This window comes from Amblyraja radiata, chromosome 19 (genome assembly GCF_010909765.2).
Source record: "Amblyraja radiata isolate CabotCenter1 chromosome 19, sAmbRad1.1.pri, whole genome shotgun sequence".
NCBI lineage: Eukaryota > Metazoa > Chordata > Chondrichthyes > Rajiformes > Rajidae > Amblyraja > Amblyraja radiata.
The window spans coordinates 16,938,171-17,010,259 of record NC_045974.1 but is presented as its reverse complement, the minus strand read 5'-3'; the positions used below and the strand labels follow the sequence as shown (position 1 = coordinate 17,010,259).

General features: G+C 44.5%; 1 protein-coding gene across 2 annotated transcripts; it reads left to right on the top strand.

The window, feature by feature from the left end:
• The first annotated feature begins 11,879 nt into the window (after positions 1-11,879).
• On the top strand, positions 11,880-59,155 carry LOC116983882 (aldo-keto reductase family 1 member B1-like). Of its 2 annotated transcripts, XM_033037771.1 has the most exons (11): positions 11,942-12,023; positions 36,979-37,197; positions 47,962-48,129; positions 48,437-48,553; positions 52,014-52,091; positions 52,322-52,444; positions 52,574-52,680; positions 54,534-54,615; positions 55,242-55,325; positions 55,850-55,932; positions 58,835-59,155. In XM_033037771.1, the coding sequence occupies exons 4-11, from the start codon at positions 48,542-48,544 to the stop codon at positions 58,875-58,877; spliced, it is 612 nt and encodes a 203-aa protein (XP_032893662.1). In that variant the 5' UTR covers positions 11,942-12,023; positions 36,979-37,197; positions 47,962-48,129; positions 48,437-48,541; the 3' UTR covers positions 58,878-59,155. The 2 variants fall into 2 exon arrangements, with proteins under 2 accessions (XP_032893661.1, XP_032893662.1); XM_033037770.1 differs by lacking the exon at positions 36,979-37,197 and having other exon boundaries at positions 11,880-12,023.
• Positions 59,156-72,089: the final 12,934 nt, after the last annotated feature.

The following is a 72,089-nucleotide window of genomic DNA, read 5'->3' as shown; positions in this document are numbered from 1 at the left end:
TTGATAGTCACAGAGGAACTACAGCTTTAAGGCCATTACCTTATTATGTAATCATCATAACCATGTAATCACATCCTTCTGATGCAGCAATCATCTGTTACATAGAAACATAGAAAATAGGCAATAGGTGCAGCAGTAAGCCATTCGGCCCTTCGAGCCAGCACTGCCATTCAATATGATCATGGCTGATCATGCAGAATCAGTGCCCTGTTCCTGCCTCCTCCCCATATTCCTTGATTCCGTTAGCCCTAAGAGCTATATCTAACTCTCTCTTGAATACTGTTGGAACATGCCAAATCTGTTTGCAGAGCCTGTTGGTCTAAACAGTTTTGATATGCTGAGCTATTGATTGCATGTCTGTTCAGACCCATCCCAAGGTAGCACAAAGAACCCACGCATTACACTAGTGATATGGGTGAGATTGACCGCTGAAAGATAAGGATGGGAGCAGCAGAGCTGGATGCACATCTTGGCTCCATGCCTGAGTAGAGGCCCAGCAGGCTTATTTTTCACTATCCAATGCAGCAGCCACAGACTATGGCAGTGTTAAAGTGGAAGTACAGCACTGCCTTGGCCTCTCCTCTGTGGTTGCAGCACAGTAATTCCATGACTGGGCAAACCTCCCCGAGCTGAGCTGGCTCAACCAAGGAAGTTTGCCACACGCTGGCTTCAGCCCCACCGGCATACCTCGGAAGAAGTTATGGATCATGTGGTAACGGAACATTATGTAAGGTGCCTGCTGGCTAAGGACCAGCACTCAGTTGCACTACAAGCCCCTTGGACATACAAGGAAATAATTGACTGTGCCGAATGAACCCAAGCCATACAAGCCATGGCTCGGGACCCCCACATGGGCAGGCTCCCCACTCAACCCTGAAGGGAGACGGCACCCCAACCCACTCGGCCAGCAGACAGTAAGGAAAGGCATGAGCACACCTCATAGCCAGAGCTTTGGGACTATGCCAGGAACAACCCCATGCTCTACAGAGCCAGGATTCCCCTTGACCCAATCCAAACCATGGCTGACAGGTTGCACCATTCATGGGGCCCAGAAGACAGGCAATCTTCCTGAACATGTCAACATATATCAGCATTATTAGACTCGGGCAGCCACATTACTCTGCTCCAGCCAGAACTGTTACACATAGGCCAGCAGTTATCTGAGACGCTACCTGATATGTGTGCAAGGTAATGAACGCCAAGTTGCAGCTGCCCGTATATCTATTGCCATCAAGCAGCTCAGCTGGCCGCTCACAGTAGGGGTGGTTAAAGAATCCCCAGTCCCACTCATCATTGGATGTGACTGCCCAGGGTTTGAGGACCTTGAGGACCTGAGGACACAGCCATGTACGTCGGACACCAGGAGACCCACACCCCTCGTTCTTGGAGAAAATGCAGTCGATGATGAGCAAGAGGCCGACACCGAAGGTGGGTTATCCGACACAAATTAACCCTCTGTTCGATTATTTTGAACAAGCAGGGAAGGAAGGGTAATTTGCAGCAGGTATTGTAATGGAACTGGCTCACACTCATCCACTTGGATGGCACCTGGGAGCCCAGAGGACTATAGAACATAGTACGGGACCAATTCCACTGGCCTTCCCTTAACGCCAAGGCCTGGAACTTTTGCCTCCAATTGCCCAGACTGCCAGAAGATAGCACCCAACCACCCAGCCCCTGCCACCCCCCAGTACCGCTGCCCATCATCGAAATACCCTTTGAAATAATTGGTCTGGACTTGATGGGCTGCTCCCTGACTGCCCAGGGTCATCAATATATACTCGTCATCCTTGACAATGCGACCATAGGCTGTCACCCTTCGGAAGGCCACAAGTAAAGACATCGCTCGAGAGTTGTTTCTCCTATTTTCCAGAGTGAGCCTCCCAAAAGACCTGCTCACTGACCACGGCACCCCCTTTGTCTCCCGGGTGATGGCTGACATGTGTAAGCTCCTCTGCGTTCCCCACCTATGCACATTAGTTTACCTTCCACAGACAGATGGCCTAATGGATCGATTCAACCAAACATTGAAGCACACACGCCATAAGGTGGTGACTGAGAATGGGCGAAACTAGTATCTTATGATCCCATACATTCTCTTTGCTGTTGGAAAGGTTCTCCAATCCTCCACCAAAATTTCCCCTCTTGATCTTCTAGAGGAGGTCCAGCAAGCCCAACCTCTGTTACATCTGGATAGCCCAGCCACAAGAGTTCAGGCCCAGAGACCTGATGCTGATAACGAATGCTGAGTGTACGTTTCTGGCCACCTGCCAGGCCCCCTACACCATCATGGAGCAAGTTGGGCCAGTGGATCACTAGGTACAGCAACCCGGAGGGAGAAAAAGAGAACAGGTTTTTCATTTAAATCTCATTTAAGACTTTTGCCTTCCATTACAGTGAGGAGGTGCCTGGTGAACTCACAGTGGTAGATGTTAAATTTGTGTTTATTATGTATTTTTGTTATTTTTATTATATGTATGACTGCAAGGCACGAAATTCCGTTCAGACCGAAAGATCTGATTGGCAATAGAGGATACTTTGACTTGACTTTGACTTTTGATTAAGAAATGGATTGAACCCTCTCCTCACGGGATGGGCTGAGACATCTGAAGATGTACAGGCCTGAGAGTTCATCACCATTGGGGACCAGTTCTCGCCCCACCAGCGGCAACAGGCAGTTGAAACAGTGGACCAGTTTAAGGACATCTTCTCGGTGACCCCCAGCTGTTATATCCGATTAGATCCACATCAACCTGGAAGTGGTTGTACATCAGTGGTCCAAAGGCGTAAGGTTGCATCATTGAGGAGGAGGCTGAATAGATGAGGGATCGCGCAGCCCCTAGTCCAGTCGAGTCGTAAAAGCCCCCAAGCCTGATGGCACATTCAAGTTCTAGAATTATTATCGACACCTCAACAATGTCTGCTAGTTTGACAGCTATCTCATGCCTTGAGTGGATGAGCTCTTAGAGGGGTTAGATAGGTCACTGTATAATTCCACATTACACTTGATAAAAAGTTACTGGCAACTCCCACTGTCCTCCTGTACTGAACGGAAAACAGCCTTCTCAGCTCTCTCCGGCTTTTGTCAGTACATGGTTCTTCCGTTTGTTCTCCTTGGTGCCCCTGCCGCCATCAGCGTATGATGGACATTATCCTCTGGCCCCAAAGCCTTTATGCTGCGGCCTACCTGGATGATTTAGTCATATACTCAGAGGACTAGGAGGAACACCTGCTGTACATCGGGGGCATGCGGCAGGCTTCACAGTCAACCCCAAAAAGTGCAGCATTGGACAGTCAGAGGCACAGTACCTGTGATATCATATTGACCGTGGCCTACTTAAACCACAAGAAAATAAAATCACTGCCGTGAGGGATTTTCCTTGGCCCACCAACAAGACTCAGATACGTGCCTTCTTTGGGTTAGTTGGCTGTTACACCTCTTTACACCTCGGCTCCCCTCTCAGACCTGACCAAGAAGGGCCAACCGGAGAAAATGCAGTGGACAACAGCAGCAGTAGAAGTATTTCTGAATATAAAAACAGCCCTCACCACTGAGCCCATGCAGTGCAACCCTGCCTTCAACTGGCCTTTCATTGTGCAAATGGATGCCTCCGAGACAGGATTGGGAGTCGTCCACTCTCAGAACTTTGATGGAGAGGAGCACTCAATGGTTTTCATCATTCTGAAAATTAATGTGGCACATTGCTGTAGGGAGGTCTTTGCCATCAAGTGGGTCCTGCAGGTGTTACAGTACTATCTGGCGGGGCAAGAGTTCACACTCATCATCCTGCAATATATGGGAAAATCCAAGGACACACTAACACCAGCATAACACGCTGGTTCCTCTCTCTACAAGGGAGTGCAGCATGGGAATGCAGATGACCTCTCCCATTTTCACACCCTCTGGTCAGGTCTGTAACAAATCCCAGGTTCATCATTAAGGGGAGGGGAAGTGTGACGACCCATCCTCCTTAATGTCAGCTCCGATACCAGTCACTGGCAGACAGGCCAGAAAGGCCCAGTACCAGGGTCTGGCTGCCGAAAGATACGGTCACTCTGGACTGAGCTGAGGCCACAGTAAAATGAGTCACAGCTAGATCAAATTAGTGATTATTGGATCAACTCACCTGCACCGTGTCAGCACTGCTCCTTATTAACCCAGGAGAACCCAGGTAGTCCAGCCAAAGGAGAGAAGGGAAAGAGTAAGGGCAAGGAGGACAGGAAGCAAGGGAAAGAAAGATACAGTCCCTTATTAATTGTGCCTCCTCAGTGATGATGAAGGACTATGCCTGTGTGTGGACCTGGACCTTCCTGTCACTATTGTTTGATGTTAGATCTAAAGCCTATTGTGTGTTCACCTTATGATGAATGCCAGTGTAGTAATTGCTGATCCTATGTCATGACTGATGCCACACATGGCACTCCAATTTTAGAATACTGTCAGGTGCATTCAAAAAAACTTTATCCATGGGTTTACAGATTAATGCATTCAGCCTATGTTTGTAAATATATTGCAGCTCACATTTGAAATTATATTGGGAACAGCATTGGTAAACATGATGAAATACTATTCGGTGCAGGAGGTATATATGCATGTGCACATTGTAAGTCAAACAATGAGTGCAGTTAAAATCGAGGACAACAAACAAAACTGCATTTTGCTGGAATCTGAACATAAACAGATGTGTTGGAAGAACTCAATCAATCAAACCGCACCTGTGAAACAAGAAGCCAGTCGATGTTCCCAGTCAATCATCCTTCCTCGGCATGACATCTTTGCTGAAGGGTGATCTTGGCAAAAAAAAAAACAGTTAAGGACAACCATTCTATTTATGTTTGACCAATCTGAATAGTTCAATGGTTCCATTGCAACAAAGTAGAATGCATTGCACTGGTCTGCAAGTACAGGTAAACCACAAAATTCAGACAGCAAGGAATAGTCTGCGAAGCAAGCACTGCGAGTTGTTTAAACACCATCATGAGGACAATAAGGAGGCATTTTAAATTGTATTTATTACCATGGACAAAGCCCCAAAGGCAATTGACAGTGATTTTTAAGACCCGAATTAGGGTGAATAAACTAAATTTAGACGTGAGGATAGATTCTGCTGAAATGTGTTAATTCTGTATATGTTCTTTCCATGTTCAACAGGTGGTTCATACACACTCAAATGAGACATGTAAAACCCTGGACTCAATGATGTGTCTAATTTTCTTATTTCAAGAAGTTGAATTCCCAGGCAGTGTTACACTGTATGTGTGGACCAACGTTTCCGGCAGAAATTGGAAGAGATATGGCTGGTCAAATATCCTTTTTCTGTATCCAAATTGGAAAATGGTTTGAACCCTCGAACTGTGGCATTCAGGGGTTTGAATCCAGCTTACATCCGGTGGAATGCTAACCTGATTCCTTACATGGTGACATGAGGAAGAGACAGCTGATATTGTACCAACACCCAAGAAAAAAGGTAACCGTTGATATAAAGTTTGGGCTAGAAAAATCGGAACAGATACAAAAGAGAAGCAGTCAAATTTAAATTTGGACAAGAGGCAGACGCAGAGGAACCTTGCATTTTTTTGTTGGAAACTTGAAACAAATATATTTTGTAAATGATTGATGACTCTTTCACTGAAAAGCATTTACTAAAATCCAAAATTGGGCCTGGCATAATTGTAGCTTTCAGCAGAGGGCCACTCACTAAAATAACTTAGCATGTCTAACGTATCTATTGTTGTGAAGAATGGCCCCTAACTGAAACATCATCTGTCAATTTCTTTCCACAGATGGTGCCTGATGCACTGACTTCATCCAGCAGTTTGTTTTTAATGTCTGTTTGAGTGTTATAGATATTATTGGTCCAGCAAAATGTTGATAATCCACTGTTTGTTCAGAAATCCTAATGGTATCTGGCTCAGGGAGCACTGTTTCCATACTCCATTTAAACTCACAAGGGCCCTGTTTTCCACACACTTTTCAAATTCACCATGGCCCTGTATCCTACACTCCTTTTAAACTCACTGCACTACCTTAAAATCGTCAGTGTGTTACTTTCCACACTCCCTTGAAATCACAAGTGCCTCTTTTACAACACTCCCGCTAAGCATACCTGCCCCCTATTTTTCAAGATCCCTTTAAAATCCCGTGGCCCTGTTTCCCGCGAATCCTTTTTAACTTACTGGGATTATTGGAAATTTTATTTAAATATCTAAATAAGTGAAGTAAAAATGCATTGGTGTATTATTTGGAGTAACATCCAAAACTGTCAATGTGGCACCATCTAAATCCTGTGGAGCAATCCGAGTTTTATTTTATGTTTTAATTGTGAATGTTGATGTGTGTATGTTCCTTTTGAAACACAAGGGTCTACAATTTACTCTTATTCTAATTTATTATTGCCTTTCATAAATACTGCCATGAAATTCCAGCAGAAGCAAAGATGTATTTATGGTTCATTTGTACAAAACTACGCTGATTTTGTTGGTTTTATTGCTTTATGCTTCGGTTAGTGAGCAAGTTCGTGACAATGAATAACACGCATTGTTTATTGTTTTTGTTTTGATGGGGGGGGGGGGGGGGGGGAGAATTAAAAGAAATGTATGATTTCTATAATTATTAATAGACTTCTGAATGAGTTCTGCATGTATATGTGTAAGTAAAGTTGTGTAGTACAAAACTTAGTCACGAGTCTCCTGACTAATCATGTCTCCTGACTAATCATGTCTCTTCTGATTCCCATAACATTAGATCACTTTAATCAGTAATTGACATTCAATTTTTTTGTTATAATCTTGTGATTGTATAAATGAGTTCAATATACTTTTCTTTTGCATTGTAACTTGTGCCGGTCGGTAATGGACATGCTTACAGGACCCTATTTGAATGAACATATGATTAACTTTGTTATTTATTTTGTTTTATATGTTACTGGGCAAAGCCATGCGCATTTGTGCAATTTTGGGCTGTGGGAACAGCAGGTATCGCCAGAATAGGTGGATGCAGAATGTGTGTGACAGCCATAACTATAAATTTGCAACGGGAAACTGTTTCTGCCCACCTCCCTTCAAACTCTACCCATTTCCGACAGAGAAGAGGGATGGAGCAGCCCGGTTGCGTTGGTCCAAACTGGTCAACCGAAAGGACGAGAAAGGCAAGAATTGGCAGCCTGACGCCATAGGCAACAGCCATGTGTGCTCTAAGCACTTTGTGGAAGGCGAGCCAACAACGCTCAATCCAGACTCTTGGTTATTTGTTATCGAACTCCCCAATGTCCCCACGTGCGCTCCCTCGCAGAGATGGAAAACCTTCAAATAAAAGGCGAACGTTGCTAAACAGGCAAGACTTCAGTGAAGTAGCTGGCTGGTTAGCCTCATCATAACTGGCAAGATGATTTGACAGCTCAACAATGGATGTGGGAAGCCAGCAGTTTAGTCCTTTCGATTCTCCAAGCCATCTTTCGTTTCCCTCATTGGATCGGGAAGAATTCTTTCTCCACATTTCAAGAGTTCATTGTACTGATCAGCATGGCAACGTTTTTCTTCACATGCAGTCGGTAGCATGGGCTTCCTGTACGCTGCAGCATGAGCAAGAGTAGCGAGTTCGGCTTTTCGTCCCGTCTTTTTCAACCCCCTGTCCGCTAAAAAATGCTTCAAAGCTTCGACTTTCCATCGCAGAAAATCATCCAGTGCCATATCGTCGTAATTTGGGTCAGCCATAACCAATACAAGATTCAAAGAAGATGAAAACTCGGACCGAAAATGTACTCAGTTTATACAGCGCTTAGTTCGCTTTTTCTTTATTCCGAATGACCTTTGACAAATCTCATTATTCCTTGCATTTATTGAAATACTGAACTAGCTCATTACAGCACACTTTTTAAAAACTTTTCTAGCAGGACTTCTTCCCAACGTATAACTTCACTAATCCCATGATGTTCTGCATGTAAGGTGTGTTCAAATTCTAAAATCAGCAATGTCTTTGCAATAATCTTTCAACCATGAAGGAGGTTATTCAAAACATTCATGTGATGCAGGGCTGGACAGAAAACCTGGAATGAAATAAAATTGAAGCACAAACCATTGGAGAAATTGTAAAGAAATCCTGGAAACATTTTCAATAAAAAGAATGAACCTATTTATATACTGTAATACTTCACCTGGTCATATCAAAGTCATCCCAATTAATTATACATTCGAGTCGTACAGTAGTTGTTATCTTGGCAAACACAGCCGCTAATTTGTGAAGAGCTTCCCACAATGGTAAATGAGATGAGTGTCCAGTTAATTTGTTGTGACAATCTTGGTTGAGGGAGGAATGCCGACCAGAACACCGAGCACGCTCTTCTAGCAGTGAAAAGGGGTCCATACACCACCCACCTTGTATAGGATACGGGGTGGTATTTTTAATTAAAGGTGATAAATGCAAGATTGTAAATTCAAAAGAGATTATACGCAGCACTTTGCTGCCATAAGAGGAAATATGAAAATTATTTTGTTATGTTGTGATAGATCTAGTAATTTGTAGAGTTTTGACAGGGAACTTGCACATCCTTTCACATGTCATTTTCCTGATGTACAATTTTATGGCAGTCATCTCACCTGAGAGCCCAGTGGTCTTACTTAACCGCCAAGGTTACAACCTTGCCAGGAATCACTAAAGAAAAAAGCAATGTTTGCCCATTTACATTATTTCAATAGTGTTTCTTTAACATCTAAACTACAGATAGCTGGAAAAATACTAGCCTTTGGAGTGGCTCATTGCCAAACCTCTCCCAAAATGGATTTTTAAAATATTTCAATACGTTCAGAATTTTTTCTCTCAGAGATTAGTTAATCTCTGGAATTCATAGGGGTGGTGGAGACCAGTGCATTCAGTACATTTAACTTGGAGTTCTTAAATCTTATATTTAAGATTGATATTTGACAGAACAAAGAATTTTGTTTTTTGGGAAACTGGCATTGATGAAGAGTTAACGCCAGAATGAATCAGTCATGATCATATTGAATTGCAGGGCAGGCTTGAGAGGCCAAGTGGCCTACTCCTGCTCCTGTTTTCTTGTGATCTTGTGTTCCCCTTTTTCGCCCAGTGGTATTGAGCAGATCAGTTTATAATTATTTGCAGTTGCACAAATCGGAAATTGGGCTGGGTAGCCACAAATAATCTGCTGGAGCAACTCAAGTATGAATCATTCCATTCCACCTGAAGATGTTGCTTGACCCATTGAGTTTCTCCGCAGATATTTGTTGCTCCAGATTATGAATGGGTTTTGTTTTTTAACTTACATCAACACTACTATCAATAATATCTTGTTTTTGTCTTTTTTCGGCATTTCAATTTTTCATTCTGCAATCATCTAACACCTACTTCTCATCTGTCAGCATTTTTCCATTCAACTAAAGGAAATGAAAAACTTGCTCTTTAACCTCATTTCCCATGATCCAAGCTCCAAACACTCATGGTTATCAGAGATTCACATTTAATCTAGTGTATTTGCCTTTAATTTATGTTTTATTAAAACATAACAGAGCAATGTAGACAAAATCTATTATTTTGCCCATGTATCAACAATATACTCAGCTATAAAAATGTTGGGAACATACACAGTTACTTGACCAGTCACATTTGTTTATGAATACGCATTAGAAAATGCATATCAATTATGACACTGGGGGGCTATTGGGGCAAAAGAAACCTTGAATAATAAAAAAAAATGTGCAGGTATCATTATCGTCACTACCAATTTTGTTTCATTTTTATACAAATCCAGAGCCTAATGGTTAAAGACCGCTCATCAGAAATGAACTAGTGAATCATAGAATCATAGAAAGTAGGTGCGAGAGTAGACCACCAGGTCCGTCGAGCCCGCACCGCCATTCACTCATGGCTGAACTTTCCTTTCACAGGTGGTTGTCTTTCCACAAGTGCAGCTTGACTGGCTCAGTGTTCCAGCATTTTTGTGCTTTTGTTTCAATTTGACATCTGCGATTGTATTTGTATTCCAAGAGTGATAATGAACTTCCATTTACAATCATTGTTATTCTCAGTTCCATTCCTCTCCTGACATTTGTTACCATTCCTCTCTATCACTTTGTGAATTTTTCCCATTATTGGTTCTCTTTTCCTGATGCCTCGTTAATCATCACTTCTCTCCTTTCGTGTCTCTCCATCCTCCTTTCCCCAATCCCTTCCTCCTTTTCTATCTTATTCCTCTCGCCCTTTGAAAGTCAGTGGGTCAGGCAGCATCTGTGGAGGGAATTTGATGTCCCCAGGGCAGTGATGCTCTCAGATGGCTGTCATAGACTAACAGTGAACTACTCATTGCCTTTGGAAAGTTGTAATGTGATTCAGTGATTGGATTATGTCTTGCAGCTCAGGAATGCCCCTGCCGTCGCATACAGCATACAGCATACAGCTCCAACATTTTCGCCACCTCCAACGGGATCCCACTACTGGACACATCTTCCCATCCCCACCCCTTTCAACTTTCCGCAGAGAACGTTCCCTCAACAACTCTCTGGTCAACTCGTCCCTTCCCACCCAAACTACCCCCTCCCCAGGTCGTTTCCCCTGCAACCGCAGGAGATGCAATACCTGTCCCTTTACCTCCCACCTCGACTCCATCCAAGGACCCCGACAGTCTTTCCAGGTGAGGCAGAGGTTCACTTGCACCTCCTCCACCTCATCTATTGAATCCGATGTTCCAGGTGTCAACTTCTGTACATCATTTTGTGTTCATCTTCCCTACCCTCCCCGATTTACTGATCTGTTGCGGCCACTCCTTTGCTTCGTGCGCCTTGCGCCAAAGATCTTATAGCGGAGTAGGATCTTTGCCTTGCGCTGTGGGCGAGGGGCGAGGGGAGGGACAGACAACAGTGGGCGGGCAACTAATGGGAGAAGGAGCTGGCACCAGTGGGCTGAGTTGTGGGATTCCATTTAAACCCGGGCAGCGCTGTTTACCAGAACCAAAGATCATATAGCGTCCTGGGGCAGCGGGAGTGCGGGGCCCGGGGCAGCGGGGAGAATGAGTGCGCGGCCTGGGGCAGCGGGGAGAGGGAGTGCGGGGCCCGGGGCAGCGGGGAGAAGGAGCGCGGGGCAGCGGGGACAAGGAGTGCGGGGCCCGGGGCAGCGGGGAGAAGGAGTGCGGGGCCCGGGGCAGCGAGGAGAGAGAGTGTGGGGCAGCGGGGAGAAGGAATGCGGGGCAGCGGGGAGAAGGAGTACGGGGCCGGGGCAGCGGGGAGAGGGAGTGCGGGGCAGCGAGGAGAGGGGCATAGGAGGGGAGGGGGGGGGAGACATTGTAGTGAGGGGGCAGCGAGGGAGTGCCGGGGGGGATAAGGCCTAGTGTGTGTGAAGTTGCGGAACGTTTACAATGTTTCTTATTTACAATGTTTCTTATTTAATGTCCCTTGTCTAGTCTGAAATAAAGTTCATTATTGGATCAGAAGAAATATAATTGTGTGTGTTATATGATTATATACATTTATATAATTTTCATGTATGTGTGTTTATAAACATTTTATTCTTTAACAAGAATTAACAGAATTATGAACTAACAGAATTATGAATCTAACCCTATATCACGCACAAAAACTCCCCCCGCAATGTCAATCGCCCTGCGAGTCGGGTCGGTTCCGGTTACTACAAAATCTACTCAAACACTGCTTGTGAACCATTTAAAAAGAAATGATTTAAAAAACATTAAAAAAGACAATTACCAGAATCAAATTTTATTGTTGACAAGAAGTATGAACTGACAGATTTATGAATCTAACTCACACAAACTGTTGCCCCACAACATTGATTCCACTGCGAGTCGGGTCGGCTCAGGTTACTAAAATGGGCGTGGAAAAATGCCCATGATTCCCTCCATAGCGTACTACACGTCAGGCCATTGCATTTCGCAGGATTAGCCCATCTTGCTCCGCTATAGGATCTTTGACCAGAACCTTTCACCGGCTTCGCAAATACCATGGCTATCACCCTCAACAACGGATGTCGCATGCCCAACTTCGGGCTGGGCACCTGGAAAGTGAGTAACCCTGCCGCCGTCCGACGATCAAGGCAGATATTAACCCTCCGTGTGGCTTCTGTGTTGATAATCTCCAGATGCTGGTTTACTAGATGGACACAAAATGATGGAGTAGCTCAAGAGTCTGAAGAAAGGTCTCGACCCGAACCGTCACCCCATTCATTCCATCTCTCCACAGATGCCGCCTGTCCCGCCGTATTACTCCAGCAGTTTGTGTCGACCTTCTGGGTTGATGATGAATGGCCTGAGGAGGGAGGGGGTGCGCCTCTCTCTCTCCTTCCTCCTTCCCTCCCTGCTCGCATTGAACGGACGAACCGACCCAAGGCATTCGCCGGCCCGACGGATCACTTGGTGTGCGCGGCCAACGGCCGGCGGGTTGGGTCTGTGACTGTTATAGATGGTGACCGATCGAGAAGTTAAGGTGGAGGCAGGGCCGCCTTTAAGCCGATTTGACCGATTGCCCCCAATTTGGCCCCGCGCCTAATCTGCATCCATCCATCCACATTCCTCAGTAAATGTTATTGTGTTTTGAATGAGTATTAAATTGAATAAAATTCACGCGGCGTCAATAATACTTGTTTAAAACACAACTACATTTACTGAGGAATGTAGATCGATGACACATTGAGAATTTCTTTAAACTCACCATCATGAGTGAGGGCCCCGGACCGCGAGAAGGGGCTTCTTCCTGGTGTGCAGGTTAGTCATTCACCTACCGACCCACGTTGTGTCTCCCTGTGTTTTGCTCTCCCCCTCCCTCCCTCTGTCTCGCTCTCTCTCCCGCTCCCCGTCTCGTCTCTCCTCTCTCTCTAGCTCTCCCACTCCCTCTCTATCACCCTGTCTCAGCATGCCCGGAATCATTGACGTTTAGCGGTAGACAAAAATGCTGGAGAAACCCCAGCGGGTGAGGCAGCCGCCTTGACCGCTGAGTTCCTCCAGCACTCTGTTGAAGGTGGCTCAGCGGGACGGGCAGCGGCTCTGGGGAGGGGGTTGCCTTTCTGGTCGAGACCCTTCTTCAGCCAATCACAAGTACTCACGGCGCGACTCACCCGTTGCAGCGGCCCCTGTAAATCTGTCTTTTTTTTATTTTTTGTCTAGTTAAATGTAGTGTTTGGTGTTTTTTAATACTAGTTTTAAATGTGTATATGTGGGGGACGGGGTAGGGGGAAACTAATTAAAATCTCTTCCCTGTCTGGGAGATCCGACCTTTTCCCTGTCTGGTCTCCGTTGTCGTTGGGGCCTAGCACCGTGGAGCGGCCTCCAACCTGAATGAATGAATGAATGAAAACTTTATTGTCATTCAGATATACACCTAGACACAGTGCACCTTGAACGAAATTTCGTTGCATTTGACTCTCCAATCAGGTAAATAGTAAAAGTAAAAGTGCTAGGTGCGTCCATAAAAATGCCTCATGTGCATGGTTCTGTAAAATAAATATATATAAAAAGTTTTTAAAAAGTGTCGATATTTAAAAAGTTCTAGCCTCGGTTTTGTTGATTGTTCAGTAATCTTATGGCCTGGGGGATGAAGCTGTTGCAGAACCTGGTTGTCCCGCTCTTCATGCTGCGGTACCTCCTCCCAGAGTTAAGCAGTATAAACAGCCCAAATTGTGGGTGTGTGGGGGCTCTGGTAATGCCCTTAGCTCTAATCAGACAGCGCTTGTACCCCATGTCCATGATGGAAGGAAGAGAAGTCCCAATGATTTTTTCCGCTGTCCTCACCACTCTCTGAAGGCACTTCCAGTCCGCAGCTGTACAGCTGCCGCACCACGTAGAGATGCAGCTGGTCATGACCGACTCAATTGTGCTTGGGACGACAGATGGCACAATGGGCTAAGTGTTCGGCTGTCAACCGGAAGGTAGCCGGTTCGAATCCTGCTTGGAGTGCATACTGTCGTTGTGTCCTTGGGCAAGACACTTCACCCACCTTTGCCTGTGTGTGAATGTGTGTGAGTGATTGGTGGTGGTCAGAGGGGCCGTAGGCGCAGATTGGCAGCCACGCTTCCGTCAGTCTGCCCCAGGGCAGCTGTGGCTACAGAAGTAGCTTACCACCATCGAGTGTGACTGAGGAGTGTAACTGAGTGTGACTGAGGATGTAAAGCGCCTTGAGTATTAGAAAGGCGCTATATAAATCCCATCCATTATTATTATTATTCTGTAGAAAGCAAAGATCCTATAGCGGAGCAAGATAGGCTACTCCTGCGAAATGCAATGGACTGACGTGTAGTACGCTATGGAGGGGATCATGGGCATTTTTCGACGCCCATTTTAGTAACCTGAGCCTACCTGACCCGACTCGCAGTGTAATCAATGTTGTGGGGCAACAGTTTGTGTGGGTTAGATTCATAAATCTGTCAGTTCATACTTCTTGTCAAGAATAACATTTGATTCTGGTAATTGTCTTTTTTTATGTTTTTTAAATCATTTCTTTTTAAATGGTTCACAAGCAGTGTTTGAGTTAATGTTGTAGTAACCGGAACCGACCCGACTCGCAGGGTGATTGACATTGCGGGGGAACTTACACACATACATGAAAATTATATAAATGTATATAATCATATAACACACATAATTATATTTCTTCTGATCCAATAATGAACTTTATTTCAGACTAGACAAGGGACATTAAATAAGAAACATTGTAAATAAGAAACATTATAAACCTCCCCGCAACTTCACACTCTCTCTCCCCGCTGCCCCGCACTCTCTCTCCCCGCTGCCCCGCACTCTCTCTCCCCGCTGCCCCGGGCCGCGTACTCCTTCTCCCCGCTGCGGATCCAATCTTTGGCCGGAAGCAAGAGGGCGGAACAAGATGGCGGGGGCAGGTTGCTAATGTGAGATATATTGAAAAATTTCTCTTATTTCTCCCTACATTTCTCTTCTAGTTATAATAACCCTGTGACATGGTATACAACGGGTGATAATGATCAATACAGCTAATGCCCATAAAATCACCAGTCCCACCACTTTCCACCAGGCTCCTCCTAAGATGTAATCCCACCATCCTGCTCCCATGATTGTGTTCCATCTCTGTACCGGGACATGTGCTATTTTTCTGATTCCTTCTGATCTGATATATCCATTACTGCTTGCCCGTTGTCATCTATGTTTAGGCAGCAATTAGAGAGGTTGAATTTTCCGCATACTCCTCCCTCTTCGGCTAGTAAGTAGTCTAAGGCCAAACGGTTTTGGTATATCGCTGTTCTCATCTGTGTCTGCTGCTTCGCCAGTGCAGATGCAGTCTGGTTAGTAATTACTTCCAGCACTGCCTGTAGTCTTATGATCCGATTTAACATATACACTGGGGTCCGGTAGCCCCAGGATCCGTCCTGTGCCCAAGTGGCTGGTCCATAATATGAGATGATTCTTGCAGGTGGCCACTCATCATTTTCCCATTTTCCGATGTCCATTCCTCTCTTCGTTCGGTGTAGATCGTCAAAGATGGGTGTTCCTAGTAACCGCCCCTCCTCAGTGGTCAACAGAAAAAACCCTGGTTGTACCAGTCCAATTAAACAAGTCCCACTCCATTTTTCTGGCAATACCGAGTATGCCTTGTGTCCGCATATCCATACCAGTCCTTCAGGAGCCGGTCCACTAGAGGTAACATTGTCCCATATGCAACACTGGGATTCCCTGGTAAGGGTTGTTCCCGGTGCAATTCCATAATCCAGTCAATTCGCTTCCATCAGTCTTCATCCAGATAGTACAGTTTCCTTCATCCTTTACAATGGGATACCATTGAGGTTCCTCTGGCCACCACACTCGGGATTGATTTGGCCACTGGGTGATGATGCGCTGGCAGGGGCTGCTGCCTACTAGGATGGCATCCTTTGCCCAGGGCCTGGCGATACACTCAGTTCCAACCGGGGGGTGTGTCAGGACCCATTCCTGGGGACTTCGATCTCTTCCCACCGTCAAATTCCACTTTATCAGGTCCCATACCTCAATGATAGATCCTCTCCATGGCCAGCGTTAGCTCATCAGCGGTCCCCCACAAACCCAACAGTTAGTCACATTCAGGGTTCTGGCTATCCGGAGGGCCAAGTCCACAAACAGGTTTCTCCCCACTTCGGGGATCTCAATCTGCTGCTTTATTTCATCATACATAGTCTGGTGCAGTTGAGGCTGGGAAGGTGGGGGAGGTTTGTTGACTACTGCTTCTGCTAACTTCCCTATCACTACCTCCTTAATTCTGTCTAATGTTTCCTCCCTGGCTCGGGAAGGGATGCCTAACTGTCCTCTCTTGGTCATGCAGACTCATTTCTCCCCTTTTGGGCAGGTAATGTGCCCAAAACTTCCTACATGTCCCTTATTTTCTACTACATAATATCCCCTCCCCCCGTCCTGACAAACAGCTCTAGTCCTTAGGTCGTAGCAAACATCACTTACATGGGAATGATAGGTAAATGATCTGGTTGTTCGCCCTCCATATCTGATAGGATGGTAGCACTTATCACAGTTATTAACACTTCTTATAATGGTTACATACATAGTTAGTAATACTACAACTGCTCCTTTCATGCTGTTAGTTTCATACACTTATTTCTTACTGAAAGTTAATGCCAGTGGCTTATTCCCTGATTTTACCGTCCACTGATCGTCTTTCTCAGGAACTGACGTCTGGTCAACGGGTCCTTTAACCCGGGTCGCATATGTCCACCCTTTTTCTTTTGTTCGTACTGCTGTCTCCGTTGTCAGCAATGCCAGGTATGGGCCAGTCCACCGGGGCTGCAGTTTCTCCTCTTTCCAACTTTTAATCAGTACCCAGTCATCGGCCTTTATAGCGTGTATTGGAAACTCGAGTGGTGGACTTTGTGCCAACAGTCCTTATATTTTTAATTCTGCAAGGGAACGAGACACTGCCAGTAAATAGGAACACATCGCTGCCTTTGAAGGTCGGCGTGCCCTCTACCTTTCCAAGATAGGGCAGCCCAAACAACATTTCGTAGGGAGACACCGCAATATCTTTACGGGGTGCCGTTCGTATTCTTAATAATGCAATTGGTAAACACTTAGTCCAGGGTAGTCTGGTTTCCTCCATTAACTTAGTTATCTGTGTTTTAAGGGTTATATTCATCCTTTCCACTCGCCCAGAACTCTGGGGGTGCCAGGGTGTATGCAATTTCCAATTTATTCCCAAGGTACTGCAAACCAACAGGTGAACCTTAGAGGCAAAATGTGTTCCTCGGTCGGAATCTATGGATTCGATGACCCCGTATCGGGGAATGATTTGTTCTAATAATATCCGGGTTACTGCCTGAGCGGTGGCATTTATCGTGGGAAATGCTTCCACCCACCTGGTGAAATGGTCTACTACTACTAGGAGGTACTTCCACCTTTGTATTCTTGGAAGTTCTGTAAAATCTACCTGTATTCTCTGGAAGGGTCTTATAGCCAATTGTTGTCCTCCACCAGGGATAGCTCTCATTACCTTCTTGTTAACCCTCTGACATAACACACAACCGGAGACTGTCTGCTTAGCCAAAGTATAGATACCTCGGCAAGCGTAGGTCCGTAGTAGTGTGTCACACAGGGCCTGCGCTCCCCAATGTGACTGGGAGTGCAGTTGTGTCATCAAATCCCGAGTTAATCCTTTGGTTAACATTTGTTTCCCATCCGGCGTCCACCACCTCCCGTCAGTGGAACGCCGAGCCCCTAACTCATTCATTTTATTCTCCTCCTCCTGTGAGAATACAGGTATCTTTCCTACTCCTTCCCTTAATGGTATTAAAGACAACATCCTCACTGTTCCTTCTGTCGCTGCCTTTTTGGCGGCTCCGTCTGCCGCTTCATTTCCCTTTGCTTCTAATGAGTTCCCCTTTTGGTGTCCCGCCACATGGACCACCGCTATCCTTTCTGGCAAATGTAATGCTTCCAGCGCCTTCTCAATTAATTGCTCATGTGCCAACTCCTTTCCTCTTGCTGTAATCATCCCCCTTTCTTTCCATATTCTCCCAAACGTGTGCACTACTCCAAATGCATATTTGGAGTCGGTGTACACCGTTCCTTCCTTCCCCTCCAACAATTCTAACGCCCGTATTAAGGCATACAATTCACATGACTGAGCCAACCAACTACCTGGCAACCTGCCCGCCTCCACTCCTTCAAATCCTTCTCCTCCTATTATGGCATACCCACTATATCTTTTTCCATTTATACAGCGGGAAGAACCGTCTATAAACCACCTTTCTCCCTCTACCAGAGGCTGCTCCTCCAAATCCTCCCTGCTCTTGGTCTGTAGTTCTATAACTTCGCTACAGTAGTGTTCTGGTCTCTGCCCTTCCTGCTCGTCGTCCGCCGAGTATAAAAACTGGGAAGGGTTTAAATTCTTATCGGTCAGAATGGTCAAATCGTCTTTTTCCATAAGTATCACTTCGTACTTTAGGATCCTGGAGTCAGTCAACCACCGGTTGGACTTCTGAGTTAGTATTGTCCGGACCGTGTGGGGAGTGGATACTACCAGGTCACCTCCAAATGTCAATTTTCTACTTTCTTCCACTAATATTGCTGTTGCTGCGACCGCTTGAATACATACAGGCCACCCTCGTGATACCGGATCCAAGAGTTTAGAAAGGAATGCGACTGGCTGTCACTTCCCTCCTCTCTTTTGTGTCAGTACCCCCAACGCAATTCCATTCTCCGCATTAACAAAGAGATGGAATGGTTGATCAATGGACGGGAGGGTCAGTACCGGTGCGGTGATCAGGCTATTCTTTATTTCTCCAAATCTCTGTTCGTCCTCAGAATCCCATTGTACTTTATCAGTCTCCTCACACAATTTATCATACAAGAACTTGACTTGTCGGGTGTAATTGTCTATCCATAATCTACAGTATCCAATTAACCCGAGAAACTTCCTGATTTCTTTTTTGTTCCTTGGCATCGGCAGCCCGGTGATCCCAGCTATTCTTTCGGGGTTTATTCTCCTTTTCCCGTCACTAATCAGGTGTCCTATTCTACACATGTACGTCCTACACACCCCAAGGAGGGGAACCCCTGACCCCCCTATTCTTCCATCAGTGTGTACGATTGTACTTCATGCCTTATCTTTGGACATTCTCTTTTAAAGTGTCCTTCTTTGTGACAATGATAACACCGGGATGGCCTGGTGCGCCATCCCCCTGATCCTTGTTCTTTATTTCCCGGGGGACCCCAACCTTGGTCCATTCACCCCTTCCTCTTTCTCTTCTTTGAAAGTTTGGGGTCCCTGGTTCTCGCCCCCCCTCAAGGGAGGAGCAGATGCCCTGACCACGGGGGTTCTTTGGGTTGGGTTCCAACGCCACTTATTTCTCAATCCGACAACTCTTCGGATGTCTCAATAAGCCAGACGCACACCTCACCCCCCCCTCACCCCATCCGTGCAACATCCGCCCCAATGGACTATCAGGCGGAATGTGCGGCTCTTCACCAGTTTGAGCCTTTTTCCACCGGGCCCTTACTTTGCCCGTTCCGGTTACCCATCCCTGTCAGACCTTTTCCCGTCCAACAGAACCCAATCGCCCGAGTAATACTTAATAGTCAATATTCTTACCCGAGTCCTGTGCACAGAAATTGCTCGATTGATTGATCCCTTTCACCGGATTCCCTCTTGTTTCCAGAGTCTCTTGTCCGAATATCACTCGCTCAAACCGCTGACGGCAAGCAAGGAGATCAGAGACTGCTGAAATCAGCAGGGTGCACCTTCCCTTCCTTTCGTGCTTCCGTCAAGCGGCCGGAGTGGCGATCGCGGACGAGCCCCCAACTTGTGAGATATATTGTTTGTGCTCACAATCACTACTCAGAGACTAAATCGTGGAAACAAGAAATGCTTTATTTGCGAGTCTGCAGAATCGGGTGCCTCTCCAAGTTGAGACACACCGAGCTAAGGAAAAACGTCTATTTTTATACAATTCAGTATACAGTCTTTATTGATTGGACTACTCCCCTTCTGACCCCTTCCAATCAGGGTACCGAGGTTCACAATCTTCCAACCCTCCCCTCCGTGCGTCATCAATCATTCCCTCTCCTCCCACATCATACATCGCATGTACATTTAAATTAGGTTCTTTGTCATGAGGGGCGTAAAGTTAATATTCATTTAACTTATTAAGCATGCGCAGTATCTGTTGGCCTAACCTATTTAATTGCCTTTGACCTAAAGAATAGCTTCTGTGTTGTCGGCTACATTCCTTACCTCATCTTGTTATTCTACAATGTTATCAACAGCTCTGAAGGTCTGACTGTTTGTTCGAATCACAAGGTTGGTGTTTCCAGTTACTCGGCCCATCACAAGGTCGGTGACTACAACCATTCGGCCCCTCACAATGGTGGTGGTTTAATCATCTTATCCCTCACACTAAAATGAGTCATAAAATCGCCCATGAATCCGCCCATGACCGTACTACACGTTTGCGTGAGAGTAACCCATCTTGCTCCGCTATAAGATCTTTGGTAGAAAGTGGCGAGGATGGGAGGGTGGAGGTGTAAACTTCTCAACCTGCGGAGGAAGTACAACCACTGCTGTGCCCGTTTTGCCAGAGATGTAATGTTTGTGGACCAGTTTAAGGTGTCCGTTATATGCACCCCCAGGAACTTGATCCTTTTCACCTGCTCCACTGCTGAGTTGTTGATGCAAAGTGGAGTGTGACTGGGCTGAATTTTCCTTCTGAAATCGACGACAATCTCCTTGGTTTTGTTCACATTTAGGAGAAGGTTGTTCCTGCTGCACCAGCTCACCAGCTGTTCCACCTCCTCTCTATATGCCTGGTCGTCGTTATTGCGGATGAGGCCCACTACTGTTGTGTCATCCGCGTATTTGATGATATGGTTAGTAGTGGACCTGGCGACACAGTCATGTGTCATCAATGTAAAGAGCAGCGGACTCAGGACACAGCCCTGAGGGGAGCCGGTGCTCAGTGTGATGACCGAGGAGGTGTTCTTCCCCACCCGCACAGACTGGGGTCTTTCAGAAAGGAAATCCAGGATCCAGTTGCATAGTATGGTATTGAAACCTAGGGGTGCCAGTTTGCTCACCAGATGCTGGGGGATTATCGTGTTAAATGCTGAGCTGAAATCAGCAAACAGCATCCGCACGTGGGTGTTCCTCTCCTCCAGGTGTTGTAGGCTCAGGTGGACTGCAGAGGAAATAGCATCCTCTGTGGAGCGGTTCGGGCGATAAGCAAATTGGAACGGGTCAAAACTGGAGGGGAGTTTAGAGACCATGTGCTGCTTAATAAGCCTCTCAAAGCACTTCATTATTATTGGTGTGAGTGCTACGGGGCGGTAATCATTCAGGCAGGTTATTGTAGACTTTTTGGGAACTGGTATGATGGTGGCTGTCTTGAAACATGATGGAACAATGGCCTGGTTCAGGGAGATGTTAAAAATGTCTGTCAGAACCAGAGCCAGCTGGTCGGCACATCCCCTAAGCAGACGCCCCGGTATGTTATCCGGTCTGGCTGCCTTTCGCTGGTCAATACCCTCCAGGATTTTGCGGACTTCAGCAGTTTCAAAAGACAGTGTCTGTTCTCCTGGTTGTGGCTCTAATTTCATCACTGTAGTGGTGTTCAGTGCCTCAAACCTGCCGAAATGATTATTTAGTTCATTTAAAAAGTCTGTGTCATCCTTACAAGTCATCTGAGGGGCCTTGTAGTTTGTTATGGCCCGGATGCCTTCCCACATGTTCCTGGTGTTGGTATCATCCTGGAAGAAACCCTGGATTTTCTGTCCGTGGGCGCGCTTTGCTTTCCTATTTTCGCGGTTGAGGTTGGCTCTCGCTGTTCTCAGAGCCCCCAAATCACCAGATTTAAAAGCCGCATTTCGTGCTTTCAGCATGGCACGCACCTCTGCAGTAATCCAAGGTTTGTGGTTGGCCCGGGTTGTGATGTTCCTGATGACAGTGACGTCCTCCATGCACTTCTGTATGTATCCCAACACTGACATGGCATACTCATCCACATTGATGTTTTGGCTATGAGTGGCTGCTGTCCTGAACATGTCCCAGTCCGTGCACTCAAAGCAGTCCTGGAGTGCTTCTGTAGCTCCCTCAGACCAGACTCTAACCTGCTTCACAGTGGGTTTCTCTCTGATCAGCAGGGGCTTATAGGCTGGGATGAGCATTACAGAGAGGTGGACAGAGGAGCCGAGGTGAGGCCGGGGACTCGGGAGACTGCGGGAGCTGCGGACTACTCGCCATCGTGGGGCTGGCCGGCCTCGGAGCGTGGGGAGCGGTGGTGACTCGCTGCTGCTGCGACTCGACTCCTGGGGCTCGGAGGCTCCAGCAACGCAGCCGCAGGTCCGGTGGACTGGGACATCGGGAGCTCGCGGGTCCGGGGGGAGAGACTACTTCCCCCACAGTTGGGGGGTGGGGGGGGGGGAGGAGTGAGTTGGGTCGCGCGCGCCACAGTTGCGGGCAAAGATCATAGAGGAGCGCTCTGCTATAAGATCTTTGGTTGCGGGGGCGGGGGGCGCGCGCTCCGGGCATAGTGAAGTGCACGCGTTCGGTCAGCGGCGCGCGTGAACTCTGATGAGTGTGTGGGGTGAGTAGATTTAATAAACTTGTGTTGTATCTTGACGTGTGTTCGAGTCAGCTCATTACAGCGGGGTGTGCCGGTGAATCCTGGGGAAAATGCGGGGTTGGGGGCGAGTGGGACAATTTCCCACCTGCTCGTTAAAACGAGTTGTGGAGAAAACGTTTCTCCAGCTTTTTTGTGTACCCTCGTTAAAACGAGAGCGTGCAACCAATTCCTCAAATAAAGAACTTGTGTATGCGATATCTTTGTTCAAAGCTTCAAATCGTCAAGATTTTCCTCTGTTGAAGGAACACTCAGCATCGTTTATTTCCATGGCAATTGCCCCACGAGCTTCGCCCGGCAGAAAGTAACGGGGTGGGGGGGATAGGAGAGAACTTGAGATGGGAGGTGGAAGGGTTGCGGCGATTGAGTCACATAGTTGGCGTCGAGTTGTGGAGGTATGGACGATTTGTTTTAAGCTTCGATGAAAGTTGCAGAAGTGGTAAAGTGGTGTCGCACTTTACCAAAGAAAGAGCATGGCACGAGACAGCAATTTTTAAAATATCGAGACACTATTAGTCAAACGTGCCCGAAATATATCGTGAGTTTTTGTTGTATTTCGCCCCTGAATGTATCTGTGGGAGGAGAGGAAATAAACCTGGGTATGGAAAAGCATTTAATTTTTAAACAGTGCAACCCATGTTTGTGTTGTGAATTGAGCTTTTTTTGTTATTTTCCTTTCCACTTCTTGCAGTAGCAACCTTAAGCGGCTTTTTCACGGGGCGACTTGACGCAAGAGTTAACCAGAGTTTAACATCGTGGGAACCTCGTGCGATAACAGTACGGCATTCGTGGACCACCGTGGACCACCGTGGCGCTAACGGCAGGTAATCGTGTAACTTGGTGACTCGGGAGAAAATTCAAGCAAGTTTGAATTTCTCCAAGAGTGACTTGTACATTTGTGGTTGAGCATTGCAACATTATATGAACGTAGTGGCCAGTGCGATATCCGTGCGATATCCGTAATAACTCTTGCGGTTACCGTGGGAACTCCTGCGAACGGTGAACCCGGAAGCTGGACAGAGGGGACAGAAGGTGAGTAAAAATTGTCTTCTGTGGGATTGAATTTAAAAAATAAAGATTTGCATCCGCATATGGACATCAACTTATTCATGAGTTATGTTAATGAGATTCAAGAAAATAACTATAATCTTTAAAAGGGACTTTACTGAAAGGTCCCGCATTTTTATGGTCCGTGAGAAATTTTTCACATGTACTTCTTTGAGAGATACAGCCCGGAGTCCTCGCCGACTAGCGATCGATGCCTTTCCGAAGCAGGGTCCGGAACGCTACCAATCAATGTTCTCCAGAGACCCGTGTAAGGAGTGAACTGCACATGCTGGTTTAAACCGAAGACAGACACAAAAAGCTGGAGTAACTCAGCGAGTCAAGCAGCATCTCTGGAGAAAAATAGCTGATGTTTCGGGACGAGACACATCTTCAGACTCAATTCCGATTAGGATGTCTGAAGAAGGGTTCCGATTCGAATCGCCACCTATTCTTTTTCTCCAGAGATGCTGCCTGACCCGCTGACTTACTCCAGCTTTTTATGTTTTTCTTCCCAGATCTGACTTACCTGCTGAGTTACACCAACATTTTGTGTCCTTTTGTGCGTATTAACCAGCATCTGCAGTTCCTTTAGACATTACCTAACTTCAGATTTTAGAGATATAGCGCGGAAACAGGCCCTTCGGCCCACCGAGTCCGCGCCGACCACCTATTCTTATCCGGCTTCAGAAGTTCTTCCTTCCATTCGTTTGGGCACTGACCCGACCTACCAACCTACCTCAATGCGGACATTGGACTTTTTCCCCCTGGAACTGTCCTGAAAACATATATTCTGAACTCTGGTATTTTCCTCTTCGCTCTACCTGGTGTTCTTGTGCATGTGTCGGAGGGAACAGCAGATGCCGGTTTAAAGAGAATGCTGGAGTAACTCGACAGTTCAAAATGCTGGAGTAACTCAACGGGACATGCAGCATCTCGCATGGGGCTTTTTCACGGGGCGAGTTGACGCAAGATGTCACCAGAGTGAAGTGGTCGTGGTCCAGCACGAGTCTCGCATGATATAACGGGGGGTAGATAAAGAGTTCCCACGGTACTCGGCATTTCTGTTATTTGTGCGAGTGACTTGTCCGTCTCCTGAGCTTTCGCGTTAATTCTTGAATGAACATCGTGAACTACACGTGACACAAATGATGTAACGTTTTTTTTCACACACTATAAATATCCTCCCTTGGTTGAATTGGCTCATTTGGAGACATGTTTTACTGTGTATGTGGGAGACACAGATGGACTGAGCACAGTACCTCGGTCCTACTGTGTGTGGGAGAGGGGGAGAAAGAGACGTACACTCACAGAGGCAGAGTCTCTCAGCCTGTGTAAGAGGGAGGGAGAGAGAGAGAGAGGCACACACAAGGTGGATGTGAAATCTCACCTGCCTGTTTCAGTGACAGACACCCGCCGCCAGTAAATGAAGACACCCCCATCTGTCTCCCCCTCCTCTCCCTCGACTCCCCCACCTTTCCCTCCCAACTCCAATCCCGTCCCGACCCCCTGGGAAACTGAATAGAGCAACAATATAGATATAGAAACTGAAACAATATAGAAACTGAATAGAGCAACATGGCAAAAACATCTCTGACACGCTTTACCCCCTTTCTTTGAGATTTTCTGGGAGCCATCTCTGCAAGTGTTCCTGTTAAAAAGATTATCCAACAATGACAATTAGGTGGGACGTCCTCGAAGGACACATGTTCCCTTGTCGATATTGAGACCACCTTTTTTACTCACCTTCTGTCCCCTCTGTCCAGCTTCCGGGTTTACCGTTCGCAGGAGTTCCCACGCGCTATATCTCTAAAATCTGAAGTTAGGTAATGTCTAAAGGAACTGCAGACGCTGGTTAATGCTGGTTAATACACACAGAAGGACACAAAATGTTGGTGTAACTCAGCAGGTAAGTCAGATCTGGGAAGAAAAACATAAAAAGCTGGAGTAAGTCAGCGGGTCAGGCAGCATCTCTGGAGAAAAAGAATAGGTGGCGATTCGAATCGGAACCCTTCTTCAGACAGCCTAATCGGAATTGAGTCTGAAGATGTGTCTCGTCCCGAAACATCAGCTATTTTTCTCCAGAGATGCTGCTTGACTCGCTGAGTTACTCCAGCTTTTTGTGTCTGTCTTCGGTTTAAACCAGCATGTGCAGTTCACTCCTTACACGGGTCTCTGTACAACATTGATTGGTAGCGTTCCGGACCCTGCTTCGGAAAGGCATCGATCGCTAGTTGGCGAGGACTCCGACCTGTATCTCTCAAAGAAGTACATGTGAAAAATTTCTCACGGACCATAAAAATGCCCTTTTTAAAGTTTATAGTTATTTTCTTGAATCTCATTAACATAACTCATGAATAAGTTGATGTCCATATGCGGATGCAAATCTTTATTTTTATTTATTTTTTAAATTCAATCCCACAGAAGACAATTTTTACTCACCTTCTGTCCCCTCTGTCCAGCTTCCGGGTTCACCATTCGCAGGAGTTCCCACGGTACCCGCAAGAGTTATTACGGATATCGCACTGGCCACTACGTCCATATAATGTTGCAATGCTCAACCACAAGTGTACAAGTCACTCTTGGAGAAATTCAAACTTTCTTGAATTTTCTCCCGAGTCACCAAGATACACGATTACCTGCCGTTAGCGCTACGGTGGTCCACGGTGGTCCACGAATGCCGTACTGTTATCGCACGAGGTTCCCACGATGTTAAACTCTGGTTAACTCTTGCGTCAAGTCGCCCCGTGAAAAGGCCGCTTAAAGAGAAGGAACGGGTGACGTTTCGGGTTGAGGCCCTTCTTCAGACTGTACGTGGCTTGGTTATATTCATGTATAGCATTATCTGATATGATTGTATAGCACGCAAACAAAAGTTTATTCCCTGCATAGAATCATACAGCGTAGAAACAGGCCCTTCGACCCAACTTGCCCACACCGACCAATATGTCCCATCTACACTAGTCCCACTTGCCCGCGTTTGGCCCATAACCATCTAAACCTATCCTATCCATGCTTCAGTCTAATGTGTCTTAAACATTGCGACAGTACCTGCCTCAACTACCTTAACGGATAGCTCATTCCATACACCTACCACCCTTTGCGTAAAATAGTTACCCCTTAGGCTCTCATTAAATCATTCCCCCCAAACCTAAACCTGTATCTGCTGGTTCTCGATATGAGACAATAATAACAAACCAAAGCGAGTTAGGACATCAACGGGGAGATCCTGGATAAACCCAAGGTAGCCACAAAATGGAGGAACTCAGCGCAACAGGCAGCATCTCTGGGGAGAAGGAATGGGTGACATTTCGGGTCGAGACCCTTCTAATATGCTGCCTGTCCCGCTGAGCTACATGTTGTGTCTATCTTCGTTTTAATCCAGCATCTGCAGTTCCTTCCTGGCCGAACCCGATTGAAAGATGAGAGGCTGGGCGATAGAGCACTGGGTGTGACAAGGATCAGGCTTCAGTAAGCAAAGTAAAGAGAGGTGGCAACGTTATGGAAATGAAGCGGGTAATCCGAGTGATGGCGAGATGGTATCCTCTAATGTGTCGGAAAGAACTGTAGTAGTTGGTTTGCGCCGATGATAGACACAGTAATACTGGAGACAGACATAAAATACTGGACGGGCAGCATCTGGATAAAAGGAATGGGTGACGTTTCGGGACGAGACTCTGAAGAAGGGTCTCGAACCGAAACGTCACACATACCTTCTCTCCAGAGGTGCTGCCCGTCCCGCTGTGTTACTCCAGCATTTCGTGTCTATCTTCCGTATGCTCTGTGATGGTCATCTCGGAGTCAAGTGGCAACTCTGGTCTGTAGACACGAGGAACTGCAGACACAGGAATCACGAGCAAAACACAGAGCGTTAGACGAGCCTGACCCTTTGAGTTCCTCCATCACTTTGTGTTGAAGTCAGGTCTGGACATTGCTTGGCTCAGTCTCAGGCGCCGGCTAACTAGGAAGGTCGAGTCAAAGTCCAGCACTAACACTCAAGAAATAACGTTTGCGGCCTGATGTTCCCAATATTTAATTGAAATCATTAATAAAGTAAATAAATAGATACCGGTCTAATCAGTATCTATGGGATTGGACAGGCTAGATGCAGGAAGAATGTTCCCGATGTTGGGGGAGTCCAGAACCAGGGTCCCAGTTTTACAGTCTACCGTGGGAACTCTTTAACTCAGTAAAGTAAAGTAGCCTTTATTATCAGCGCACAGGCAGCAGTTGATTGTTGCTCTATTCAGTTTCCCAGGGGGTCGGGACGGGACTGGAGTTGGGAGGGAAAGGTGGGGGAGAGGAGGGGGAGACAGATGGGGGTGTCTTCATTTACTGGCGGCGGGTGTCTGTCACTGAAACAGGCAGGTGAGATTTCACATCCACCTTGTGTGTGCCTCTCTCTCTCTTTCCCTCCCTCTCTCTTACACAGGCTGAGAGACTCTGCCTCTGTGAGTGTACGTCTCTTTCTCCCCCTCTCCCACACACAGTAAGACCGAGGTACTGTGCTCAGTCCATCTGTGTCTCCCACATACACAGTAAAACATGTCTCCAAATGAGCCAATTCAACCAAGGGAGGATATTTATAGTGTGTGAAAAAAAAGTGACATCATTTGTGCCACGTGATGATTTAACAACACTTCACAATGTTCATTCAAGATTTAACGGGAAAGCTCGGGAGACGGACAAGTCACTCGCACAAATAACAGAAATGCCGAGTATCGTGGGAACTCTTTATCTACCCCCCGTTATATCGTGTGATATCGTGCTAGACCACGACCACTTCACTCTGGTTACATCTTGCGTCAAGTCGCCCCGTGAAAAAGCCGCATTAATGAATGATGTCTCCAGCCCATGCGCCCTTGTCACTTGATTGCTCCCAATGTTTAGGCTGCCATCCAACTGACCAGTTCCCTGTATGGCAGCCTCCTTACCTATTCAGACAACACTTTGGGTGTACAATTCCTGCTTCATAGCTGCAGGAGGGATCCCCATACCAAATCGGCTGTTTGGCACCCAGTTTCTATGCCTATTAAGCCAGGGTACACTAACATTTCTAGACCAGCGTATTTGCATCACAGTGCTAACGCATGAACAATTTCTGATGGCCAGGAGCATTTAAATTTTTGCATTTAACTGTATCTAGTTCTGTACAGTTTTTTAAATAACAGATTTGGTATCAATTGGGACCTCTGGATCTGGATCATTGGGACCTCTTTTGGGGAAGGTGCGACCTGTACAGAAAGGACGGGTTGCACTTGAACTCGAGGGGGACCAATATCCTGGCGGGGAGATTTGCAAAGGCTACTGGGGAGACTTTAAACTAGTATGGTTGGGGGGATATTTTCTTCGGTATTCATCAAGGAGAAGGATATTGAATTATGTGAGGTAAGGGAAACAAGTAGAGTAGCTATGGAAACTGAGATTCAAAGAAGAGGAAGTACTGACACTTTTGAGAAATATAAAAGTGGATAAGTCTCCAGGTCCGGACAGGATATTCCCTAGGACATTGAGGGAAGTTAGTGTAGAAATAGCAGGGGCTATGACAGAAATATTTCAAATGTCATTAGAAACGGGAATAGTGCCGGAGGATTAGCGTACTGCGCATGTTGTTCCATTTTTTAAAAAGGGGTCTAAGAGTAAACCTAGCAATTATAGACCTGTTAGTCTGACGTCAGTGGTGGGCAAATTAATGGAAAGGATACTTAGAAATAATATATATAAGCATCTGGATAAACAGGGTTTGATTAGGAACAGTCAACATGGATTTGTGCCTGGAAGGTCATGTTTGACTAATCTTCTTGAATTTTTTGAAGAGGTTACTCGGGAAATTGATGAGGGTAAAGCAGTGGATGTTGTATATATGGACTTCAGTAAGGCCGTTGACAAGGTTCCTCATGGAAGGTTGGTTAAGAAGGTTCAATGGTTGGGTATTAATGGTGGAGTAGCAAGATGGATTCAACAGTGGCTGAATGGGAGATGCCAGAGAGTAATGGTGGATGGTTGTTTGTCAGGTTGGAGGCCAGTGACTAGTGGGGTGCCACAGGGATCTGTGTTGGGTCCACTGTTGTTTGTCATGTACATCAATGATCTGGATGATGGTGTGGTAAATTGGATTAGTAAGTATGCAGATGATACTAAGATAGGTGGGGTTGTGGATAATGAAGTAGATTTTCAAAGTCTACAGAGAGATTTATGCCAGTTGGAAGAGTGGACTGAAAGATGGCAGATGGAGTTTAATGCTGATAAGCGTGAGGTGCTACATCTTGGCAGGACAAATCAAAATAGGACGTACATGGTAAATGGTAGGGAATTGAAGAATGCAGGTGAACAGAGGGATCTGGGAATAACTGTGCAGAGTTCCCTGAAAGTGGAATCTCATGTAGATAGGGTGGTAAAGAAAGCTTTTGGTGTGCTGGCCTTTATAAATCAGAGCATTGAGTATAGAAGTTGGGATGTAATGTTAAAATTGTACAAGGCATTGGTGAGGCCAATTCTGGAGTATGGGGTACAATTTTGGTCGCCTAATTATAGGAAGGATGTCAACAAAATAGATAGAGTACAGAGAAGATTTACTAGAATGTTGCCTGGGTTTCAGCAACTAAGTTACAGAGAAAGGTTGAACAAGTTAGGGCTTTATTCTTTGGAGCGCAGAAGGTTAAGGGGGGACTTGATAGAGGTCTTTAAAATTATGAGAGGGATAGACAGAGTTGACGTGGATAAGCTTTTCCCACTGAGAGTAGGGAAGATTCAAACAAGGGGACATGACTTGAGAATTAAGGGACAGAAGTTTAAGGGTAACATGAGGGGGGACTTCTTTACTCAGAGAGTGGTGGCTGTGTGGAATGAGCTTCCAGTGAAGGTGGTGGAGGCAGGTTCGTTTTTATAATTTAAAAATAAATTGGATAGTTATATGGACGGGAAAGGAATGGAGGGTTATGGTCTGAGCGCAGGTATATGGGACTAGGGGAGAATACGTGTTCGGCACGGACTAGAAGGGTTGAGATGGCCTGTTTCCGTGCTGTAATTGTTATATGGTTATATGGTTAATCAGTTTGACAGGAAATTGTGACCACCTGATTTCATTGAGCCAGCCATTGTCTTTGAGATGAAGAATTATGAAGAATGTTAGTTGCCAAAATTTGGACTGGACTGAAGCTGTCATAGATATCGATACTCTTTACGTTAGCTGCGGGGTGGAAGATTGCAACCTTCACGTGGACCATCCTGTTTCGACGAATGCAACCAGGCATGCAGAATCAAATAAGTTCAAATTGAACAAGTTGTCCTACAACTTTCGGCTGTGCACGCCATATGCAAGAAGATGTTAGTTGCAATATTACTAAAGGTTAAGTACTTTTGAATGGCGTTCTTGATATCATGGGGTTGGGTGAAAAGTGAACAGATAATCAGAATTTGTTGCACTACAGCAAAGCAGTGTGGACTTTACAATCTGAAATGGTTTTCAACACCTTCTATTTCTATGAAGAGAGAATGTAGATCAAAGAAAGTAATTGACCAGACACATAACTTTCTCTTGTGGAAGCAGTCTGACCTGGGTATTTTCAGCATTTATTTCCATTTCAATTATGTTGAAATCAGTTGGAAGTAATTGCAACTGATCAAGTTGTTTATCATTGGCATATAACATGGAAGTAAGTGGCAAAGAGCTGGATGCCATCCCAAACTACAGCAAATCTGTCTCATGATTCTTCAGCTGCCATGTTTCACAGCTTGTTGAGCTTGAGAAGTTGAACACGTGGAACCTGTCTTGGCTTTCATTCATTGTTCTTTATCTCTCTACGTCATCGTCTATATCTCATGTTTCCCTTTCCCCTGACTAGTTTGAAGAAGGGTCGGACCTGAAACGCCACCCATTAATTCTCTCCAGAGATGACGCCTGTCCCACTGAGTTACTCTAGCTTTTTGTGTCTGTCTTTGGTTTAAACCAGTTCCTACACATTTAGTTGGCTTTACTTAATGTTGCATATAACTTTTTTACAGCTTAATGGCAATCTTTCTGTTTGAGATAGTGGGAGCAATGGTTTCAGAGCTACTGAAGGACGGGAGGCAATGTATAGCAGGAAAGCATTCAAGCCCTGAGGATGAAATAAATCTACTGAATCTACTGGCGGTGGATCGGCATGTGCAAAGAAGACATGCTTATTGCAAATGATATAGTTCTGTTGATGTCACTAATCCCATATCAGTAGTAGGGATAACACAAAGGATCAAATCAACAAAATAAGGATTGAGCTGTGAATAAACGATATATGAAAGGAAATAATTATTGATTGACTGATCTGTTTGATTTGGGGTGTATTTACTAAACTAGCTGAAGGGAGCTAGCAATTTTTGAGTTAATAGTTTTAAAGCAATTTATTAGAAGGATGAGGTAGTTAAATGTTTTTAAAACTTTGTAGGGGTGTGGAATTCTGCATGAAAGGATGGTTGAGGAGAGACTTGTTGATCATTTGCTGAAATGTGGATTTTAGATGGGTGGATATTTTTCTGCTGGCAGGAGCTAGATGGATGGAATGGCTTCCTGTTCCATAAGTTTTCTTTGGTACCATATGGAGGGAGGTTTGTTGGTACAGTTTAGAATTGGATGCACGTTGCAAGATTAAGATATATACAAATGAAAAATTGACTTGTGGGAGAGTGAAGAAAGTGGAATTAAAATACTGAGATGATTATAAGGGTGCAATTTATGCTGCAAGAATTGAGCCTATGGAGGTGCAAAGAGGAATGCATGTGGTGACATGCTCTTGAAAATAAAGTGTAGGCTGAAAGATGCCACAATCTGAGTTGGTTTTGCACAGAAGAATGCATGTTTATTAAGAATGGTGACTACAATAACTAGCGATTGTTGAGAGCGATGCTTATGAATTTTAAGAAAGAAAATGCTTTAAATATTGCAGGAGAATTCAACAATCATGCAAGAGAAATTGAAATAAATATCTGCCTCGAGGCTGGGCAGAATGCAAAGATGTTCACAAGTAAACTGGTGCATGCCAGTTGCGTTGCGTTGGGGAAAATTGGGATACCAAGTTTGAAACCAAATCATAGGGACATGTGTTTTATTAAGTTGAGGTTCCAGGTTAGACTCTGTTTCCAGGAATTGCGCTATAGTTCAGGAGATAATTACAAAGCTCCTAAATCATTGCATGATTTATGAAAGGAAAGTTGTTTAAACAGGTAGTAGCGTTTTAATATGCATCTAAAATAGTAGATGTAGAGTATTTACATTTTCTAAGGAATTTTTGATGAGGTGTGATGAGGATAAAGCTCTTGAGGTCGAAGATGGTTTATTAGCATGGTTAGCGGTTTGGTTGAGGAAAAAAAGCAGTGCCAAATGGACTATTTTCAAATTGACAGACAATAATTAGTGGGCAGCACAAAATAAAGTAATTGATCTTCAATTATTTATAGTCGATATTACAAATTATCCTTTATTTTATTCATTAATCTATTCATGGGTGCTGATATATACCTGTGGTTAACTGGGCTATAATAAACATGGAATTCACAAAAGAATATGAGTGGGCAAGAAAGTTGTAAAATAAATTTAATGCGATATTGTGGAAAAAACAATACCCATTTTATTTAAAAAAACATTAAATGTTGCAGTTTAGTGAGGGATGTCCATTTGCCATAACAAGTGGCGCAGCGGGCGATTTTCAGCCTTACAGCGCTGGCAGCGCTGGAAACCCGGGTTCAATCCCAACTATGAGTGCTATCTGTACGGAGTTTGTACGTTCTCCCCGTGACCGCGTGGGTTTTCTCAGAGATCTCCGGTTTCCTCCCCCACTCCAAAGACGTACAGGGTTGTGGGTTAATTGGCTTGGGTTTGTACAGTGCATTCAGAAAGTATTCAGACCCTTCACGTTTTCCACATTTTGTTACGTTACAGCCTTATTTTAAAATGGATTAAATTCACTTTTTTTATCATTAATCTACGCACAATACCACAGAATGAAGAAGCAAAAGCAGGTGTTTAGAAATTTTTGCAAAGCAATTAAAAATAAATAACTGAAATATCACATTTATATAAGTATTCAGACCCTTTGCTATGACACTCAAAATTGAGCTTAGATGCATCCTGTTTCCATTGATTATCCTTGAGATGTTTCTACAACTTGATTGGAGTCCACCAGTGGTAAATTCAATTGTTTGTACATGATTTGGAAAGGCACACACCTGTCTGTATAAGATCCCACAGTTGACCGTGCTTGTCAGAGCAAAACCCAAGAAGGAATTGTCCATAGACCTCAGAGATCCCAATAGAATCCCAAATTATCTGGAATTTGATGGTATTTACTGAACTTTTCAAAACTGCTTCCTGGGTGGTATTTGTTGGGGGTTTTTTGCGGGTACACATTAACAACACAAAGAAGAACAAGGCAAAACGGATCTATGTAAAAACACCGTATCTGCTTACTTCTGTTACTCACTTGTACAGTGTTATGCAAGGCAGCTTTCGTTGCCTACAACAGCTTTCGTTGTCTCCTTTTCTCCAACCTGCTCTCATGTGTCGTGCCTCGTGCTCTGTCTCTCCCTTTCTCCCTCCCATTGCCCTAAAATTACCTGAAGACAACCAGAATTTCCCGAATTTCGGGTAATTTCCTTCAAAGTGGAAACACTGCCTTTATGGTAGAGTGACCAGACGGAAGCCATTCCTCAATAAAAGGCACATGATGGCCCGCTTGGAGTTTGCCAAAAGGCACCTAAAGGACTCAGACCATGAGAAACAAGATTCTCTGGTCTGATGAAACCAAGATTGAACTCTTTGGCCTGAATGCCAAGCGTCACATCTGGAGGAAACCAGGCATCGCTCATCACCTGGCCAATACCATACCTATGGTGAAGCATGGTGGTGGCAGCATCATGCTGTGGAGATGTTTTTCAGCAGCAGGAACTGGGAGACTAGTTAGGATCGCGGGAAGATGAACTGGCCGACTAGGAAAAGGGGAGATGCAGCGAGACCTGGGTGTCATGGTACACCAGTCATTGAAAGTAGGCATGCAGGTGCAGCAGGCAGTGAAGAAAGCGAATGGTATGTTAGCTTTCATAGCAAAAGGATTTGAGTATAGGAGCAGGGAGGTTCTACTGCAGTTGTACAGGGTCTTGGTGAGACCACACCTGGAGTATTGCGTACAGTTTTGGTCTCCAAATCTGAGGAAGGACATTATTGCCATAGAGGGAGTGCAGAGAAGGTTCACCAGACTGATTCCTGGGATGTCAGGACTGTCTTATGAAGAAAGACTGGATAGACTTGGTTTATACTCTCTAGAATTTAGGAGATTGAGAGCGGATCTTATAGAAACTTATAAAATTCTTAAGGGGTTGGACAGGCTAGATGCAGGAAGATTGCTCCCGATGTTGGGGATGTCCAGGACAAGGGGTCACAGCTTAAGGATAAGGGGGAAATCCTTTAACACCGAGATGAGAAGAACTTTTTTCACACAGAGAGTGGTGAATCTCTGGAACTCTCTGCCACAGAGGGTAGTCGAGGCCAGTTCATTGGCTATATTTAAGAGGGAGTTAGATGTGGCCCTTGTGGCTAAGGGGATCAGAGGGTATGGAGAGAAGGCAGGCACGGGATACTGAGTTGGATGATCAGCCATGATCATATTGAATGGCGGTGCAGGCTCGAAGGGCCGAATGGCCTACTCCTGCACCTAATTTCTATGTTTCTATGAACGGAGCAAAGTACAGAGAGATCTTTGATGAAAACCTGCTCCAGAGAGTTCTGGACCTCAGACTGGGGTGGAGGTTCACCTTCCAACAGGACAACGACCCTAAGCACAAAGCCAAGACAATGCAAGAGTGGCTTTGTGACAAGTCTGTGAATATCCTTGAGTGGCCCAGCCAGAGCCCGGACTTGATCCTGATCGAACATCTCTGGAGGGACCTGAAAATAGCTGTGCATCGACCCTCCTATCCAACCTGCCAGAGCTTGTGGATCTGCAGAGAAGAATGGGAGAAATGACTCAAATACAGCTGTGCCAAGCTTGTAGCGTCATACCCAAGAAGACTTGAGGCTGTAATCGCTGCCAAAGGTGCCTCAACAAAGTACTGAGTAAAGGTTCTGAATACTTATGTAAATGTGATATTTCAGTTATTTCTTTTTAATTTCTTTGCAAAATTTCTAAGCACCTGTTTTTGCTTTTTTTTACTATGGGGTATTATGTGTAGTTTGATGATAAAAAAATGAATTTAATCAATTTTAGAATAAGGCTGTAATGTAACAAAAAGTGAAGGGGTCGGAATACTTTCTGAATGCACTGTATACTTGGTATAAGTGTAAATTGTTCTTCGTATGTGCAGGCATGAGTTAATGTGCGGGGATTGCTGGTCGGCGTGGACTCGGTGGGCCGAAGGGCCTGTTTCTGCACTATATCTCTAAACTAAACTAAACAAGTCATGGGAATGCTGAATAACATTAATCTTTTATTACAATAGCTTTGGACTATAAGAATAAGCAATATTTACAGTAGTTATAAAGGTTTTGTTGAGGCCATAAATAGACTTGTTTAGTTTTTGCTTGCTTATGTTCAAATTACATACTTATCTTGGAAGCGGTGCAACAAAGAGTCAAAATATGAGTAGGTTATTCTAGGATATGTGGAAACATTGTGCAGATTTTTTTTCTAATGTTCTCGCGCCATGTGATCTAAAATACATACAAGATTCTACAGGAACATGGCAGAGGTGATGTATAAGGGAATATTTCCCATTGGTGGAATGGCTAAAACTGAAGATCATATTCTCTTGGATGTTTAAGACTGGTTGGATGAAAGTTCCTCACTTGGATTGATTCTTAAATTCTCTATCCTAGAGAGCTGTGCCTACAGTTGTTGATCATATGGAAGGCTAAGTTCAGTAAGTTTTAGATTTTGAGAAATATGGAAATTGGGTGAGAAAATGTTGATGTCTAGATATTGGAGTCAGTTTTGTGTCTCATACCCAACTCATTTCATGAATATTGCAACAGCTGCATTCGTCCTGGCAAGTAATGAGTATCACACATTTAACTTGTGCTTTATAGGTGGGAAGCTGATAATCACTTGCTATTCATAGGACGTGCAACCTGACTTGCACTATAGCCACAATAGATACTTGATGCCAGATATTGTAAAGGCTATTAAATATAATAGCATTGCACATCACTATACTGTTGGAGTGGTTGGTCCAAATATGTATCTGGATAATGCTGATGTTCAGTATGTTAATGGGGAGGATGCAATAATGGCACCGTAGTTGAATTCACGGAGAGGTGGTCAGGCTCTCATGTTGGCAATGGTTATTGCCTGGCTCTTGTCTGGCACAAATCTTATTTGCCATTTATCACCCAGTGCTGTTTAGGTCTTGGTGGATGTGGGCATGGACCACTTCATTAGCTGAGGAGTAACAAATGGAACTACACTCTAAACAATTATTAAAGAACATCTTCACTTCTGACCTTATGAAGAGAATGTCATTGAGGCAGCTGAAGATAGCTCCGAGGGCCTCCTGGAGTGATGTCCTGTGGTTCAAATGATTAACCTCCAACTATCAGAACCAGCTTCTTCAAGGTATGATTAGAGAGTGATGACTCCCTCATTTCCATTGATGCATTGTATTTGGATTCCTTGATATTGCACTTGATAAGCTGCATCCATGATGTGGAGGAGCAATCTCTTGTATTGTCTTTGGAATTTGTCTCAAACCCCCATATTAGGACCAACGCCTAAATGTGGTCTAATGGTGCCAAAGTAAGTATTGGCCAGAAAGTTGATATCTGGAATTAAGAGATTGTCTTGTGTGAAATGATTGAGCAGTTTGGGTCTACGCTCAGAAGTGATTTTATTGAAACACAATATTCTGAGGTGACTAAGAGGGTAGATACTTGGAGGACTTCCTATCATGGGAAAATCTAGAATAGGTGTGGACAATGTTTTGGAATAAGTTGTCAGTTAAGGAATCTTTTAAAGATCATGAATCTTTGAAATTCGGTACTCCAGAGTGCTGTGCTGGCCAAGTTATTAGAGGATGTGTAAAGCGAATTCTAGGCTGCTGGGATTGAGGTTTATGGGGATTGGGCAGTAAAGTGCAGTTTAAGCTAATGTTAGGTTGGCTGTCATCTTTTGAATGGTGGAATGGGTTTGAGGACCATTCTGCCTCCTGCTGCTGTTTCTTGTAGAATGACAATTGATAACATTGGCATTGAACCCCTCCAGTACCATCAACCAGTGATGTGTTTGGTTGAATAAATGTCAGTTGTTCCTGTACAAGAACAGTTTGGCTGAGGCAGGGCACATTTGCAATATTTCTGTCAGAACCTGTCGTCTGGTGTAACCAGTATCCTTAGATTTGTAATCATTTTGTGAAATGTGGGTGTTGTTAGCAAGACCAGCAAATTCCCCTAGACTGTGCTGGAGCTCACCCACTAACTTGCCATTGCAGTTTTTTTCTGGCAAAGTATATCAATAGTGTAGGCACACAAAATTGCTGGGGAAACTCAGCAGGTGCAGCAGCATCTATGGAGCGAAGGAAATAGGCGACGTTTCGGGCCGAAACCCTTCTTCAGACTGATGGGGGGTGGGAGAAAGAAGGAAAAGGGGAGGAGCCCGAGGGCGGGCGGATGGGAGGTGGGAGGAGACAGCTAGAGGGTTAAGGAAGGGGAGGAGAGTTTATGCCTACTTCCTATATCAATAGTGTTTTTGATTTGAGAGTGCCAGAGTTTAGACCCATTTTCTATGAAGGGGAAAGATGTGTGTCCAAGGAAGGATAATGTACAACTTGAAGAGCTAGCAGCAGGTGATGTTTCCATCACGTGCTGCCTTTGTTCTCCTTGGTGATAAAGATTGTGCTTTTGAGAGTTGCTGGCAGAGTAGCTGTGAATAACTACTTTGTGAAAGTCTGCAATTCTCTGCTAGTGTAGGGACTCTACATTTAGAATAGTAAGATTAAACGAGAACTTACCAGTTTGAAGTTTGATCTTGATTTTATGAGGAGTTACGATGAGCGATTACGTGAAGAAGGGCCGTCCGTCTGCGTGCGCGTCAATCTTCAAAGCAGCGGTGTTAAATCACAGATAAAAAGAAGACCTGAGAATAGTAAGATTGTGAAGAAACTAGAACTTCCATATGACCTTGATAGTATGAGGGTGGGAGCGGTGGGCACGTAATCGCTCATCGTAACTCCTCATAAAATACAGATCAAACTTCAAACTGGTAAGTTCTCGTTTAATCTTACTATTTTACTTCGGAGTCACGTGAGTGACTACGTGAAGATTTCAAAGCTCTGTGATTTTACGCCGGTTACGAATCCAGGCGTCACACACTGAATGGATTGACCATGGATGCGTGTAATCATTAAAGCATTCAGACATTACGTAGTTAAGTAAAGAAACTGATGCTTTAAATGAAAGAAAAGTTTAAAAAAAAGTTACCCTTCCCAACCTTGGGGGGGAAACTAAGGGACAGAACTTAAAATGGTACGTGCAAACACCCCCAGTCCGGTTATAGGTTTGTTATAAAACCGGTGGACCGTTATTTCATTCGTCCATCCTGCAGCCACTAGGATGTCGTCAAGGGGCACGTCCATAGCTCTTGCTGCCGACGTAGATGCAGCCCTGGTTGATTGAGATTTAACCATATAAATGTTTACTCCTGCTACCGCCATTACATCGTTTGACCATCTGGAGATGGTTTGAGTTGACACCTTTTGGTGTGGTTTTTTATGGCTGATGAGGACCGATTGTTCTGTGCCTCTGAGATTCTCCGTAACTCTCAGATAGTGGTGTTAGTATGTTACCACCCACACAACCGTTGGTCCTCTGGATATGCCAAGAACTGGATCTCCATCCCTGTGATTCCTGGCCTGCTCTGTTTATCAGGTTCCTGATTAGGATTGTTATGTTGTTCATATTGGTGGTCATGTAGTCCAACCGTAGCTTTTGCAGTGTCTGGACTCTTTGTCAGCATACCACCTTCAGGGTTAGTTATAGGCGGTCCCCACTGTCAAAGTAGGGCTTGTACCACGCTCACATCCCATGTGTCAGTGTACCTTGGTCTTGGAGGTCTTAAATTGTAAATTCCCTTCATGAATTTTGTTGTAAAGGGGTGCGTTCCTACCGAACTGTGCCCTGCTTCCGGCATCAGATTGGAGGAGAGTGCGCCTCTGGCACTATAGATGCACTATAACTTAGTTTATAGTTATAGTACAGTTGATAGGAACTCCAAGACATCCGTTATCCGAACTGTGTTGTATTTGTTCGGACAGTCCTATGCCTTGAAATGGCCTCCTCAGAATCTGCAGACCAACAAGTTATACGTTCATATAGTGGATGATTGCTCCCTGTAACTGGGTTCACTAGGAGGTCCCTGCTCTTGGGTACAGCCATTACTGGCTGGACTATAATTCCCAAACTTTTTGGGGACCAGGCTTGAGTAGGCCAATCTGGCACTACCAATATGCCTGTGGTTTAGTCTTGCTTGATTTTTGTCAAGCATCGGTTTGTGAGACAAATTGGCGGAAAGCATACATAAACATTCCTCCCCAATTGAGGGAGAAAGCATCCACTGCCTTGCTCCTGGATCGAGCTCGCAGGACACATATCTGGGTAACTAATGGTTAGACTAGATGCACACGGATCACCATCTGGTATGCCAAATCGTGTAGTTATTTTGTTAAATACTGTCTGATTCAACATCCATTCTGTGTTGTTATTAAACATTCATGATCCAGCATCTGTCACCGTGTTATATCTACCTGAGAACTGCTGTAGGTTTGGGAGCAACAGCAGCAGGAGAATAGCAAGAGATACGACTGATTGGCTCTAGCCCAAGTGGGAGGAGAGAAGTGAAAACAGTTAAAGTAGATGCCAAGGACAGGCAAACTTGACTCAGAACTGCTGTAGCTTTGGGAGTAACAACAGCAGCAGGAGTTTAGCAAGAGATACGACTGATTGGCTCTAGCCCAAGTGGGAGGAGAGAAGTGAAAACAGTTAAAGTAGGTGCCAAGGACAGGCAAACTTGACTCAGAACTGCTGTAGTTTTGGGAGCAACAGCAGCAGGAGTTTAGCAAGAGATACGACTGATTGGCTCTAGCCCAAGTGGGAGGAGAGAAGTGAGTCAGTGCTGGGAAAACAGTTGAAAACTGAGGAATTTTGTTTGTAAATTGGTAAATCAGGCAATTTATCAGTCAATTTAAGCAAGACTGCTCTTTGCGAGCGGCAGTGAGTGAGCGGCCTTGTGAGGGAAGTGCCCTGTGAGAAAAGTGTGAGTCTTTGGCTCGAGAGTCTTCGGCGAGGAGACGAAAGAAGGAAATGTCAGGCAAGCTGATTCAGTGCGATGCTTGCAGTATGTGGGAGGTCAAGGACACCGCTAGTGCCTCTGGCTGCTACAAATGCGAGAAGTGCATCCAGGTGGAGCTCCTGAAGGGCCGTGTTGGGGAACTGGAGAAGCAAGTGGATGACCTCCGGTTCGTCCGAGAAACGGAGTCGTTCCTCGACAGGTCCTACAGTACGATTGTTACACCCAAGGTACTGGAAGAGAGAAGGTGGGAGACAGTGAGAACGGGAGGGAAGCATGGAATGCCAACGTCCCCGGGTGTTGTACCTCTTGTGAACAGGTTCACCCACTTAGAAGCTGTCGGGACAGAAGAGGTGTTTACACTGGGCGACGGACTGGCTTGTGATGCGAATAGGGCTGTTGAGCCAAAACCAAAAAGGCCTAAGGCAGGCAACGCCATTGTAGTGGGAGACTCCATTGTGAGAGGTACCGACAGGGGTTTCTGCGGCAACAGACGGGATGCGAGGATGGTGTGCTGCCTTCCTGGTGCCAGGATCCAGGATGTCACGGACAGAGTGCAGAAAATCCTCAAGGGCGATGGTGAACATCCGGAAGTGGTAGTGCATGTCAGCACAAACGATGTCGGAAAGAAGGGGATGAATATTCTGCAGCGTGACTTTATAGAGAGCTCGGAAAAATGCTGAAAAGCAGGACCTCCAGGGTTGTTATCTCCGGTTTGCTTCCAGTTCCTCGTGCTGGCGAGAGCAGGAACAGGGAGATACGGGACCTGAACGTGTGGCTGAGGAACTGGTGCACGGGGCAGGGATTTAGATTCTTAGACCACTGGGATCTGTTTTGGGGTAAGGGGGAACTGTACAAAAGGGACGGATTGCATCTGAACAGGTGGGGGAACCAGCATTCTGGCAGGCAGGTTTGCCACTGCTACACGGGTGGTTTTAAACTGAATAAGGGGGGTGGGGCGTCGAATGGGATAGTGGAGGATGGAGTTAAAGGGAAAGGGTTTCTTAAATGTGTGAGCGTAGAGACAGAGGGGTGTAAAATGAGGGTAGAAGCAATAGGTAGCAAGGTGAAAAGTAAAAGTGGCAGGCAGACAAAACCAGGGCAAAAATCAGAAAGGGCCACTTTTCAACATAATTGTATAAGGGGTAAGAGTGTTGTAAAACAAGCCTGAAGGCTTTGTGTCTCAATGCAAGGAGCATTCATAATAAGGTGGATGAGTTGAATGTGCAGATAGCTATTAATGACTATGATATAGTTGGGATCACGGAGACATGGCTCCAGGGTGACCAAGGCTGGGAGCTGAACATCCAGGGATATTCAATATTCAGGAAGGATAGAGAGAAAGGAAAAGGAGGTGGGGTAGCGTTGCTGATTAGAGAGGAGATTAACGCAATGGAAAGGAAGGACATTAGTTTGGAGGATGTGGAATCGGTATGGGTAGAGCTGCGAAATACTAAGGGGCAGAAAACGCTGGTGGGTGTTGTGTACAGGCCACCTAACAGTAGTAGTGAAGTTGGAGATGGTATCAAACAGGAAATTAGAAATGCGTGCGACAAAGGCAAAACAGTTATAATGGGTGGCTTCAATCTACATATAGCTTGGGTGAATCAAATTGGCAGGGGTGTTGAGGAAGAGGATTTCTTGGAATGTATGCGGGATAGTTATCTAAATCAACATGTAGAGGAACCAACGAGAGAGCAGGCTATTTTAGACTGGGTATTGAGTAATGAGGAAGGGTTAGTTAGCAGTCTTGTTGTACGTGCCCCCTTGGGCAAGAGTGACCATAATATGGTTGAGTTCTTCATTAGGATGGAGAGTGACATTGTTAATTCAGAAACAATGGTTCTGAACTTAAAGAAAGGTAACTTTGAGGGTATGAGACGTGAATTGGCCAAGATTGACTGGCAATTAATTCTAAAAGACATTTATAGACTGCATGGATGAACTACAAAAATTGTTCATCCCAGTTTGGCAAAAGAATAAATCAGGGAAGGTAGTGCATCCGTGGATAACAAGGGAAATCAGGGATAGTATCAAAGCGAAGGATGATGCGTACAAATTAGCCAGAAAAAGCAGCATACCGGAGACAGAGGAGGACAAAGGACAAAAGCAGAGGAGGACAAAGGGATTAATTAGGAAAGGAAAAATAGATTATGAAAGAAAACTGGCAGGGAACATAAAAACTGACTGCAAAAGTTTTTATAGATATGTGAAAAGAAAGAGATTAGTTAAAACAAATGTAGGTCCCTTGCAGTCAGAAACAGGTGAGTTGATCATGGGGAACAAGGATATGGCGGACCAATTGAATAACTACTTTGGTTCCGTCTTCACTAAGGAAGACATAAATAATCTGCCGGAAATAGCAGGGGACCGTGGGTCAAAGGAGTTGGAGGAATTGAGTGAAATCCAGGTTAGCCGGGAAGTGGTGTTGGGTAAATTGAATGGATTAAAGGCCGATAAATCCCCAGGGCCAGATAGGCTGCATCCCAGAGTACTTAAGGAAGTAGCTCCAGAAATAGTGGATGCATTAGTAATAATCTTTCAAAACTCTTTAGATTCTGGAGTAGTTCCTGAGGATTGGCGGGTAGCAAATGTAACCCCACTTTTTAAGAAGGGAGGGAGAGAGAAAATGGGGAATTACAGACCAGTTAGTCTAACATCGGTAGTGGGGAAACTGCTAGAGTCAGTTATTAAAGATGGTATAGCAGCACATTTGGAAAGTGGTGAAATCATTGGACAAAGTCAGCATGGATTTACAAAAGGTAAATCATGTCTGACGAATCTTATAGAATTCTTCGAGGATGTAACTAGTAGCGTGGATAGGGGAGAACCAGTGGATGTGGTGTATCTGGACTTCCAGAAGGCTTTCGACAAGGTCCCACATAAGAGATTAGTATACAAACTTAAAGCACACGGCATTGGGGGTTCAGTATTGATGTGGATAGAGAACTGGCTGGCAAACAGGAAGCAAAGAGTAGGAGTAAACGGGTCCTTTTCACAATGGCAGGCAGTGACTAGTGGGGTACCGCAAGGCTCATTGCGTGGACCCCAGCTATTTACAATATATATTAATGATCTGGATGAGGGAATTGAAGGTAATATCTCCAAGTTTGCGGATGACACTAAGCTGGGGGGCAGGGTTACCTGTGAGGAGGATGCTAGGAGACTGCAAGGTGACTTGGATAGGCTGGGTGATTGGGCAAATGTTTGGCTGATGCAGTATAATGTGGATAAATGTGAGGTTATCCATTTTGGTGGAAAAAACAGGAAAGCAGACTATTATCTAAATGGTGGCCGACTAGGAAAAGGGGAGATGCAGCGAGACCTGGGTGTCATGGTACACCAGTCATTGAAAGTAGGCATGCAGGTGCAGCAGGCAGTGAAGAAAGCGAATGGTATGTTAGCTTTCATAGCAAAAGGATTTGAGTATAGGAGCAGGGAGGTTCTACTGCAGTTGTACAGGGTCTTGGTGAGACCACACCTGGAGTATTGCGTACAGTTTTGGTCTCCAAATCTGAGGAAGGACATTATTGCCATAGAGGGAGTGCAGAGAAGGTTCACCAGACTGATTCCTGGGATGTCAGGATTGTCTTATGAAGAAAGACTGGATAGACTTGGTTTATACTCTCTAGAATTTAGGAGATTGAGAGGGGATCTTATAGAAACGTACAAAATTCTTAAGGGGTTGGACAGGCTAGATGCAGGAAGATTGCTCCCGATGTTGGAGAAGTCCAGGACAAGGGGTCACAGCTTAAGGATAAGGGGGAAATCCTTTAAAACCGAGATGAGAAGAACTTTTTTCACACAGAGAGTGGTGCATCTCTGGAACTCTCTGCCACAGAGGGTAGTCGAGGCCAGTTCATTGGCTATATTTAAGAGGGAGTTAGATGTGGCCCTTGTGGCTAAGGGGATCAGAGGGTATGGAGAGAAGGCAGGTACGGGATACTGAGTTGGATGATCAGCCATGATCATATTGAATGGCGGTGCAGGCTCGAAGGGCCGAATGGCCTACTCCTGCACCTAATTTCTATGTTTCTATGTTACCTCTTAGATTTCCCAAATATTCCTCTCGATACACCAGTGCCAAATGAGGTTCGACAATCTGTCGTAAGATACAGATTTTACACCACCCTTGTTAATGGATATATGCCACCGCAGTGGTGTTATCAATCTGAAATTGAACAAGCACCAGTTGCATATCGCTACAGAGAACCTTGAGTCCATATTGTGCCCCCAACAATTCTGGGTAATTGATTCCATGTGTTGGGGAATTACAGACTCCTGCTCATTCCATCTGCCCCCACAGCTTTAGACTGTGTTGGTGTCTCCCCATCCTTAGCCGCTTGCTTAGGTCTGAAGAACCCTCGATGGCTTTCGAGCAAAATTTCCCTGAGCTGTCTCCCATTCGTTATCCACCAAAGTTATTCAACAATGGCCTCAGCTGGCAATCCATAGTTTGCCAATTTGGCCTGCATATAATTTGAGTGTTCATTCCTTTGCTTGCTGTAAGTTCTGGTAATGCAAATGTCCGTACTGCTGGGAATGCAGCTACTATTTGCCAATTACACTCGCTGTTTGCCTGATAGATGGCTAAAATTTGACTATCAGGTCATTGCAGGCTTAATTAATATTGTCATTTGCCCCTAGGCAAAGTCAGCAACATATTTACTGTTTTTGATAGTAAACTCTAGGTAATCAATTACCCTTGTAGGTGTCAATTTTGATTTAACTGGATAGATGAGGTAACCAATTCTTTCAAACAGGGTTTTGGTTTGTTTGACTCGTGCTTCTGCCAATTCTTGGTGACTCCAAAATGAAAATGTCCTCCAAATATGCCATGACTATGTAGTTTTGAGACCTTTGTAGGCCCAGAATTGGTTTCCGTAGTTTTGTCAATAGTCTAGGAGCTGATGTCAACCCATTTGGCAGATCCATACCATCCAGTTAAACTTCAAATATCTCCTGTTCTTAGTGAATAGACACCGAATAGTATGCATCTTTGAGGTCGATGCATGCCATGTGACCATTCTATAGGAAGCTCCTATAAAACAGTGGTTAAACTGTAACAAAATTACTGTTTCTAAAAGTCTATACTGCACAAATGAGTTACACCTGGATGAAGTGACATCCTCCATCTGTCACATGTCCTGAATGGCAATCCTGCCCAAAAATACTGGGCCTGCCTCGAAGACAATTCCAGTCCGAGTTCCAAGTCTGCTTGGAACCTGTGTATGTTGTGCAGTAAAATTATCACGTTATTATCTGTTTTTAAAAACCCCGTTCTGAAATTTCTTGTTATTGTCATTTTGAACAAGAACACAAGAGTAAATTACCACCATGTAACTGCTCCACAATCCCTTGTTTCAGTAAACCCAGACCCACCTACCTCCATGGCTACCGGTGGTCTTGTGGTAAGCCCAAAGGCCCCTGATGCGGATTCCTTTCCTCTCCTTGATTGGGAGTAGGACTGGTAAGGAGTGTGGATTCCATGTTTCTCCCGACCTCTGCTTGGGTCTGGTCTGAAACCTCATCATACTGAGCCTGCCTTGTAGGACAATTCTGGCCATTATTTTGAGTCTGCCTTGAAAGACGACTCTGATCATATTTCCGTGCCCAGCTTTCAAGCTACCACCGGATTCAGTGAACCGCTCCACTGAGAGTGAGGTTCGTAGGCAGCCCTGAAAACAGGTGCTGCCGCAGGCCCCTGAGGATACCTGTGCTGACATGGCCCTTCCAGTGGACCTAAATGAGATTCTAGCTTTGGTCAGACTGAAAAGGACCATGAATGCTCCTCTCCTTAGAGCAGGAGACATTTGTGCAGCCCTGAAAACAGGTGCTGCTGCCTGCGGGTTCTCCATAATACCCGGGCTGTCAAGAGCTAGATTCCATCCAGGGAAGCACCCAGTGGAACCTGGGTGATTGCAGAAGCACTTATTTTCTGTTTGTTTGTATGGAAGCTTATTATTCCTTTTATGTAAAGCATTTTGGTGTTGACTTAAACAGTGCAATATAAGTAAAACTTACTTACTTCCTTTCTTCTGCTTGTCCCTGGGAAGGTTCCCCCCCCCCCCCCTCTCTTTGTACTCTGATTCAAAGTGGTTTCTTCCACATGTAGTTCCCCCTTCAATGGGGAAGACATTGGGCTGCCCCATGTGCGAGGCTCCCGGCACCGGCACTGCTGTAGGCCGTGCTGATACTGCTCCTTTGGAGCAGATTATTGTTGGAGCAACTTCTCCATAAGTTGCTCCATGTGGGAGAAGTCGTCCTCAGACGCTCTCCGTTGAGGGAGGGTATCCCTCTTCCCCGGACTCATCTGAGTCAACGGGTTAGTTTAGACTTGCGGGTGGCATTACGTCCCACAGGGCAACCATGGAGCTCCTGCTCTCGCGCAAAGTCTCCTGCCGATTCTGCTGTCGGCGCTAATGTCGGGAACAAGGCCGTCGCCCGCTATTTGGAAGGCTGCGGTCTTCGGCAGCCGACATCCCTGCGGGCCGTCTCCTCGACGTCTGGGCTCTGAAAAAAACTTCAAGCAGAAAGAACGCAGGTAAGTGATTTCAACTTTCCTTACCTGCTCATCCTGACGGCCTTGGAGGCTCAATGCCTGCCAGTCCGTCGTGCGTGTTGCGTTCAGACGTAATGACGCGCACGCAGACGGACGGCCCTTCTTCACGTAGTCACTCACGTGACTCCGAAGTAAAATGGTGACTTGGTTGGCAATAAAATGGACTGCTCTGCCCTGGGTGTTGTCAAGCTTCCTGTGTATAAATTGTGCTGTGCAGATCGAAACGAGTGGAGAGTTTCCTTGGGCCTCTTGAGTTGCGGTTTATAGGTTCGATCATCATAGGATACCCACCCTGTGATCTGCTCTGATTGATCTCGGGTAATCAATTTTGGATAAAATAGAATGCTAGAAGATTTTTTTTTAAATATGTTCTGTTTTGAAATACTTTGTTTCAATTGATGGTCATTTATATTTATTTTCTATTTGAGCTGTGTCTTTCCATTTGATTTTTTTAAATTTATAAGCACTTTATTGTTCAGTCTGAGCCAGGTAAAGTGACAGCGGCTGTGAAAGAAGCCATTGACGTTGGATATCGTCAAATCGATGGTGCATTTGCATATGAAAATGAGAAAGAAGTTGGTGAAGCTATTGCTCAGAAAATTAAGGATGGAATTGTAAAACGTGAAGACCTTTTCATTGTTAGCAAGGTAAAGAAGACTACTTTGAATGTCTCTGTTTCTTTCCTAAATTTGTACTCGGTGCAAAGCAGTACATTTATTTTGAGATAAAAATAATGGAATTGATGCTGCTGTTACATTTTAGACCCTTATACAGCTTCTTTTTTAAAAAATCTGTCTAAGGTATTGACTGTTGTAAATGAATATTTGGTTAATTCCAAACTTACGAGAATATAATCATGTATGTAGATAATATGCAAGAAGAACAAAAGTGTATTTTAACTTTAGTGCATTGATATTGCAACAATGCTGATTAGTGATTTCTGTTTCCTGTTAGCTGTGGTGCACCTTTCATGCAAAGGATCAGGTAAAGAACGCCTGTGCTAAAACCCTAAGTGACCTGAAGCTGGAATATCTGGATCTGTACCTTATTCACTGGCCTATGGGATTCAAGGTAAAGTACCGCAAAACAACATTGTTGCACACCTTTCTCTAATCTGACTCACACTGATGCAGGAGTTAATTTACTAAGGTAGCCAAATATCCCAAATATCAATAGTAGATTAAATAGAAATCCAGGTTAACCTTGGATATGAAGTACATGCGGTTATTTTCACTATTTCAATTTAGTTTATAAGATACCTCAATCAATTGAATTGCATAGATGTGGCTGATGGAGTAATTGTTGGGGAATGGATGGGCAATGTTAGAACATGAACGGCACAAAACGGGTTGTTTGGTCCACCATGTCTGCACTGACCATGATGCCAAGCTACACACTTTCATCTATAGGCCTCATGGTCCATATACCTCTCCTCCCGCATTTCACTTCTGTCTAAATGATTCTTAATTACTACTACAGGTGCACAACCTTTTATCCGAAGATCCAAATAACAAAAAGCTCCGAATAGCGGACATTTTTTCGGTCCTTGAAGAAAGGTCCTTGAAGACGTTCACCGAGGGCGGCCCGCAGAGGTGACAGCGGAACCTCCTGTCGGTCCTCGAAGAAATGGGAACTAAATCCCCATTCATAAAAGAGAAGGTGAGGGTATATTGCGCGGGAGGGTTAATAATTGACAATCTGCTGCTGCCTGCCCGCTGAGTTAAAAAGTTCCCACGGTAGACTCACGATACACAGTGTATCGTGAGTCTTGCGTGGGAACTTTTTAACTCAGCGGGCAGGCAGCAGCAGATTGTCGCTCCCTTCAGTTTCACCCCACCTACACCCCTCTGCTTCCCGGCCATGTGTGTGACCCCTTCCCTCCCCTCTCCAGCTCCCCGCCCATTGCACCGGCGCGGGGGCTTTGCACTGTCTTCACGTCGGCGATGCCAGCAGGTCAGTGCCAGTCACCGGAGACGTCAGGACCAACGGGACACCGACCCCCAGGCCCACTGCAAGCACGGAGATCCCAGAGACCCACAGCCAGCAGCAGCCCAGCCCCGTTCCAACTCCAGAGGAACACGCTCCCCGTAGGGACAGGAGCTGATGGTGTGCAAGGTACGTCTTGTTCTTGGGGTGGCGCAGCTCGGGCTGTGGGCGAACTGCCACTTGTCGCCGTAGCGGCCCATCGGGGAGCGGATTCCTCTGGAGTTGGAGGGACAGGGAGACACAGCGGCTTTTGAGAATGGTGGGCAATCACTTACAAAGTTCTGCCCACACAGTCAGTACACCTCTCCTACACTTGTCTCCCGCACTAAGATCATCTCGCAGAGAATGATCCCAGCCTAACCCTCCCTATTCTCTCCTATTCTGCAAGAAAAAACTACATTGAAAACTCAAACTCGCGATCGAGTAACTGCCGGGATCGAGGCGCAAACTCGCGACCTTGCGGATATGAGCCGAGCACTCTACCACTGAGCCAGCCGTTAAAATCTACGCTAAAAATCTTCCAATCCGAAAGCCGAAAAATTCCGAATTACGAAAAGTGTCTGGTCACAAGGCTTTCGGATAAAAGGTTGTGCACCTGTATTGTACCTGCAAATGCCACCTCCTCAGGCAGCAAGTTCCAGTCACCTATCAATTTTTGTTTATCTTGCTTCTCAAATCTCCTTTAAATTTTCTCCTTAAACTTATGCCCTGCAGTATTTGATATTTCTACCCTGAGGAAAAAAGTCTGTGTTCGCTTCATAATTTATCTATTTTTACTAGGTCCTTCCCCTTGGTGATGCTCTGGAGAAAACAATCCATAATAACCAATGTTCTCCAATCAAATCAATATCCTGGTCAACCTCTTCACTCTTTCCATAGCCTCCAAGTCCTTCCTATACACCTACAATGTGTCTTCCTAATGTTTATACTCAATACCCTGATCCATGAAGACAAGCATGCATTATGCTGCTATAACATTATATCCACTTGTGTTGCCACGTTCAGGGAGCTAGGATCTTCCTGGTTCTTATCCATGAAACTGAGCTGATCAAAGTGGGAACACCCAGATAATTATTCAGTTATAATAGAGCCAAGGAGAGCCAACTATATATCTTTCCTGATAGAGTGGGCAGTATGATTTCTGTCCAATGTTCTTGAGATGATTATTATTAATCTTTGTGGTTTAATATTAAATAGTTATTCCACAGATGAAGGTATGGGTAAGAGTTAGACGAATAGAACAGTGCAGCACAGGAACAGGTCCTTCGGCCCACAATGTCCATGATGAACATAATGTCAAATTAAATTAATCTCAGCCTACATATGATTCATACCCCTCTATTCCCAGCAAATCCATGTGTCTGTCTAAAAGCCTCTTAAATGTTATTATCGTAACTGCCTCCACCACCATCAGGAATGTTCCAGACACCCACAACCCTGTAATTTTGCTTTAGAATTTTTACCTCTCAGCATAAAAATATGCCCTCTAGCCAAACATTTCTATCCTGGGCAAATGTTCTGACTGTCTACTCTAGAGAAAACAAACTGGGTTTGTCCAGCCTCTTTATAGCCAGTGCTCTTTAATCCAGGCAGCATTCTGGTAAACTTATTCGGCCTCTCCATTCTTCCAGTACTTGTGCAAAAAGAACTGCACACAATACTCCAATTGTGGCCTAAACAAAGTGATATAATGCTGCAGCATGACTTCCTAACTCCTAAATACAATAGACTGGCTGATGAGGGCAAGCAATACCATATGCCTTCTTTACCACTAACTACTTGTGTTGCCACTTTGATGGAATAGTATTAGAGGCTGAGATAAGGATATCAAAGGACAATGCAAAGTGATGGAGTAACTCGGTAGGTCAGGAGCATCTCTGGAGAATGTGGCTCGGTGATCTTTTGGGTTGTGCATTGTGAAGCTCGAGGGAGAAAAGTTGTGAATTGTGAAACTGGAGGAAAAAAATTATGTGGGAGGGGAGGCAAAACCAATACAAGGTCATCCAGGGTTTGGGAGGGGGGGGGATGTGATGGTGAGAGAAAATTGTAGGCTATCTAAAATTGGAAATTCAATGCTCATGCCGTAAACTGCCCAGGTGGAATATGAGGTGCTGTACCTCCAGATTGTGTATGGCCTCACTGTTGCAATGGACGGGGCCCAGGAAGAAAAGGTATGGGAATAACAGCTGATCCTGTCTCTCCTGACATGCTCTCCAGACCTGGTAACATCCTTGCGAATCTTTCTGTATCCTTCCCAGCTGTTGTGAAAGGAAGTCAGAAGAAACACAAAAGACCATTGCTCTTGCCATTTACTATGTCTTTTCCTGAATGATGTCCAGGGAAATGTACTGGGAATGTAATCTAAGAAGTCTTACCCAGGAAGTAAATGTCAGGTGCAATACAAATGAAGGATTAACCAACGATAGAACTTGCAAACAACTGTTAAATTTGGCATAAATTAATTCATTTCATTAATACCAAGAATTTTCATGGTATACAAGTTGTGTTTATGGCAGTTATTTTAAAGAAATATCTCTCTTTCAAGGCTGGTCAGGTGAACCTTCCTCTTGATGAGAACGACATGATCATACCAAGCAATACAGATTTTGTTGACACTTGGGAAGTGAGTAAATATAAACTCCATTTTCCTCAAATATAATTGAAGAATTGGTAAATCTATCATTTCGAGAGTTATTTGTGGAAAGTAAATTTATAGTACATCTGTTTATTTTCTGCTGTTGCTGTTTGACTGTTTCATGACATTAACTGCATTAAATGTTTTTATTTTAATCCTATATTAAAATCGTTTTTTATACCAGATTTTTAACATTTAGCATTATTTTCCCTTCACAGGCAATGGAAGATCTAGTTGCCAATAAAAAGGTTAAAGCTATAGGGGTGTCCAACTTTAATAGTAAGCAGATTGAGCGTATTCTAAATAAACCGGGTCTAAAGATCAAACCAGCTGTCAACCAGGTAACATTATTTTTAGAATTTGACATCCTGGTATTTTGTTTTCTGGAAGCATTTGGTGATACAATATCTTTGTCCATGAAAATCTCTCTCCAACATTGAAGTTCATGTTGGCTTTGTTTGCTTTAATAGATTGAATGCCACCCTTATCTGACTCAAGAAGATCTGATCTCCTATTGCAAATCTAAAGATATTGCTGTGACAGCCTATAGTCCACTGGGATCTCCAGATAGAGCATGGTACCTGATGTGACTCAATAATTTGCTCCTATTTTAGTGCAAAAGAAATTACTATTATAATTGAATATTGTGTATTTTTTTAAGAACACATCTATAAGCATGGCCTTTGTGAATATTTATCTAGAGTTGTAATAAATGTTCAATGTAAATCGGCAAACTGCTCCACATGAAATTGTTATACTGCAAAGATCTATAGTCTGTAAATATATACCATAGAGAGCTTGACCCTTCTCTATTGTTAATATGAAGTGGATATAATTATAGGGTGAATGCACAGAGATTTTACCCCCAGCTTCCTGCTGGATAGGGGTACAGAGAACTAGAACACATATGTTTAAGGCGAGACAGGAAAGATTTAATGGGAACCTGAGGAACAGTATTTGCTCACAGGGTGGTGTATATATGTAATGAACTGACAAAGGAAGTAGAGAAGGCAGGTACAAGACATTTGGTCAGAAACTGGATAGGAAAAAAACAAAACAATTTTGGAGTATTATAGTCCCTGGGTTTTTGCACATTTAAATTTTGTACTTGTTCTCAAGGATTACAACTTTCCATTGAGCATCCTTAATCTGTAGTAGTATGCTACTAATTTCCTCCTTTAATCTCTGAACATGTGCCTTGGTCCCATCTAATCTAATGAATCTCCCACAAGGACATTGGTCTCAGTCTTGTTGACAGATGCAGGCCATTGCTACAACAAGCCTCCCTCTTTTAATAAATCTTAACATGTCAGTAGCAATGTGTTATCTCAATCTGTTTCTTTACTCACTATTGCGAGTAATCCTTCAGATTACTGACTTTGAGATCATCATTAACCTTTCTCCATGCCAAGCATCTAAACGTCTAATGGTAGCATCTTGATATCTGCTGTCTTCATGTAACTTGTACTAACAAGTATCATGTTTCTGGCTTATTCCCTTTCTACCGGAGAATACTCTGCGGTCTCCACAAAGTCTTTTATCCTGGCACCATGAAGCAATTTACATTGCTCAACGCGCATTGGTATTTTAGAGATGTTTCCTTGCTGGAATTTTGACTGCTGGAGTTCATCAACTCTTTCCTGTTTCCCCTATTTCCACCTTCTTCCCTCTGTGTCCTTTGTGCATTATTCATTCTTTCAATGTGTCATTGGTCCCAGTCTAAATACACACTAGTTTGAGAGTTGTAAACCTCCAAAGATTCCTGTGCTTCCCAATTCTCAGATCACTACCAACTACTATTCTGATGTTACTAGGGCTGTGAGGTGACTACTTTCTGAAACAAATGTTTAGAGTAGGTTTTTATCTTCCCTTGTACTGGACAATAACTCCAGCACTGACTTCAGCGCAAGTATTAGCGCACCATTACTTTTATTTTAAGGATGGATTAATTTTTTGGGAGTGGGGAATTGAGTGTTATGGGGTTGATGCAAAAGAGGGGAGTTGATAACAATCTGTTTGGCAATGAGTGGTGGAGCCGTTTGGAGTGGTTTGAGGAACAATTAGCTTGACACTCTTAAGTATGTTCTCGTGAAAAGATATTGGGGATTCTGTGTTTGGTTTGCAAGATAATGATTTGTGCTAGATGTACATGCAGTAAAGCATTAGATGAGGCACCAGCCAAAATGAGTAAAAACAGCATCTGCATACAGCGAGTGAAGCAGTAATTAAAATTACGATGGCAAGAAATAAACTCTGATGTTTAAAAAGCCTACCTCATAAAGGCATATTTTAGACACTTGTGATCTTTGTTACCTTTGTCAGCCGAGAGCTGTATACATTATGGATCACTAATTGGAAATTGTGCAGCCAAAAGTTATTATTTTAAAAACTTTTTACAGAAGTAATTCCATTTCCTTTCATTTATTACAGGGCAAAGCCAGATGAACCCAATCTCCTTGAGGATCCTAAGATACTGGAAATAGCAAAAGGTCATGGAAAATCATCGGCACAAGTAGGGGGTTTTCTTGCAAAATCTGTAGTAGTGTCAGGTTGTGGTTTGTGGGTTCAGCGGCCATAGTTGTACCTTGCACATTACCGTTCTTTCACTTATTTCAATTGTTCATAAGTTATCTTGTGTATTTGTCCTGCTACTTTATGATTAATGCATAATTACTAACCAACAAAGAACTGATAAGGAGATGCTTCAGTTCTTGATTTTCATTTTTTGAAGGTTTTTTATCTATACAAACCAGAGAGGCCATCGTTGGCTTGACAGGTTAAATGATTTTTTTTCTCTCTGTCCAGCACTGAAACCATTGGGGCCACTGATTCATGTTTAACAATCTCAGGAAAGAATCAAAACCTGTTTTTATTTGCCTTTGTGATTTATGTTCCTCTGTAGAAGTTCTTAGCTTATCTGCTATGCTAGCACTTCGGGTAATTTGGTGCGGCTCAGGCCCATTAGTTGCCAGCAGTGTTATTGGTACATCTACTAAAATTGCCTTTAACCAGAGGGATGCTTTCAAGTTAACACTGCCTTCAATGCAGCAAATCTTAAAATTTGCCCTCAGTTTGCAATAATCAATGTGGTATTCTACCACAGGCAATTGGTTCTAACTCTTTGGGATTTTGTTTCAGCTGTTGATCCGGTTCCAGATTCAAAGAGGGCTAATTGTAATTCCAAAGTCTGTCACCCCAAATCGAATTAAGGAAAACTTTCAGGTAAGTGAAGGGAGGAACAGCAAATGCTGATTTAAACTGAAGATAGTCACAAAATGCTGGTTAACTCAGCGGGACGTTTTGGCTCGAAACCCTTCTTCAGACGAAAGAAGGGTCTCTACCAGAAACATCTCCCATTCCTTCTCTCCAGAGATGCTGCCTGTCCCACTGAGTTACTCCAGCTTTTTGTGTCTATTTAAGGTATGTGAGTTTTGATGAGGGGATAGGATGGGAGTGGTAACCATTACACCAGCTCCTACTTAAATTCTTAGCTCTGCATTGAAACTAATTGCAATGCAGGGAGAAAAGTCTTGGTTGTAATACAATATTCTGTAATCTGAGGATCGCTATTGAAGATAAGAGTATTATGATTACTTCAGCTCTATGCTATATTAGAGTTTCCTGTTTCTGATTTTTCAAGTTGGCAGACCTTAAAATTTAATTTCTGCTGTACTCCTATATGGCATTTCACCAGATATCCATAGATTTGACTTTCCATTCTAAAGTTATGTTTCTCCTGTTTGCAGGTGTTTGACTTTCAGTTAAGTGATGCAGAGATGAAGACCATCCTCTCCTTCAACAGGAACTGGCGATATTATGCAATGTCTTGGTGAGTTGCATGCTATGTGATGCTCATATGTTCATTCAAGCAGTCCCACCAAAGCAAAGGAAGTTAAGTATCACATTTACTGTCCTCACCACACCTACTGCTATTTTATAATTGTTATTGATGACCCATCTAAATCTTGGCATTGTGATAAGGTAATCTGCTGTTGTGCCCTCCTTAATGCATGTGGATCAGGCCTACTTCTATGTAGTTGACTGATCTGCTTGCTGAAATGATCTATTTTCAAGGCCAGTGAGGAAGTTAATAAGAGCTGACTTTTCCACAGTTCTACATCCCATAAAATAATACATAAAAAGGATAGGTGTTTGCATTACTTGGGCACAAATGGATGGTTTAAACTATTTTAGCCTGACTGTTCCATTAATGTTTGCTGTAAATTTCACTTGTAAGTTTGCTGTGCATGTTAGCAGGCGCTTCAAACCCATGGCCTGTTTCGCCTAGCAAGACACGAGTAGCTGGTCAAATGTAGGTAGCAAGTTAATGAGACTTGGAGATAGACCTGCAGAATGTTGGGCCATAGTTTTAGGCAGATTGGAACAATGAGAACTGATCAAATGTAGATTAGTGCATATGTATGACCCAGGCCTAGATCAGAGTGGCAGCAGATGAGCTTCAAGTGATTTTGAGGTTGGTTATCATGTTGACAAATATAACCTTGGTATCCTACTTGAACCTGAGTTTGAGCAATCTGGTTTGGAATTTATTTTTGTTAGAATTATGGTGGTAGTCTTGGGACTGTTGGAAAAGATCTGGCTTTTTTGTCCTTGCAAGTAATTGTATGGAAGACATTTGTGCTTGTCTGATAGGAACTGGCGATGCTGTCCATCATCACTTGTTCTCAAGTAAAACACTGCAATTTATTGTATTTATTACGGAGGTTGGTGATTAGATAAATCCGGGCCTGAAAGTTCATTCCAAGTACATGATGGACATAGAGGTGCTGTGGCATCAGTGATTCAATTTAGTTTAGTTTAGAGATACAATGTGGAAACAGGCCCTTCAGTTCACCGAGTCCGCACCGACCAGCGATCCCCGCACATTAACCTATCCTACACACACTGGGGACAATTTACACTTGTACCAAGCCAATTTACCTACATACCTGTACATCTTTGGAGTGTGGGAGGAAACTGAAGATCTCAGATAAAACCCATGTGAACACGGGAAGAATGTAAAACTCCGTACAGACAGCACCCGTAGACAGGATCGAACCCGGGTCTCCGGTGCTGCAAGCGCTGTAAGGCAGCAACTCTACCGCTACGTCACCATGCCGTTCTTGATTCTCAGAGAAGGTTCACCAGACGGATTCCTGGGATGTCAGGACTTTCATATGAAGAAAGACTGGATAGACTTGGCTTGTACTCGCTAGAATTTAGAAGATTGAGGTGGGATCTTATTGAAACTTACAAAATTCTTAAGGGGTTGGACAGACTAGATGCAGGAAGATTGTTCCCGATGTTGGGGAAGTCCAGAACAAGGGGTTACAGTTTAAGGATAAGGGGGAAGTCTTTTAGGACCGAGATGAGAAAAACATTTTTCACACAGAGAGTGGCTAAAGGGATCGGGGGTATGGAGAGAAGGCAGGTACAGGATACTGAGTTGGATGTTCAGCCATGATCATATTGAATGGCGGTGCAGGCTCGAAGGGCCGAATGGTCTACTCCTGCACCTATTTTCTATGTTTCTATGTTTCCTCTGCTTCCTCATATGAATGAACATCACTTGTAATGCAGGCACACCAAACAGGATGACACCATGCTTGCAATCCACAACATGATTCTTTCCCCTTGATCACTTACCTATAAAGTAGCTGCTTGGGTGTTCTGTCATCATTTATTATTCTGACATGCCCTATCCGCATTCTCTGTGAGACTCCAATAACTTCCTCTCTTGCTTTGCCTGATCCAAACCAGGATCTCATCAGTTCCTGGAAATTTAGCTTTTGAATCCCACTAAGATATCTAATGTCTCCTTGCATTCTCTAATTACAATGTCCTCCTTGATGAATACAGATGGGAAGTACTCATTTAAAGCCTCGCCCAAGTTCTCTGGCTCAGTTCACAATTTACCACTTTGGTTCCCTAATCTTTCCTGATTATCCTCTTGCTTTTACCATACTTGGAAAGTACTTTGAGATTTTCTTTTAATCTTACCCACCAGTACTAGGTTGCTCTTTGAGGTACAATGGGATATCAATATTTTAGAATGAATAAAAGGAAAGAGCTTTGCCTTCAACTTTTGTTTTGGCGGTGGGAGAGGAGGAGGTTTGGCAGAAGGAATGAGTGTTCTGAGAATCAAATTGCCTGACTTCCAGTCAAAGGAACTGAATGTAGACTCTCTGTTTTTGGGGAATCATCTCTGCCTCCCTCTACATCTGTCTGTTTGCCCCTTCCACCTTTGCTGCTCACTGATTGTCCATATATCTCCCTAAAGAGTTGCTGCTGCTGCTGCTGCTGCTGCTTCCCATCAGCCAGAGCTGAGGCCTATTCTTATACATTTGGATGTCAGCAGACAGTTGTTCTGACCAATTCCTGTTCAATGTGATAAGTGGGGTGGGATGACTAGCCGCAACCCACAACTGACTGGAGTTAGGCTTCCCAACAGCATCCAGCCTGATGTGGGGATAGATGGTATAAGCACCTATTTGCTCATGGAAGGTGTTGACACTGGTGTCAGGTTTCAGTAGTGCCTTGACCCAGGATGAAGTGGCAGCAGGATCAGCTGCACACTAATCTAAGCCCCTTTAAAGTTTTCATTCTTTATAGCCATAAATGTAAACCTTAACAGTAAGCAATAGAGACATCCCATACAACTTGACAAGTGTGGCCTTTTTATTTGCACTTTTTCTAAAGTGGAACATCTAACTTTATTCTCTTTTTTACAGGTGTGTTAAACACAAGAACTATCCATTTGAGTTAACAAAGTAAACTGCTTCAAGTGGAACAAGCTATTCATCTAGCAGAAAACTTGTGGTGCTCTGTCTGTAAACTTGAACAGCAGAGTTAACCTAATGTTTAAAAAAAAACCTTTATACGTTTTACTGTCTGGTGACATACTTTTGTAACCATGATGCAAATAAACATTCTAGAGAAGGGTAATTTTCCACTTGTGCTGGGATGCCTCTATCTTCTTTCTGTGCAAAGCCAGATCAACTAGTTCTTGGCACCAGTTTGGAAAAAATGCCTGTTTTCTTATTTTAACCATTGTTCTGTGTTATTTATTTGCTTCTGCTACTGGGTGTGGTTTTGTTTTAAAGCCTGAAGGGTTTTGAAACCAATGGAAATTTACTGGTTGGCCACAGGCCCATCTTGTGTGTCAAGTGGTAAAGTATGTACAGCCTTTCCTGAATGAATTACTGTAAAATGTTTTATGTGAATTGTTTTTTGTTTTTTTTGCTTTAGTATTTTGCAATGCTCAATAGTTCAGAATTATGTAGATTAAAAATGGGTGCCTCAAAATATGCTGCTATTCCAAAAATATATAAATCCAATATCTCAATCAAAGAGTTACTGTAGTAAACTCTATAGTGCACAAAATCAACTAATTATGTGGCAAATCATTACACTCTAACCATGCGGCATTTAGCTGAAAATACTTGTTGAATTTTAACGGTTGATTTAATAATCCCAGAACAATTGCTTATTGAATATATAAGCTTCATGTGAAGTTTGTTCCATTTTAAACTGCAAAGTAGTACACTATAATGAATGTCACAACAGTGTTAACTTTAAAAACTTTTTTTCAAACAAGAGCCTGAAACTATTTCTGTATTGAGATCTCTTTCATGTGCCTGTTCTTCCAGTTGCTGTCCTACTTAAAGTTCCAATCCCTGTATAACAGTTATTTAAGTAGGTAATTTGCCCTATGAAGAAAAGCTCTACTGCTGATGTGGGAAAAAGCAAAACTATGAATGGCAGAAAGGGCTGCATTGATCTGCTCAGCTATTTTTATGGATTGAACAGAACAAAAATTACCGAGGATATGAAGAATTAGTCATTTGTTATTTATAGCTACCCTGAACAAGCAGAACTGTACTTATTACACAGAACTGAACTAATAATCCAGCGGCCTGCACTAAAATTCCAAATAAATGAGGGAAAACCTGCTCTTTGCTAGCTGATGAAATTACAGGGTAAAAAAATAATATTATAATCAATAAAATAGCCATAGATCAATGTACTTCATACCTATTGTTGCTGGCAATGTCAACATTTATAATGCACTCCTAATAGACTCTTGGGAACCTAGAGAAGCAATAGATTTGACTATTTTAAAGAAGTTGTGGGAGGTTGCAAGACAAGTGAGTTGTGAAAGTGTCCCTGTCTGGTCAGAGATTATATTGCTAGCCTATAGAATAATGTTCTGTAGATTAATTTCTTCACAGTAATTGGTTTGTTTTACTGAAAATTGCGAAAAGGAGGCAAGATTGCAAGATTTTTTTCATCATTCCTCAGATGTTGCACAAAGCATCAGTTTAATATTTGTATGAAGGCAGATACCTCCAGTGGTTCAGTATTCTACTGACTGCTACATTATGCTTACTTCTCTGGAGTGTGATTTTAATCTGCAGCACACTATTACAGCTGTAAGGGTGCAACCATGGTTAACTCTTTCTAACTCCATTGCTACCTTGGATAAAATTATCTCCATTCTCTATTGCTCCTTTCTAAAAGCTGGAGTTTATATTTTTCAGTTGCGGTTAGACTTGCATCAAGATAGGCAATAAAAAAAGACACTGGCACACCCAGTCCAGTCAACTTTGCACAATATTGTTCAGCATTTCGTAACAAATTAAAAGTGGGAGAACCACCTTGTGTAGTCATACTCTGAAAGTGTGTGTGAATGTGTATAACTGACTTTGATAGGCCTATACCCACACATGTTCTACCGAACTCTTTCCCCCCTCCCCCCCCCCCCCCCCCTTCACCTGGTTTCCCTTTGGCATCATAATATGAAGTTGAAAGAGACTTAAGATAGACACAAAGGTCTGGCAGCGTCTCTGGAGAAAAAGGATGGATGATGTTTCTGGTTGGATGACCCTTCTTCAGACTGAAAGGGGCAGAGAACTGGAGGTTGAGTTCCGATCCGAAACGTCGCCCATCCTTTTTCTCCAGGGATGCTGCTCAACCTGCTGAGTTACTCTAGCACAGAAGTTATGATCCCACTTCTGACACCATGAGTACATTCCACAGCCTGGAGTTTAAAGTCATCTTTAATTGTAACACATAGTATAGCAGTACAGCAGGGTGTTAGTTGCTAATTCATCATCACCGCTTCCAAGACTACTTAATGTAGGAAGTGGGTGTTAATATAAGGTGGGGTTAGTGATGCTACTCTACTATGATTGGTTCACATGCAATAACCAATCTACAGTGTCTATTTACAATGTAAACCAGCATCTGCAGTTCCTTCCTACACATTTTGTCTCTGCCTGACATGCCAAGACAAACTCTTGTTTGCCTGCAAAAAAAACTTGCCCCACACACTTCAATTTGCCCCTTACCTTAAAACTATATCTTCTAAACTGATATTTCTTCCTGGGGGGAAAAACTCTCTACCCAATCAATGCCTCTTATCAATTCAAATACTTTTAGGTCTCTACAACCTCCAGGATTCCAGAGAAAACTATCCAAGTCTGCCCAACATCTCCTTATAGCTAATATCCTCTAATCCAGGTATCATTCTGGTAGACCTCTGCACTCTTTCCCAAGTGTCCACATCCTGATTGGAGTGACCCGAACTGCACCAATACTACAATACGACCTAACAAAGGTATTTTAAAGGTGCATCATGACTTCCAGATTCTTATACTCAACGTCTTGATCAATAAAAGCAAACATAGCATATGGCTCTTTACTACTCTAGATACTGGTGTTGCCACTTTTAGGGAGTTATGCACTTGGGTCTCATGATCCCTCTACATCAATGCTGTTCATGGTTTTGTCATTAATTGCACTGAAACAGGACCAATGCTTGATTTATAAAATGATTGCCTTCCAAGCAAACATTTTGCTGAGCCAAAATTCATAAATCTAAAAGATGTCTATCATTAATATCAACATAAGAACACTGGAGACATGATCATCTACAGATACTGGAATCTTGCATAGACAACAAAGTACTGAAGAATCTCAGCGGGTCAGGCAGCATCTCTGGAGGACATGGATAGGCAACCTTTTGGGTCGGGACCCTCCTTCAGACTGATTTTGGTAAGACAAAATGCTGGAGTAACTCAGCGGGACAGGCTGCATCTCTGGAGAGAAGCAATGGGTGAGTTTCGGGTCGAGACACTTCTTCAGACTGAGGTCGGGAGTGAGCGGGGCAGCGTGAATGTAGTCGGAGACAGTAAGACTGGTGGGAGAGCTGGTAAGGGGGATGGGATAGCGAGAGAGAGAAAGCAAGGGCTATTTGAAGTTCGAGAAGTCAATGTTCATACTGCTAGTGAGTAAGCTACCCAAGCAAAATATGACGTGCTGTTCCTCCAATTTGAGCTGGACCTCACTCTGACAATGGAGGAGGCCCAGGACCGAAAAGTAAGATTGGGAATGGGAGGGGGGTTTAAAGTGCTGAGCAATCAGGAGATCAGGTAGGTTAAGACGGATTGAGCGGAGGTGTTCAGCGAATCGATCGCCGAGCCTGCGCTTCGTCTCGCCGATGTACAGGAGTTGACACCTGGAAGAGCGGATACAGTAGATGAGGTTGGAGGAGGTGCAAGTGAACCTCTGCCTCACCTGGAAAGGCTGTCGGGGTCCTTGGATGGAGTCGAGGGGGGAGGTAAAGGGACAGGTGTTGCATCTTCTGCGGTTGATGGGGAACGTACCTGGGGAGGGGGTGGTTTAGGTGGGAAGGGACGAGTTGACCAGGGAGTTGCGGAGGGAATGGTCTCTGCGGAAAGCAGAAAGGGGTAGAGATGGGAAGATGTGGCCAGTAGTGGGATCCCGTTAGAGGTGGCAAAAATGTTGGAGGATTATATGCTGTATGCGACGGCTGATGCGGTGGAAGGTGATGGCAGGAGGGGGGGGGGACTGCCCTTGATACGAATGGGGGGTGGGGGAGCAAGAGCAGAGCTGTGGGATATCGAGGAGACTATAGTGAGAGCCTCATCTATAATGGAAGAGGAGAACCCCCGTATCCTAAAGAATGAGGACATCTCCGATGACCTGGTATGGAAAGCCTCTTGCTGGCCGCAGATGCACCTTAGATGGAGGAATTGGGAGTAGGGGATAAAGTCTTTACAGGAAGCAGGGTGGGAAGAGGTGTAGTCTACATAGTTATGGGAGTCAGTGGGTTTGTAATAGATTTGGGTCAATAGTCTGTCTCCTGTGATGGAGATAGTGAGATCTAGAAACAGTAGGGAGATGGTCCAAGTGAATTTAGAAACATAGAAATTAGGTGCAGGAGTAGGCCATTCGGCCCTTCGAGCCTGCACCGCCATTCAATATGATCATGGCTGATCATCCAACTCAGTATCCCGTACCTGCCTTCTCTCCATACCCTCTGATCCCCTTAGCCACAAGGGCCACATCTAACTCCCTCTTAAATATAGCCAATGAACTGGCCTCGACTACCCTCTGCGGCAGAGAGTTCCAGAGATTCACCACTCTCTGTGTGAAAAAAGTTCTTCTCATCTCGGTTTTAAAGGATTTCCCTCTTATCCTTAAGCTGTGACCCCTTGTCCTGGACTTCCCCAACATCGGGAGCAATCTTCCTGCATCTAGCCTGTCCAACCCCTTAAGAATTTTGTAAGTTTCTATAAGATCCCCTCTCAATCTCCTAAATTCTAGAGAGTATAAACCAAGTCTATCCAGTCTTTCTTCATAAGACAGTCCTGACATCCCAGGAATCAGTCTGGTGAACCTTCTCTGCACTCCCTCTGTGGCAATAATGTCCTTCCTCAGATTTGGAGACCAAAACTGTACGCAATACTCCAGGTGTGGTCTCACCAAGACCCTGTACAACTGCAGTAGAACCTCCCTGCTCCTATACTCAAATCCTTTTGCTATGAAAGCTAACATACCATTCGCTTTCTTCACTGCCTGCTGCACCTGCATGCCCACTTTCAATGACTGGTGTACCATGACACCCAGGTCTCGCTGCATCTCCCCTTTTCCTAGTCGGCCGCCATTTAGATAATAGTCTGCTTTCCTGTTTTTGCCACCAAAATGGATAACCTCACATTTATCCACATTATACTGCATCTGCCAAACATTTGCCCACTCACCCAGCCTATCCAAGTCACCTTGCAGTCTCCTAGCATCCTCCTCACAGCTAACACTGCCCCCCAGCTTAGTGTCATCCGCAAACTTGGAGATATTGCCTTCAATTCCCTCATCCAGATCATTAATATATATTGTAAATAGCTGGGGTCCCAGCACTGAGCCTTGCGGTACCCCACTAGTCACTGCCTGCCATTGTGAAAAGGACCCGTTTACTCCTACTCTTTGCTTCCTGTTTGCCAGCCAGTTCTCTATCCACATCAATACTGAACCCCCAATGCCGTGTGCTTTAAGTTTGTTTGCAGTTTGTGTGCAGGATGGAAATTAGTCGTGAAGTTGATGAAGTCAGTGAGTTCTGCATGGGTGCGGGAGGTAGCACCGAATCAGTCATCAATGTAGTGCAGGTAGAGTTCGGGGATATGGCCAGTGTACGTCTGGGACAGTGATTGTTTGACGTACCCTACAAAGAGGCAGTCATAACTGGGGCCCATGCGAGTGCCCATTGCTACACCTTGGATTTGGGGGAAGTGGGAGAAGTCGAAGGAGAAGTTGTTGGTGTTAAGGACCAGCTCTGCTAGGCGGAGGAGTGTATTGGTAGACGGAAATTAGCTTGTCCTGCGGTAGTGGCAGAAACGGAAGGCTTTAAGACCTTCTTGGTGGGGGATGGTGTAGAGTGACTGAACATCCATAGTAAACATCAGGGTGTAGGGGCCTGGAAAATGGAAGTCGTGTGAGGGGTTTCGGACATAGGTAGGGAGGGATTTGAGGTATGTGGAAATGAATTTGGTGGGACATGAACAAGCAGAAACAATGGGCCTGCCAGGACAGTTCTGTTTGTGCATTTTGGGGAAAAGATAAAATCGGGCCGTGTGGGGCTAGGGAATGATAAGGTTGGAGGCTTTAGAGGTCAGAGAGACGGAAGTAATGAAATCAGAAATGGTGTGTGATATTAAGGTCTGATGCTCGTCTGTGGGGTCATGGTCCAAGGATAAGTAGGAGGGTGGGTCTGAGAGTTGTCGTCTGACCTCAGCCCGGTGACTACCACAGCACAATTTTTTTAGCGCCGCGCGCATTCGCACACATACACACGCGCGCATGCAAGCGCACACATACACGCGCGCGCGCACACACCCACGCGAGGCTTTGGAGGTTTCAGCCGTGGACCTTGTGGACGGTAACATTGGGAGCTGACCTAGTTAGTGACCAACTCCGTACTCCAGCAACAGCAGCTTCGTCCGCCCCGAATCGTGGGGCTTCAATCGGTCCGTTCGCGGGGCCTTTCATCGCTCGGCGAGGGCTTGCACACTAATTAATTAAGTGCACACTAAGTGAAAAGGTACACACTAATTAATTAAGCATATTAGAAAAAGTAACAGCTCCCTGTTGTGCTCAATAATATATAGCTGTATATGGGAACATTGAATACGGGACTGCCGCATAGGTCCCAGGTTTCACCTGATCCCGAACCCGCATAATTAATGGGTGAGGGCAGATCCTGTGCGTTCCCCAGTTTACTGAACCCCACTGACTGCCAGTGTGCAGAGTGGGGGTCATGGCCATAGTGGTACTGGGGCAGTGCCAGGCTGGGGGTAGGCTAAGGCATCTTCCACATAGAAACTAGGTGTAGGAGGAGGCCATTCGGCCCTTCGAGCCAGCTCCGCCATTCATTGTGATCATGGCTGATCGTCCCCTATCAATAGCCCGTGCCTGCCTTCTCCCCATATCCCTTGACTCCACTAGCCCATAGAGCTCTATCTATCAAATCCATCCAGTGACTTGGCCTCCACTGCCCTCTGTGGCAGGGAATTCCAAAAATTTCACAACTCTCTGGATGTAAAAGTTTTTTCACATCTCAGTCTTAAATGACCTCCCCTTTATTCAAAGACTGTGGTCCCTGGTTCTGGACTCGCCCAACATTGGGAAGATTTTTCCTGCATCTAGCTTGTCCAGTCCTTTTATAATTTTATATGTTTCTATAAGATCCCCCTCATTCTTCTAAACTCCAGTGAATACAAGCCTAATCTTTTCAATCTTTCCTCATATGACAGTCCCGCCATCCCTGGGATCAATCTCGTGAACCTACGCTGCACTGCCTCAATCACAAGGATGTCCTTCCTCAAATTAGGAGACCCAAACTGTGCACAACTGTTCCACTGAGAGGAAAATGCCTAACCATAACCCGAACTCGCCGCCCTTCCAGAGCTACCCACGGCTGGAGCTGGAGCTGCTTTGAGTCCAGGTGCAGGCTGCGTACATGTGGCCGCTCAGTGCGGCTACCTCGGTCAGCATGCCCTTCTGGATCATTAGCAGCAGCCCACCTGACACCATGATTACACCGAATGTCAACATGGTGGGGAGCAGCACTGCCCTGCATGCCACCCGGGCCACCTTCAGCATTCCCATACCAGCCGGCTACGTCAGTCCGCCCGCTGCAACACCGGCCGGCCGACAGACCCCTCACAGCACCCACCGGCCGGCCATCAGTCCGACCGACTGACTCCCTCTCCCCCCCCCCCCTGCTGCTCTGCTCGGCCCAGAGCCACCTCCAACACCCCAATAGCGGCAGTTCCATCACAGAAGTCCTCAGAAAAAAAAATAGGCCTGCAGGCTAGATGTTTTCAGGTTACGGGCAGGATCTGGCCCGTGGGCCATATGTTGCCGACCCCTGCCCTAACCCTCTTCCACTGAGGAAAATTCCATAACCCTAACCCTGACCCTAACCCTCTTCCAGAGGAAAATGCCTAACCCTAACTCTGACCCGAACCCTAATCCTGACCCTAGCTCTACATTTTTATTTCACAGTTCATATCATAACTTTTCAAAGATAAATCAGTTGTAAAACAAAATTATCAGCAAGTGGTTAGCATTATCTTTCTTCCTTCGAAACCTTGCTATTGTTGTGATGTTATTAGGAGGCAGCCATGATCCCAGTGTGTTCGCTGACTAGCTAGCATGAAACAAAGCGCGTGATTGGTCAATTGGTGTCCGACTCAATGTCAAATGTGCTTTGATTGGCCAATTACTACTCGGAAAATTGGATGTTTTTCTCATATTTTAAAAATATGTGCAGGTTTTGGTCTTGACGAGTTTCAGGTATGATTTCTATAATATTTTTACACATTATGTTATAAATACAGGTAGATACCTGATTTGGGTCACAAAATGAAACGAAAAAGCACCTTGTCTCATGGTCTCTTTGCACTTTTTCATTCCTTTCTCGTAAATGTTGCTTCTTGTTTCCTATAGAAATGTTTAAATTCCGTTAAACTTTCATTGCTTGGTGCCATGTTGTTGTAAAGTGTACGCACAGTAGCGAAAGAAATCTATGATGGCAACATTGTTGCAAATGTCAGGTGGAGGACTGTGAGATTCCATTGTGACGTCATAGCTACAACTGCCAGCACTGGAGTGATTATCAAAGTGGATTTAGTAAACTTAAAAATGTGATAACTTGTGAAATATAACATCAATGTGAACGAAACTTGATACAAACAACCACAGGTCAATGGTGAGTAAGGTGGTGCAATGTTTTTGTGCCATTGTGCACCGTTTTGGCGTAGTTCCTTGAGCTCACTCGATCACAGACACACGCGCAAACAAGGTGAGATTTTTAGAGACAGACAGACAGACAGACAGACAGACAGACAGACAGACAGACAGACAGACAGACAGACAGACAGACAGACAGACAGACAGACAGACAGACAGACAGAAAGAAAGAAATACCCACTCTATGACTGATAAAAAATCGTTAGTTCTGGTGTATTACTTCAGTCAGTTTCAATTGGTGGTGAAAATATTTATTGTATTTATAGAGGATGTACTAAAAAGCTATTGACTGTGTTCTGTCAGTGAGTGTGAACCTATAGAGAGTAAAATAAAATGAGAAGTATACTGTTCCTTTCCCAAGCTTGCGATATCCCTGGTGTTTTATAGACACTAAAATACAATAACTGTCAATAAATACCTACAGCCAATTGAGGCTAAATATCGAAGGTGGACACATAATGCTGGAGTAACTCAGCGGGACAGGCAGCATCTCTGGAGAGAAGGAATGGGTGAAGTTTCGGGTGGAGACCCTACCTCAGACTGATTCAGACAGGCTAAAAAGCTTTCTTTATCATCATATTCCACACCTATAATACTACACTGCCATTATTATTTTCCATAGTCATTATATGTACACATATTTGGTTTAAAGAAGATAAAAGTCAGATTAATGAAGTGCATAGGAGGCTGAGGGCTCACGTTATAGAGGTTTACAGAAATCACGAGGAGTGTAGATAAGGTGAATAGCCAGTTTTGTCTCCAGGGAAGGGCAAGTTAACACTAGAGGACATAGGTTTAAGGTGAGAGGGGAAAGACTTAAAAAGGATCTGAAGGACAACTTTTCCACACAGAGAGCAGTGCTTACATACAAGGAGCTGCCAGAGGAAGTGGTAGAAGTGGCACAATTATGACATTTAAGAGACACTTCAACAAGTGCATGGATAGGAAAAGGTTGGAGGGATATGGGCCAGACACAGGAAAGTTGGACTAGCTTTGTTAGGCAATTTAGTCAGCATGCTTCCTTGCTGCATAGCTCTTTGACTCTCTGACTGTAAGAGTACTGTATCCAGTTTTATTTTCCCTGAATAGAAGATCATGGAACATCTCTGGAGAAGTTCAGCAGGAAAGTAACAGAAATGAAATGAAACATTAAAAAAAACTACAGTTATTACTGTGTAGGAAGGAATGGCAGACGCTGGTTTACTCCCGAGATAGACACAAAATACTGGAGTAACTTAGCGGGCCAGGCTGCATCTCTGGAAAGAATGGATGACGTTTCTGTCTGAAGAAGGATCTTGACCCAAAATGTCACCCATTGCTTCTCTCCAGAGATGCTACCTGTCCCGTTGAATTACTCCAGCATGTTGTGTCTACCTACAGTTATTACTGTGAGAGAAGGGTTAATAGGGATGGTTGATTTATACTAGAACTCTGAAAATTATAACTTAGAAAGAAATAAGGTGTCAGCAGAAGCCAGACTGCTGGTCGAAGAAAGTAACAATATACAGGACAGAGGGAACTTCTAGATAAAGAAGTAACAGATAAAAACTCCAGCAGAAGCCTTTGACGTCAGGAGATATTCCGAGACGTTTCTGGACGTTCTCGTGGGAATGTGGGCTTTATGTTATGATTGGGCGAAGCTCGATGGGGAGACATGAGGTAGTGACCATAGTGAAGAAATGTATAAAAGATAGATACAACCTCCATTTTTGTGTGTCTCTAGAGGATGATAGAGGAGGGACACCCTTTTCTGCGCAGAAATGTAATAAAGGAAAACTTGTTTCTTTGATTTTGTCTCTGAAGAGTTTGTGATTGATTTTGAATCTCACAGATGGGGGCTCGGTTCCGGGATCAATTACTCCAGCCAGCTGACGGGAGTAGACGGACGAAGGGAAGGTGCACCCTGCTGATTTCAGCAGTCTCAGACTCCTTGCTTGCCGCCAGCTGTTTGAGCAGTAGTATCCAGGACCACACAGAGAGACACGAGAAACAAGTGATAGTGTGGGAGTGGTTGGAAATCGCGAAAAGTCAATCGAGCAATTTCTGTGCACAGACCCAGGTAGGAACAATGACTAATAAAGTACTTCCTGGGCGATTGTAAAGACCTTGTGGTTAACGCCCTGAAGGATTCAGGGGGCTGCAAGGCAAACCCAGAAGGGAGGGGAAAAGGCTGTGGGCCAAATCCCCGCATTCTGCCCAATAGTCCGTTGGGGCAAATGCTGGACCCTGGAGGGCAGGAAATACCCAGGGGTTGGAGAAGCCAACAATGATAAGGTATAGTCAGTTGGGGAAAATGCAGAGCTGCATATGAGCAGGAAGTACCCACGGAAAATGCAGAGCCGGAGGGGGCCAAAATACCCAAGGGAAAGAGAAGACAGGGGCCGGGGTGGACGACAATCACCCGGCCAACAAGACGGGGAGTCAAAGGGCAGAAGGGGAAGATAAGAAGTTCGGTAGAAATTAGAATCCGAGGGAGGTACCTAGGAGAGGACCCTGAGGGGGAAGGGAGTTTGCCTCCTTGAAGATTCATTAGGTCTGACGAGAACAGTTAGATCAATTCCTGAGAGACAGGAAAATTCCTGAGACAGGATGATAAGGGAGTTACTCCCGAAAGTAGCAGATAAGAAGACGGCAGAGGCCGCGAAAGGGGGATGTGATAGAAGACGGCAAAGGCCGGGGACAACAGTGCAGGCACGGAGAAAATATAAATTGGATAATCTATTTGAAGTAAGAATGAAACAAAGTGATTTGTTTGAAAACCGGTTTGGAACAAATGGTTAAAATGAGCAAGTTGTAAAATTGAACACAGACGCCCCGTGGCGGAGGTGGGAATTCCCACTGTGTTTGGGCCGTGGGGGATTGCGAACAAGCTGCAAAAATTAACTCTTTGTATCCTGGTAACCTGAAAAAGAGAAGTTGTAAAATCGTTTCTTGATGTTCTTTTAGATTTCTTGTCAGTAAAGTTAACTGGAAATAAGTTAATTGATGAAACATGACCAGCTTTTATGTTGTTTTATGGTAGACATTCAAGTTGAGAAACACAGACAGAGAGACAGCCAGACAGAGAGAGAGAGATTTTATTTATTTAGCGAATGCAAAATCCTTTAGCCAAGCAGTTGCCTCTTGATCTGCTGTGTGAAGGGTGACAAGTCCTCCTTTGAGTCTTTGTTGAAGGCATGCTTCAATGATGTGTTGTAAGGGAGTGCCACAAGCACACGTGGGGTTGGGCTGCTGCCCCATTTGTGAAGACTGGCCAAGCAGGGGCCATGTCGTCCTGAATCTATTCAGCGTCGAGAAAGAAAGAGAGAGAGAGAGAGAGACAGACAGAGAAACAGAAGTAAGAGACGACAGATTATCCCTTAGAGCACCCATGAACTGAGAGGGCTAATTTTTTTTTAATGGATTAGGGCTTTGGAGGAGGAGAACGTGGGACGATTGTTGGCCATGGAAGATTTGAAGGCGCCATTGGTGAAGTGGTGGGACCCACTATGTAAATTGTTACAATGACCGGCAATAGACTACAAACATGGCCGCCGTTCACAAACTTACTGGCAACAGCGCCACCGTTAGGTCAGCTGCTGTTACTGCAGCCTGACTACCGGCTACAGCGCCATCTTCTGGTTGGATGCCGTCACTGCAGCATGACTACCGGCCACAGCGCCATCTTCTGGTTGGATGCCGTCATGACCGAGGGTTTGCAGGCCCCTCAGCAAATGTTACCCACTTAAGGTGAACCCCAAGGAACAAAGGGGAATGAAAAGGTGGAGAGTTGAAAATGAACAAGAAATAGAAGGCAACCAGTTGATGAACATTATATTATGAACTATTGTGGTGGAAGCCATTCTTCTTAAAGTCAAGCAGAATCAGTAAACAGTTGGTCTCTGCGGTCAATGTCAATGAACAAAGCCCCTGGTTGAAAAGACTGAAATAAGTGATGAACTGACACAAGTGAGTCCTATGACGGAACCAAGCGGGGCCAGAGAATCACATGCCATTAATACATGTCTTGGGGAACTTTTCCTCGAAAAGTCCTATCAGGAGTGAAATTAATCTGGAGATGATAAGCCCTAACAGGACTGGGGTCCCCAAGAGAGAGGAAGGGATTTAAGGAAGGATGTCAAGAAAGGCTAGGATGAGGTAGGTTTTTTAAATTAGATGGGAAAGGCAGAGTTGAAAGTTGAGGGGGAACTTCTTTACTCAGAGAGTGGTAGCTGTGTGGAATGAGCTTCCAGTGAAGGTGGTGGAGGCAGGTTCGATTTTATCATTTAAAAATAAATTGGATAGTTATATGGACGGAAAAGGAATGGAGGGTTATGGTCTCAGCGCAGGTATATGGGACTAGGGGAGAATACGTGTTCGGTACGGACTAGAAGG

Coding starts and splice junctions, on each gene's coding strand:
- LOC116983882 (XM_033037770.1), top strand. CDS start 11,964: ATGGCTATCACCCTCAACAACGGATGTCGCATGCCCAACTTCGGGCTG. Junction 48,554..52,013: donor ACTGGCCTATGGGATTCAAG/GTAAAGTACCGC, acceptor CTCTCTTTCAAG/GCTGGTCAGGTGAACCTTCC. Junction 55,326..55,849: donor GAATTAAGGAAAACTTTCAG/GTAAGTGAAGGG, acceptor TCCTGTTTGCAG/GTGTTTGACTTTCAGTTAAG.